This window comes from Schistocerca americana, chromosome 6 (genome assembly GCF_021461395.2).
Source record: "Schistocerca americana isolate TAMUIC-IGC-003095 chromosome 6, iqSchAmer2.1, whole genome shotgun sequence".
Taxonomy (NCBI): Eukaryota; Metazoa; Arthropoda; class Insecta; order Orthoptera; family Acrididae; genus Schistocerca; species Schistocerca americana.
This window is the reverse complement of record NC_060124.1, coordinates 535240735-535312823: the sequence shown is the minus strand read 5'-3', so window position 1 is coordinate 535312823 and position 72089 is coordinate 535240735.

Below are 72089 nucleotides of genomic sequence, written 5' to 3'. Positions count from 1 at the left end.
CTGTTATCCAAGATGGCGGCTTTTGGCGGGAAAGTGCCATGACCCCCTCCCCCAGAGAAACGGTGGGAAGTTCAAATTCCATCAGGATAATGCATCATACCACAGTTTTCTCTACTAACTTAAGAAAATCGCGGGAAGATACTTCATTTGGGCTACCCCTACTTACCTAAGTAAGCTGGCGCCAAGTTTGAATTTTGGTGGTAAAGAAAGGTGAATTTGTGTATCTCTACTAAGCTAAGAAAAAGGCGCGGAAGAAAGGACACTGGACTAACCTCAGTCACCCGACCGCCACCTCCTTCTAGGAACTTGGGCCAAGTTTGAATTTTGGCAGTAAAGAAGGGTCACTTGGGGTTTTGCTACCAACCTAAGAAAATTGCGGGAATCAAAGCTCATCTCCACGAACCTAATTCACCCACCTGCCACCTCTTCCTAGGGGGTGGTGGGAAAAGGACTCAGACTTACTAGGCTGTTGAAGAGAGGAAGGAGTGTACTTTATTTATTTTGGAGCAATTTATTTAGGGATGGAGTATATTTATCACAGTGATACAGGACACACGCTCGGACATGCCCCACAGCATACAGAGACCTGCAAACTACTCTGACATAAATCAGTATAATGCTCTACACGCGTGCCTGCTAATTGTAAACTGTCAAAAATAACACATTGCACAGCCTACAGACATGCTAACCACTCGTAAATAATGCAATACATTTACGTCCACAGAGTCAAATGACTCATAATTTGTGAAAATAGTAATCCATCTAAAAGACTCTGCAAACATGCTTGCTAATCGTCAACTGTTGAAATCATGCACCAGTCTTTATTTAAACAATTATAGGCAGCACCACCACCACCCAGTGTGTTCACCACAAGGTTCGCAATCCAACTGACATAGTACATAGCACTACCACCAGAGGGCACCATCGTCAAAGATGGTGGACATGACGTCAGGTGATAACACAAGTACCCTTATCCAAGATGGTGTCAAACAGTGTCTTCACCATGTCTTCACCACAAGGTCTGGACCTAGTACTCAGTACCACCACCAGAGAGCACTGTCATCCGTTTCGTGATGTAACCTTAGATGTTGGGGGTAAATGGTGGGAAAACATTTCTGACTGTGCCCAACCCTCCCAGCAGATGGGGGTGTGCCATTACCCCATAACGCACACGAAATATAGAGTTGCGCCAGATAAACCTGCCAGTTAGACTTTGCAACTTGCGGTACATCATCACAGGAAGTGGAAAGATTTGTGCAATAAAATAAGCCTTACTTAATACATACGTTTCTGTGGTGTCACCGCCAGACACCACACTTGCTAGGTGGTACCTTTAAATCGGCCGCGGTCCATTAGTACATGTCGGACCCGCGTGTCGCCACTGTCAGTGATCGCAGACCGAGCGCCACCACGCGGCAGGTCTCGAGAGACTTACTAGCACTCGCCCCAGTTGTACGGACGACTTAGCTAGCGATGCAACACTGACGAAGCCTCGTTTATTTGCAGAGAAGATAGTTAGAATAGCCTTCAGCTAAGTCAATGGCTACGACCTAGCAAGGCGCCATAGCAATTGATAGTTATCGTATGAAGCATGTCTCATCAGTTTCCATGGATCGGACCTTATGAAGAAGTGAGAGGGAGCGACGCTCGTGTTCAATGATTGCTCCCTGAATCTTATCCGTGACAGACTTCCATTTTAACGTAGCCGTATTTAGCGGACAACTGCCAATTATAACACCTAACTGACGATATAGGGTGACCTTCAAAGCCAATGGAATTTCAAAGCGTCAAATCCTCGCGAACTGAGTAAGCGACATTTCCGGTCATTAACCCGCGCTCCCGTAAGACGACAGAAAGCATCCAAAGCTTCCTTCAGCAGTGGTATATCATCAGGGGTACGTAGAAGAATCATCACGTCATCAGCATATGCACGAACGATAAACCTTTCTCCCAAGAGCGACCAGCCACCCAAACGAACAGCTTTAGATCGCAATAAGGCTTCCAGAAAAAGCACGTAGAGCGACATAGATAATGGACTCCCTTGAATGAAGCCCTGACACACTGCGATGGGGAAAGTAAGACGGCCATTTACGTGAATGGATCCCCGAATACCAGTGATTAGAGAGCTAAACAGCCGTCGTGCAGCTTCGTTAAAACCAACAGTCGTCAATACTTGCGTAAGAAATCCATAATGAACTCGGTCGAACTCTTGGTGAAAATCAATGGAAAGCAAAGCACCTGGCACGGGAATGGTGAAGCAATCGAAATTAGATCACGACATTCGGCAATTGGAGTCAGGAGAGTACGAACTGGAAGACAACTTTGACGGCTCGCGATGATGGTAACCAACAACACCGATAGTTGGCTATTTACCGTTCGCGCCACTATTTTATAATCATAGTTGAAGAGGGTTATCGGGCAGACCTGATCCACACGCAAACGTCCCGTCGTTTTGGGGATCAGGACAATTTTAGCAACCTTAAAGCTGGGCGGGATTAGGCCTCCTTGGAATACTTTATTCACCGTAGAAGTTATCGTATCTCCTATCAGGGGCCAAAATCGAATATAAAATTCTTTGGGAAGGCCATCGAAGCCAGGCAATTTGTGGGTGGGAGAACTAGCCACAAAATCAAGTATATCATCGCGATGGAATACAGAGAAAAACTCTTCCTGGAGAGCTAGCGTAACAACACTATCAAGGAGGGAGGTAAATTCAACAGACGGTGGACCTTCTGAACCCACGTCAGCCTAAAGCTCGGAAAAGTACTGGTAAAGTTCACGCATGATATCAGATTGGGAGGACCACTCGCGCCCATCTAGAGAAGGAATGGCAGTAAGTACGTACTTTGAGATCGCTTGTAAAGTCGAAGTAGATGATCGAGAGAGGCCTACTCATCCTTTACGATTGAACGAGGCTGGGAACGCAATCGGATACCATCCAATTGCCTACGTTTCAGTTGTAGAAGTTTTACCTTCACACGGTGGACGTCTACGACTCTCAAGAGGGCATCAAGAGCATTATCATAAAGATCGCGAAGGACAGCATAATAAAATTCCCTAGCTCGCCTTATTTCAGCCGCTTTTTCAGCGCTAAAATGCTTGAGTGTATTTCGACTCCGAGGTTTAGCAAAGGTAACCTACCATTCTAGAATTGAGGGATAACGGGCCCGGGACTGGGTTGTCCGCCGCCATACGTCTGCGATGATGTCTTCCAGAAAGGGGTCCGTGAGATGAAGAGTGTTCAGCTTCCATAACGGGCGCGCGAAAGATGGACCCGCTGCGGGACGTGGTTAAAAGTCATTGAAACAACAGAGTGATCAGTGAAGCTGGCAGGAATTACATCAATCGATAGAAGCTGACTACATATGGGGACAGATAAATAAAAGCAGTCCAATCGGCTACAGGAAGCAAAACGTAAACCGCACCAGTGTAGGATATCTGCAAAGCCAAGCATCACCATATCATTAAGTTCACGACAATATGTATAACGGGGGGTCTGATCTACACGACATAATACATAGTTAAAATCGACCCCCCTAACAAAAACTTGAGCAGGAGCCGTTGGAGTAAATGAACAACTTCTTCCTTATAAAACCGCGCGCGGACGGATGAACGACCGGTTCCAGACGTAAAGAAAAATTAAGGTGAGGTCATAAAAAGGCCTATACCGCGACAATCATCTAGCGTTTCGAAGTCTGTCAACAGGATTCCATCTCGATAAAGCAAAGCCATACAGCTGCGACATTGAAAAACATAGAGTATCCAGGAAGACAAAACACATCAAATAATAAAATTATAAACAGCCGACCAGTTGCAATGGATAAAGAATTCTTTACCTAGGTTTCAACAAATTTAAATTTGTCTTCTTCAGAAGGTGGCAATTTTACATTAGTATGGACTGATGTATCATCGCCGTTTTACAAACGTCTGCATAGATCCATTTGTCAAAATTAAAATATAGCCCTAGAAATAGGGTTTGGTCACGTAAATATAAATATACCTTCTTCAGAAGGTGGCAATTTTACATTAGTATGGACTGATGTATCATCGCCGTTTTTACAAACGTCTGCGTAGATCCATTTGTCAAAATTAAAATATAGCCCTAGAAATAGGGTTTGTCACGTAAATATAAATATAAATATAATTTATGTATCATCGCCGTTTTTACAAACGTCTGCGTAGATCCATTTGTCAAAATTAAAATATAGCCCTAGAAATAGGGTTTGTCAAGTAAATATAAATATAAATATAAAATATAAATATAAATATAATTTATATTTACGTGACAAACCCTATTTCGCCGTTTTTACAAACGTCTGCGTAGATCCATTTGTCAAAATTAAAATATAGCCCTAGAAATAGGGTTTGTCACGTAAATATAAATATAAATTAAAATATAAATACACTCCTGGAAATGGAAAAAAGAACACATTGACACCGGTGTGTCAGACCCACCATACTTGCTCCGGACACTGCGAGAGGGCTGTACAAGCAATGATCACACGCACGGCACAGCGGACACACCAGGAACCGCGGTGTTGGCCGTCGAATGGCGCTAGCTGCGCAGCATTTGTGCACCGCCGCCGTCAGTGTCAGCCAGTTTGCCGTGGCATACGGAGCTCCATCGCAGTCTTTAACACTGGTAGCATGCCGCGACAGCGTGGACGTGAACCGTATTTGCAGTTGACGGACTTTGAGCGGGGGTGTATAGTGGGCATGCGGGAGGCCGGGTGGACATACCGCCGAATTGCTCAACACGTGGGGCGTGAGGTCTCCACAGTACATCGATGTTGTCGCCAGTGGTCGGCGGAAGGTGCACGTGCCCGTCGACCTGGGACCGGACCGCAGCGACGCACGGATGCACGCCAAGACCGTAGGATCCTACGCAGTGCCGTAGGGGACCGCACCGCCACTTCCCAGCAAATTAGGGACACTGTTGTTCCTGGGGTATCGGCGAGGACCATTCGCAACCGTCTCCATGAAGCTGGGCTACGGTCCCGCACACCGTTAGGCCGTCTTCCGCTCACGCCCCAACATCGTGCAGCCCGCCTCCAGTGGTGTCGCGACAGGCGTGAATGGAAGGACGAATGGAGACGTGTTGTCTTCAGCGATGAGAGTCGCTTCTGCCTTGGTGCCAATGATGGTCGTATGCGTGTTTGGCGCCGTGCAGGTGAGCGCCACAATCAGGACTGCATACGACCGAGGCACACAGGGCCAACACCTGGCATCATGGTGTGGGGAGCGATCTCCTACACTGGCCGTACACCACTGGTGATCGTCGAGCGGACACTGAATAGTGCACGGTACATCCAAACCGTCATCGAAGCCATCGTTCTACCATTCCTAGACCGGCAAGGGAACTTGCTGTTCCAACAGGACAATGCACGTCCGCGTGTATCCCGTGCCACCCAACGTGCTCTAGAAGGTGTAAGTCAACTACCCTGGCCAGCAAGATCTCCGGATCTGTCCCCCATTGAGCATGTTTGGGACTGGATGAAGCGTCGTCTCAAGCGATCTGCACGTCCAGCACGAACGCTGGTCCAACTGAGGCGCCAGGTGGAAATGGCATGGCAAGCCGTTCCACAGGACTACATCCAGCATCTCTACGATCGTCTCCATGGGAGAATAGCAGCCTGCATTGCTGCGAAAGGTGGATATACACTGTACTAGTGCCGACATTGTGCATGCTCTGTTGCCTGTGTCTATGTGCCTGTGGTTCTGTCAGTGTGATCATGTGATGTATCTGACCCCAGGAATGTGTCAATAAAGTTTCCCCTTCCTGGGACAATGAATTCACGGTGTTCTTATTTCAATTTCCAGGAGTGTATAAATATAATTTATATTTACGTGACAAACCCTATTTCTAGGGATATATTTTAATTTTGACAAATGGATCTACGCAGACGTTTGTAAAAACGGCGATGATACATCAGTCCATACTAATGTAAAATTGCCACCTTCTGATGAAGACAAATTTAAATTTGTTGAAACCTAGGTAAAGAATTCTTTATCCATTGCAACTGGTCGGCTGTTTATAATTTTATTATGTGGAACCGTTGCTGTTGTGCAGCTATGTTTAAAATACATCAAATAATACCTCTTGTAAACACACGATATCAGCTTTGGAATCGTAAATAAACTGGGGTAACGCAGCAAGCCGTAAATGGGGACATATCCTATTAACATTGAGGGCTAGAAATGTATATACTTGCATCCGTTAACACATGTAAGGTCAATGAAATAACACTAAGGAAAATGCACTGATCACGTCCGTCTCTCCTCAAAGTCCGAAGGCGGTGGTAAGAAGGTATAATTCTAATCCTCCCCGCCGGAAGCCGAGGAGTCCTCGGTTCTCTTTTTACAACGCGCCGCTTCACGTGCAGGTTGGAAACGCTGTTTCACACCACTCTGTGGAAACATGCACTCTTGATGTGGAAGGGTTGTTGGCGTGTCAAGCTCCGACGTGATAGAGCAGCCATCTCCAGAGCACTCATCAGAGATCGGGGAGCACAAAGCAGAACGACTTACAGCAACATCAGGTACAAAAGAGACAGGTAATGCAGTGCCGGTGTCGGATTGCATCACCTGATCATCAGGATGAGAACCCGTAGAATCCAGTTGCTCCAACGTCTTGGCGTGGAGGGGGGATGGTATTTCACTGGAACTCTGTAAGGACTGGCCAGCAGGCAATATCTCTGCGAGGACATCTGAACTCACGGGAACCGTCGCGTCGACGAGCGAAGTGGGGGACGCAGATACAATCACACATTTTAACACAACAGAAGCAGCCACATCATCTCTGGTAGTACTGGAATCACAATTAACGTCAGTAGACAACTCAATACCACCAGAAGATGCACCCTCTGTCAACGCCGTATTAGAAGAACGAGAGTGGAGAGGGACGTCCTCGAAATCTGCACCGTCCTCAGTCCGCCGGCGTTTGTCTTGCGCTGCAGGAGCCGTCGTCCCCTCGTGGTCAGAGGCCGCACTGGGGCGCGCCGGTAACGGTGGAAACTTGCGAGGAGTAGGGGGTGATATTGCCCCAACATTGATTAAAGCTGGAGATTGACTGACAGCAGACTGCGAAGACTCTATGCTGTTAATGTTAAAGGAAGATGTCTTTGATAAGACGACGTCAGAACAGTAGTACGGCGCGGACAATCGCATCTCAGATGACCGCGCCGGCCGTTGTGGCCGAGCGGTTCTAGGCTCTTCAGTCCGGAACCGCGCTGCTGCTGCGGTCGCAGGTTCGAATCCTGCCTCGGGCATGGATGTGTGTGATTTCCTTAGGTTAGTTAAGTTTAAGTAGTTCCAAGACTAGGGGACTGATGACCTCAGATGATAGTGCTTAGAGTCATCTGAACCATTTTGAAATGACCGCTTTCGTTACAGAGAAAACATGTTCCTTCTTGGCCTTCATACGTAACATGGATCCGGTAACCACAAACCGTTAAGTGTGAAGGAATATTCTTTCTACGCACATGTCCAAAGTCCGGATACCATTATAACACTGGAAGCGATGGGTTGATCAGCGTTCCCATCGGGTATGCCGTATTACTCCAGACGGAAGCAGCACTGTTTTAAGAAATGAATCGTCCACTTCAGGAGGAAGGTTATAAACTCTAACCGGAGTATACACTAGTGCCGCATTTTCAAGGAGGACTTGGCCAACGGAACAATCTCGATGTGTAAACAACACTTTAGAAACAACCCGAGAGGCAAGCCGTTCTAGTTGGATGGAATCATAAAACTTCACAAAGAATGCATACAAATCAGAATCAAAGTAACCATTATCTACCTGATCAGGTGTAACACGGATAACATCAGCTAACTCATCGTGAATTTCTGAGGAGCCGGGTTGTACACGACGAGTACTCTTGTCAAAACTGGAACGAACAGTAGCTCGACTAGGAACAGACTTGGGAGACTCGACAGACACCTTGGCGCGGGCAGAAAACGTCGCCACCAAGAGAAAACGACAACAAACTCAGCTGCGCAACTACGATGTGACTCCGGCCCTGCAGCACAGGCGGAAGTTAACTACGACCTGCTCGCTCGACGCGCAAGGTGACGCTATGAAAAGTAAATATTGCGTTACAGAAGTTACACCTTTTTTCACTTGCGACCCAATTTTACAGCGCTTAACCGTAGTTCATGATTTTCAAGTATGCAAAATCCAATGATTAACTGCAAGATGATAACTAGAACTTCAACTTCGAAAGTGACAGTTGACACGTGATGACTGGGTGTTGTATGATGTCCTTAGGTTAGTTAGGTTTAAGTAGTTCTAAGTTCTAGGGGACTGATGACCATGGATGTTAAGTCCCATAGTGCTCAGAGCCATACACTGACAGCGTCGCGCCACGTTCACCAGGGCGGCGCCCGATTTCAGGTGGCGGGTGGCGTCTGGCCGGTGGCCGGTAGCCGCTGCAGCGCGAGGAAATGTTCGAGGCTAAGCTGTTGTAATCGCGACGTAGCCACGAGCTGTCCTACGGAATTGTTTTTGGAAGTACTTGTTATTACTGGTGGGTAGAATGTGAAGCGAATCATCTTCGCTATTCAATCAGACTCATAAGTTTAGACGAAGGCTGAAATGTGGTAAAGAAAAAGAGATTCGATAGAAGGCGAACAGGCGATTTTAAGTTAAGAATGCACGACGATTACCACATTTTCCCTTTTTTCTTTTTTTCTTTTTTTCATTTTGTTCGATTTCGTTCGTTGCGTTTGATGGGCGGACGTCACAAGACATCCGTTCAAGTTGATCGTTTATTCCTGTACTCAGTTTTTTATTACAGAGGGCGAGCAGCCCTCTGACCGAACACGCTGAGCTACCGTGGTGACTAAAATGTAAATGTCGTGTGGCTAGGGCCTCCCGTCGGGCAAACCGCTCGCCGGGTGAAAGTCTTTCGATTTGATGCCACTTCGGTGACTTTCGCATCGATGGGGATGAAATGATGATGATTAGGACAACACAACACCAGTCCCTGAGCAGAGAAAATCTCCGACCCAGCCGGGAATCGAGCCCGGGCCCTTAGGATTGCTAGACCACGGGCTCAGACATCACAACATCTTGGAAGTAGACAACACCTCCTCCTGACGCTTCCCCATCTTACAGTGTTCCCAGATTGTGCACATGGCCGGACTTGGCGTTGTCAGGGGCGGTCGGTTTTATTGGCCACCGTAAGTGGACGACTCGGACTTAGTCTCTGTGGCGGCCGGCCGGCGGTCAGTTTTTTCGTCTAAGACTGTACATTGACGCACGCCCATGTCAGAGCTGTTCTTACAGCTAGCCATGGCTGTCACAAGTTGTCAACAGTGTAGCGGTTATCCAGCAATAAGACGAGTAAATACATTTCTTTACAGTGCACTTGTGTCAACAAATCTTTTGCCTGTCTGTCCAGATTCCTACGTCGACGAATTCCTTTGGTCACCTTTCACCTACTTATCATTAGCAACAAGGAAATACCGAGCGAGGTGGCGTATTGGTTAGCACACTGCACTCGCATTCGGGAGGACGACGGTTCAAACCCGCGTCCGGCCATTCTGATTTAGGTTTTCCGTGATTTCCCTTTATAGCTTCAGGGAAATGCCGGGATGACGCCTTTGAAAGGCCACGGCCGACTTCCTTCCCCATCCTTCCCCAATCATAACACCTGATGACCTCGCTGTTTGGTCCCCTCCCCTCGGATCAACCAACCAACGAGGAAATAACATTTGGTTTCTCGGAATATAACGGTGTCACATCTGTGGAAATCTTTCAGAAAGTCGAATTCTTGAACCAAGATTCCATACCTCAGGAGTCTCCACACAGACAATCGGAAACCATTTCCTTGAAAAGATTAAGAGAAATGAGGGAGAAGAAGAAACGAAACATGTGCAGTGTGCAAGAAAATAACTGTAAAAGTATTGTTCAAAGACATAAGCTACCTGTGCAGCTAACATGAAGTAGCACTTTGCAAATTAACATGTTTTAAATTGCATCGTACAGAGCATAAAGTTGTATTGTAAAATATCCCACAATATGGTACTGCACGTAAGATGAAATGTATGATTCATTATTACACAGGGGTAAATTTTATGTTGACAAAGCAGAATAACTCGGAAAGTAAGGTACACACGAAAAAATGTGTAGAATCCCAAGCAGATTGTCTTCGAGGGGGACATCTGCTGGTGCTAAAATTAGCCCGCCACCCCAGCTCATGGGGGTGAGGCGGGAGACAACTTAAAAATTTCAAATGGTAATCCACATTTTTTATTGCAGAATCAGATTCTACATAAAAAACGACGTGCATTTTGTCTTAAAGATTTCTTTTGATTCTTGGTAGTTGGCGTTGTAATTCAAGAAAATCCATGTTCTCATTTTTGGGTGGAAAATGGTTACGGATGAATAAAAAACGTGGTGTCACTGCCAGACACCACACTTGCTAGGTGGTAGCTTTAAATCGGCCGCGGTCCATTAGTACATGTCGGACCCGCGTGTCGCCACTGTCAGTGATCGCAGACCGAGCGCCACCACACGGCAGGTCTCGAGAGACTTACTAGCACTCGCCCCAGTTGTACGGACGACTTAGCTAGCGATGCACACTGACGAAGCCTCGCTCATTTGCAGAGCAGATAGAATAGCCTTCAGCTAAGTCAATGGCTACGACCTAGCAAGGCGCCATTAGCATTACATTGCATGTATCTACAGAGTCTCACTTGTATCGTCAAGAGCGATGTACAACAAGGATGGATTAAAGTTAAGTATTCCAGCAGCTACGTACTTTTCTTTATAGCATTCATTACGTATCCTGTTTCAGACCTCACGCCATCCTGCGTGAGTTTAAGCGCGTGCCTTTCGGTTACCCGTCACTGTGGACTGGCTGTCTTGTCAGTCCACAACATATTTGGCGACGAGGCTTAAAAGAGGATTTCGCGTTCGTATTGCTCTAATTTATTTGTGTCATGGCTTCGCCACAATCTTCAGATGTACTATCCGAATTTTATCGCTTGCAGAATCAGCAGACGCAGGCGTTATTGGATGCCCTTGGACAGCTCGTCCAGGGTCAACGTGCAATGCAAACCGATGCGGCAGCCGCCGCTTCACCGCTACCGCAGCCACAACATGCTGTTGCATCCCCGTTTCGGCACTACGATGCGGAGGTGGAAACCTGGACGGAGTGGTCACGCCAGTTTGGATTTCATCTCGCCGCCTACAGAATTCAAGGTAACGAGCGGCAGCCTCATTTATTGGCGTGTGTAGGGGTGCAAACGTACCGTGTGATAGTGAAATTATTTCCCCGACGCGACGTAGCAACTCTGTCCTACGAAGAAATTTTGTCTGCATTAGATGCACATTTCAAGGAATCAGTCAATGTAGTTGCAAAAAGGTATACTTTCTTTCGTACAAAACGTATGGCCGGTCAAACTAATCGGGAGTGGGTTGCCACTTTGCAAGGCCTTACCAGGGATTGTGCTTTTGAGTGTGAATGTGGACTCCCTTATTCAGATACTATGGTGCGTGATGCAATTGCACAGAACGTTTCTGATGTTCGTATACGGGAGCAAATTTTGACACTAGTCAATCCCTCCCTTCAACAAGTGATAGACATCTTGGATAGGCAAGACACACTTGACTTTGCTCAGGAATCATTTGAACCTTCGCCAGCTGTGTGTCACATTAACCGGCCCGCCGGGCGAGCTGCGCGGAACTGTAAACAGCCCTCGCGCACGTCCGCGCAGCCACGTGTCTCGCGCCAGCATGCAAATGCAGTGATATCATGCCCGCGGTGTGCTACTAGACATTCGCGTGAGAATTGCCCATCACGCCAAGCTATTTGCTTTTTCTGTAATAAAAAAGGACATGTTCAGAGTGTTTGCCAGAAAAAGCTCAGATTGGACACTCACAACGATTCCAGGCCGTTTGCTTCGCGCCGGAATCGAACCAAAAATACTCAGGCTCGTGAACCTTCGCACATGGACATTCATGTAGTTAATTCCACTCCGCCCAGTGCCACTCTTTCAAATAGTGACTGTGTTCGTCCCACAAAATGTGTGCGTCGACGTCGCCGGAAATCACGTCAATTAGCAAGTGATTCTGTACCAGTGTCTGTTCACGTTGCACGAGACAGTCGCTCTTATCGTCAGCAGGACAATAAACTTTTTGTAGACTCGGACATTAATGGCAACGTGATCCCATTCTAGCTCGATACCGGAGCTGCGGTTTCTCTGATCAATAAAGACACGTACAACCAACTGGGCACTCCTCCGTTGCGTGCCGCAAATGTTCAGCTAACTACATATTCAGGTCACACGATCCCTGTGTTAGGACAGTGCAGCCTTCTGGCAACATACAAGGGACAAACAAAACTTGTGTCATTTTACGCTCTTCGTTCTTCTACTGCAGTGAACTTGTTTGGTTTATATTTATTTCAGTTGTTTAACTTGTCTATAGTGAATCAGGTCCTATCAGTGAACCAGACTGTGCCTTTAGCCAGTGTTTCTCGTCTATGTGAAGAATTTGCAGACATTTTTGCACCGGGCCTTGGTTGCGCCAAGAACTATAAAGCACATTTGGAACTGAAGGTAAACACGCAACCGAAATTTTTCAGAGCGCGCAATGTTCCCCACGCATTGCGTGATGAGGTTGCAAGAACATTACACGATTTAGAATCACAAGGTGTAATTGAACGTGTGCAGGCTTCTCTCTGGGCCTCACCCTTAGTAATTTTGCCAAAACCCTCAGGAAAATTGAGACTTTGCGTGGACTTCAAGGCAACAGTGAATCCACAACTAGTGATTGCCACTTATCCTTTACCCCGCCCGGAAGATCTTTTTGACAAAAGTGTGTCCGGGTAAATATTTTTCTAAGTTGGACCTAGCAGATGCGTACTCGCAAATACCGGTGGACGAAGAATCCCAGCGCGTTTTGGTGGTTAACACGCATCTTGGGTTGTATCGCTTCAAAAGACTGCCATTCGGGTGCGCATCTGCCCCCGCATTGTTTCAGCAATATCTACAAACTATTTGTGCGTCGGTCCCTACTGCAGCAAACTATCTGGACGATATTGTGATCTCCGGAAAGACAGAAGACGAACATTTAGCAAACCTCCGGACATTATTTCAGGTCTTGCGACAAAATGGTCTTCGCTTGCAGAAGGACAAATGTGTGTTTTTTGCACGTGACTTACGATATTTGGGACATGTAATCAATGCCCAAGGCATATACCCCAGTCCAGAGCACCTCCGTGCCATACAAGACTTGCCTTCGCCGCAGAATTTGAAGCAGCTACAGAGTGTGCTGGGTAAAATAAATTACTATCATCGCTTTCTGCGCAATGCCTCTTCCATTTCAGCTCCACTTCATCGCTTATGCCGTAAAGCTGTTCCGTTCATCTGGACGACGGAATGCGAACGCGCCTTTCGCCAGTTGAAATCAGCGTTGCTTTCAAATACTTGCCTTACGCTATTCGATCCCCAGAAACCCCTTTTGTTGATGGTAGATGCATCGGATATCGGGATCGGTGCTGTGCTTGCGCACAAAGATGGCTCGCATGATCGCCCTATTGCCTTTACGTCCAAATTGCTCTCGTCCGCGCAAAGAAATTATTCACTGATCGAGAAAGAAGCTTTGGCTCTTGTGTTTGGTGTTACAAAGTTTCATGATTTCTTGTATGGTCGTCCCTTTACCATCATCACAGACCGCAAACCTTTGACATCGCTTTTTCATCCGAACAAGCCTGTACCTCCACGTACAGCGCAGAAATTTATTCGCTGGTCTATTTTCCTCTCGCAGTACCGCTACGATATCTTGTATCGGTCCACTGCTAAGCACGGAAATGCCGATGCGTTGTCCCGTTTGCCTGTTGCTGAGGATAGAGCATTCGATTGTTCCGAACTTGCTTGCATGTTCATTGATTCGGAAACCGATGACGTGGTCGAATCGTTTCCGATTGATTTTCGTCGTGTAGCTACAGCCACAGCTGCTGACCCTGTCCTTGCTACAGTTTTGCGTTTTGTTGCTACGCAATGGCCCTTGTCAAAGTCGCGGATCGAGGATCCGTTGGTTCGCCGATTTTTTGCTCACAAGGAGAGACTTTTTGTACGACGTGGTGTTTTGCTGTTGCGTTCTGATAATGATCAGTCCAGAGTCGTGGTCCCACGTTCGTTACAGTCCGCTGTCTTACGGCTTCTCCACCAAGGACATTGGGGTATAATGCGAACGAAACAACTTGCTCGTCAGCACTGTACTTGGTTAGGAATCGATGCTGCGATTACGAATATGTGATCTTCTTGCATGGCGTGTGCCGAACAACAATCCGCACCGCCGCGGAAATTCTTTGCATGGCCGAAAGCCATTTCCCATTGGCAACGCTTGCACATCGATTTTGCTGGTCCGTTCTGGAATGCTCGATGGTTGGTTGTGGTCGATTCTTTCAGTAATTTTCCTTTTGTTGTCCGGATGTCTTCTACGACGTAATCTGCCACCATCCAAGCGTTGTCTGCTATCTTTTGCATTGAAGGTCTTCCACAGACTATTGTTTCCGACAATGGCCCACAATTCATGTCCGCAGAATTTCAGTCATTCTGCAAGGCTAATGGTATTCAACATCTGACATCCGCGCCGTTTTCGCCTCAGTCAAACGGTGCCGCTGAACGATTGGTCCGGACTTTCAAGTCACAGATGTTGAAGCTGAAAGAGTCGCATTCTCGGGAGGACGCGTTGTTGCTCTTTTTGTCTTCGTATCACTCTCAGCCCCGAGATGGTCGCTCGCCGGCTGAGTTGCTCCATGGTCGTCCTCATCGAACCTTGATGTCTTTGCTGCATCCGCCGCATCAGGTTCCTGTGCAGTGGCAGACTCCTGCTTTTGCTCCTGGCGACCTTGTATACTATCGCAACTATCGCGGTTCACGGCGTTGGCTCGCAGGACGCATTCTTCGCTGCCTCGGCCGCGCGATGTATTTGGTTTTGGGGGCCTCTGGTGAGGTGCGTCGGCATCTCAATCAGCTGCGCCTCTGGCGTCGCACGGGTTCTGCCGCTCCCCGTCTGCTTTCAGCGACGGTGCCGTCCGGTCAGCGCCCTTGGGACCCATCTACTGGCTCGCCTCATCCCCAGGTGTTACCGACGCTGCCTTCCATTTTGCCCCATGGCGACGCGCCGCCGCCGCCGCCGCCGCCGCCGCCGCCCGCAGTGGACGCGTCGCTGCAGCGGCCAAGCGCCTCCCTGGATCACGCGCCGCCCATCGCTTCCCGTGACCAGCAGTCCTCCGACATGGAGCTCTTGCCCGCTCTGGACCACATGACGTCATCGCGCGTCGGGTACCCCGACGCGATTGACGACCCTTCGGCCCGTCCTGTCTGTTTACGGGCGCATACACCGCATGTTGACGTGCACCCTGGACTAGGTTTTCAGGCGTTTCCTAGCTCCCCTCGGACCGAATGGCCGGGTGCGGGTGGCACAGCCTCGCCTGTTGTTAGGCTCCCCACCTCATCGCATACGCCAACATGGAATCCTCCCCACGGCGGGCGGAAGCCTTATCAAACGACCGTTCGCCGATTTGCGGGGGAGGAATGTGGTGTCACCGCCAGACACCACACTTGCTAGGTGGTAGCTTTAAATCGGCCGCGGTCCATTAGTACATGTCGGACCCGCGTGTCGCCACTGTCAGTGATCGCAGACCGAGCGCCACCACGCGGCGGGTCTCGAGAGACTTACTAGCACTCGCCCCAGTTGTACGGACGACGTGGCTAGTGATGCACACTGTCGAAGCCTCGCTCATTTGCAGAGCAGATAGTTAGAATAGCCTTCAGCTAAGTCAATGGCTACGACCTAGCAAGGCGCCATTAGCATTACATTGCATGTATCTACAGAGTCTCACTTGTATCGTCAAGAGCGATGTACAACAAGGATGGATTAAAGTTAAGTATTCCAGCAGCTACGTACTTTTCTTTATAGCATTCATTACGTATCCTGTTTCAGACCTCACGCCATCCTGCGTGAGTTTAAGCGCGTGCCTTTCGGTTACCCGTCACTGTGGACTGGCTGTCTTGTCAGTCCACAACAAAAAATACTTATTTACTTCGTAAATTTTGATTCGCTAAAACTGAGACTCTCCCTCTCTGCCCATAGGATGGGGTGTGAGAGAGAGGAATTAGAGTTTTACAAATGCTGACCCAAATATTAATTTTTTCTTCAAACTCGGATGAGTCAACATTTGTAAAACTCTAATGCCTCTCTCTTAGACCCCACCCTGTGGGGAGAGAGGGAGAGTTTTAGTTTTAGCGAATCAAAATTTACGAAGTACATAAGTTTTTTTAATTTATCCGTAACCGTTTTCCATGCAAAAATGAGTAGATTTTCTTGAATTACAGCACCAAGTACCAAGAACAAAAAAAAAAAAAAAATAAATAAAATAAAAATAAAATAAAATAAAAATGTTTAAGCCAAAATGTACGTAGTTTTTTATGTAGAATCTGATTCTGCAATAAAAAAGGTGGTTCCCATTTGAAATTTTAAAGGTGTTTCCCGCTCCACCCCCAGGGGCTGGGGTGAAGAGCTAATTTTAGCAACAGCAGATATCCCCCTCGAAAATAATCAACTTTGGATTCTACACATTTTTCCGTGTGAAGCTTATTTTTCGAGTTATTCTGATTTGTCAACTTAAAATTTACATTCTGTATAACTTCCTGCAAAAGAAGTAAGTCGCTTTATAAGTGTACATATCAAAACAAGAACAATGTATTAGGTACTAAATGAACTAGAATAATAATGTTGTTAAGATTGTGTTTGGACACTTTGAGGCGTTTCCATAGTTTAAAATGCGGTGAAACCAACCGGCCTCTTGGTATAGCTTCACTCGTTACGGCTTCCCAGGAGTGCTTTCGCAAACGAGGAGCCTTTTTGCTTTTGTTTCAGAGGGAAGACGAGGGCGCAGTCCAGCTTTCCTGTGGGTGCCCCAGGCGACATGAAATTACGGCAGACCTCGTGCACGGAATAATGTAGCGCCGTTGTACGAAGCCGGCGATGTGGTGGCTATATAGCGACCCAGGTTACAGGAGCTACGGCAAACCGCAGACGCCATTAACAACAGCAACAACAACGTCGCAGTCGACGACGAAAACAACATAACGCAGGGCACGTGTGCAAAAAAAAAAAGTGTAATTACCTGTAAAGAAGCATTCAGACTGCCATGTTACCTGCACGAATAAACCGATTTATTTCGCAAGCTAGAGGGTAATAAACAGATTGAAATAATACTTTCCCTACGGCAAAGGATTATGTAATTATTGCTGTTAGAACGTGGAAAGAGACCACTCGTTGAAAAAGTTACACGTTATTGAGTTCAACAGAGAGCATTACATCAGATAATACCAGTTCCAGGAATTAGTGCATCTAGATCAAAGCGAAATCGTATAACGTTTGAATTTTCAGGTTACATTGCTGTCACTGAAATGCACAGAGGTTTTCCTTTTGTGGAGACGCTGGCTGGGATTAAAGCGTCCGCTTGGTGGCCTGATACATACGCGGACAGTCCGTTTGTGGACGCCTCGCCTCTGTTTCGTAAAGCGCCGAGCGGACACTAATCTCTGGCAAGCAATATGAATGAGCAACTGATCGAGTAACACTCTCATCCATACAAGTAAAAAAAATTAATAAACAAATTTGCCTTTGTTACTACGTAGACACTTCCGGCGTATTAACGGATCAAATTCTATTCGGATCTTCTGCCGGATCAAGATATGACGGAACTCTTGGACACTCAGTTCACAGGAAAGTGACACATTATCCTGCCACCAGGCGTACTTTTCCCAGTGAGTACACTTGTAAAAAGGACTTAATACTTTTCTGTAATATGTGAGAAGCATGACATTTTTTCAGGTTAAGTGCAACGAGTCAAAAGGACAAAGACATAAGCACAATTTATTATCTGTGAAGACAATAACTGTGTATACTCTCTTAATCTTCATTTGTGGGGGAAAAGAGTAGAAGCGTTGACCTAGGAAGACCCCCTCTTCCTACGTTCCATATTAAGATGTCTGTAATAAGTGTAGTAATTGTTAATTTATCTAAATCGTTTTCAGAATACGAAATTTTATTTGTTACTATTGAAACCGTCTTTTATTTGTAGGAGAAGTGTGTCCTTTCCTGCAGCTATTATAACTTTCATTAGGTACGATCTTACTCTATTGTTGTCCGCCATTACGGTCAATACAACTATTTTTGGTAATTATGGCTCTTCTAGCACAGATATTATCGAGAATACTTATTCATCTTATGTATTTACGAAAGTGATAAAGCATCTCCGTCATTATTTTCTTTTTCTGATGCAAATTTTGTCGTACTGGGCCGCTAATATCGAGTACATTATCTTTCACGCAGGCGCCATTACAGAGAAAGACTTAGCTAAATATGCTTTATGCAGTAAAAATTAACAAAAATGCATAAGAACCCTAAAGTTTCAACCCCTGAGACCAAAAGAGATCGTGTTCATGTGTTGGTTTTGCTTTAGCGTGTAATAACATATCTGCACGATAAAGTAATTCCAATAGAAGGTGTGGGAGTCGCTACAAGAACATTTGTGAATGCACAATGAAACGCAGCATCATTCTGTGGGGACGAGCGCACGGTAGATCTGCTTTACTCTTTTATTTTTATTAGTATTCCTTGTATTGACTTAGATTTTTCAGTTGATTGGAGTTCTAACTTTAGGAAATGAAAAGTTATTGTGTGACTACTACGTTATATCGCTTTAGCAGACGGAGATAATCTGAAGTTGGCTAAAAAGGAAATAATTATAATGAATTACTTAGCACACCGAAGGGTTGGGTGTAATAAGTCTGTGTTAACATTTTTACTGTTGAAAAGATTGTAAGAAGATATGTGATAAAAATAAGTAACCATCATCTGATTAAAAGACAATTCCATACAACACATCACAATCGTATGTATACTAATGAATACGTATTTTCTTTTCATGTACTTCGACATTTAAATGAATTGCAAGGAAGAAAAGTAAAGGACACAGTATTATTCAGAGAAACTATCACAGGTAAGGACACACATGCATGTATTCACTGTATTTATATTAGTTATCCTGTCTTGTAACGTATATAGTTTGATGCTCTGTGCACTAAATTTAAATTCCTGTATATATCTACAGGGTGGTCCATTGATAGTGACCGGGCCAAATATCTCGCGAAATAAGCATCAAACGAAAAAACCTACAAAGAACGAAACTCGTCTAGCTTGAAGGGGGAAACCAGATGGCGCTATGGTTGGCCCGCTAGATGGCGCTGCCATAGGTCAAACGGATATCAACTGCGTTTTTTAAAATAGGAACCCCCATGTTTATTAGATATTCGTGTAGTATGTAAAGAAATATGAATGTTTTAGTTGGACCACTTTTTTCGCTTTGTGACAGATGGCGCTGTAATAGTCACAAACGTATAAGTACGTGGTATCACGTAACATTCTGCCAGTGCGGACGGTATTTGTTTCGTGATACATTACCTGTCTTAAAATGGACCGTTTACCAATTGTGGAAAAGGTCGATATCGTGTTGATGTATGGCTACTGTGATCAGAATGCCCAACGGGCGTGTGCTACGTATGCTGCTCGGTATCCTGGACGACATCATCAAAGTGTCCGGGCCGTTCGCCAGATAGTGACGTTATTTAAGGATACAGGAAGTGTTCAGCCACATGTGAAACGTCAACCACGACCTGCAACAAATGATGATGCCCAAGTAGGTGTTTTAGCTGCTGTCGCGGCTATTCCGCACATCAGTAGCAGGCAAATTGCGCGAGAATCGGGAATCTCAGAAACGTCGGTGATGAGAATGCTACATCAACATCGATTGCACCCGTACGATATTTCTATGCACCAGGAATTGCATGGCGACGACTTTGAACGTCGTGTACAGTTCTGCCACTGGGCACAAGAGAAATTACGGGTCAATGACAGATTTTTTGCACGCGTTCTATTTAGCGACGAAGCATCATTCACAAACAGCGGTAACGTAAACCCGCATAATATGCACTATTGGCCAACGGAAAATCCACGATGGCTGCGACAAGTGGAACATCAGCTGTTCGTCTAAAATCGTGAGCCATATGTTTGTGACTATTACAGCGCCATCTGTCACAAAGCGAAGAAGTGGTCCAACTAAAACATTCATATTTCTTTACGCACTACACGAATATGTAATAAAAAATGAGGGTTCCTATTTAAAAAAAAAACGCAGTTGATATCCGTTTGTCCTACGGCAGCGCCTTCCAGCGGGCCAACCATAGCGCCATCTGGTTTCCACCTTCAAGCTAGACAAGTTTCGTTCGTTGTAGTTTTTTCGTCTGACGCTTATTTCGTAAGATATTTGGCCCGGTCACGATCAATGGACCACCCCGTACATGTTGCCGATAACGAAGAAGCACGTAAAATGAATAATTTAGCGCAGGCTAAAGCAGCAGAATCAGATTACTTAAGCTGCGACCAACAGCGTGAGCTAGTAACCTTACTCCGCCATTACACAAGGCAGTATTCTCTGAAAAACCAGGGGCGATACGAGGATACACGCAAGACATGCAAGTGTACGAACGTCAGGCCCATTGTCGTACTGCGTATATTGTGCCGTGGTCTCAGAAAAAGACAGTGATGAAGGAGTTACGAAAAATGCAAAGCCTTTCTTCTCAAAAGGCAGAACAAAAAGTGGCAGTTACTGTGTATAGGAAGGATGTTATGTCCTCGCAAATCGAGACAAGTAAAAAAAAAAAAAAAAGAAAAAAGAAGACTTTACCCTCAAGCTGCTATAAAGCGATTTGTTTAATAATCAATATTTCACTGTGTTCCATGTAAATACACTCATGCTCATAAATTAAGGATAATTGCAGAATTTGGTGCCACACAACGTGGGACTACACAGAGCTGGTGCTAATAGCATAGGCACATAGGGAACACACACGACACAGATCCGTAAATCCACTGTATTGGTGATAAGTTGAGAAAACCGTCCCGAAACACATGTGCTACAAAAGGCCACTGCTTCCTGCGCACGTACCGCGACATCAATATGGGATATGATCACCATGCACAGGTACAAAGGCCGCACGAAGGGTTGGCATACTCTGGATCAGGTGGTCGAGCAGCTGCTGGGGTATAGCCTCCGATTCTTGCACCAGTGCTCCTGAAGTGTCGCAGGGGTTTGACGACATGCAGCGTTACGTCGACGGAGAGCATCCCAGAGGTGGTCGATGGGGTTTAGGTCTGGAGAACAGGCAGGGCACTCCATTCGCCTGATATCTCTGTCTCAAGGTACTCCTCCACGAGGGCAGCTGGGTGGGGCCATGCGTTATCAACCATCAGGAGGAAGGTGGGACCCACTGCACCCCTGAAAAGGAGCACATACTGGTGCAAAACGACGTCCCGATACACCTGATCTGTTACAGTTCCTCTGCCAAAGACATACAGGGGTGTACGTGCACCAATCATAATCTCACCTCACACCATCAAAACACGACCTCCTTATAGGTCCTTTTCAAGTACATTAAGGGGCTGGTATCTGGTTCCTGGCTCACGCCAGATGAAAGCCCGGCGAGAATCACTGTTCAGACTATACTGTGACTCGTCCGTGAACATAACCTGGGACCACTGTTCCAATGACCATGTTCTGTATTCCTGACACAAGGCTTTACGGGCATTCCTGTGATCAGGGGTCAGTGGAATGCACCTTGCAGGTCCCCGGGCGAATAAACTATGTCTGTTAAGTCGTCTGTAGACTGTGTGTCTGGAGACAACTGTTCCAGTGGCTGCGGTAAGGTCCCGAGCAAGGCTACCTGCAGTACTCTGTGGCCGTCTGCGGGCACTGATGGTGAGATATCGGTCTTCTTGTGGTGTTGTACACTGATGACGTTCCGCACTGTAGCGCCTGGACACGTTTCCTGTCTGCTGGAATCGTTGCCGTACTCGTGAAATCACGCTTTGTGGCACACGGAGAGCCCGTACTACGACCTGCTGTGTTTGACCAGCCTCCAGTTGCCCTAGTATTCTACCCCTCTTAACGTCATCAATATGAGTTCTTTGAGCCATTTTCAACAAACGGTCACCATTGGTTCAAATGGCTCTGAGCACTATGGGACTTAACATCTGTGGTCATCAGAACCCTAGAACTTAGAACTACTTAAAACTAACTAACCTAAGGACATCACACACATCCATGCCCGAGGCAGGATTCGAACCTGCCACCGTAGCGGTCACGTGGTTCCAGACTGAAGCGCCTAGAACCGCACGGCCACACCGTCTGGTTACGGTCACCATTAGCACGTCTGAAAACGTCTGCACACTTACTCGCTGCACCTTACTCTAACATGCACCAACACTCCTCTGCGTATGTGGACTGCAGCCAGCGCCACCCTGCGACGACCGCAGGTCAAATGCACCGCATGGTCATACCCCGAGGTGATTTAAACCCGCAAACCGCCCACCAGAGCGTTGTTTCACCATGTATCGGCATTATCTTTAATTTATGAGCGTGGGTGTAGTTTCTCTTGTTGCTAGTAAGTATTATATTTATTATGTACCTAGTAAGTGTAATCTCAAGTGCAAAGGGATACTTTTCAAGTGCGCATAACTTTGCCCAAGTGCAGATGAACACTTCTCAAGTGGGCAAAAGTTTGTGTGCTAGTAACATTAGTGTCCATCAAACTCTTTAAACAACCTTGATTAAACGAACATTTTTGCCTGTGATAAAACCAAAATTATTCACTTCATGAATTTAATATCCCACTTGTTTTTGTACGTAATTATGTTACTCTTTAATTTTTTCGTATGTATGTGATGATGTGAATGTGTTACGTAAGAAACGCATTACTTGAATATTTGGCGAAAATATACTGAAGTCATACTATGATTATGAATATGTGTACCACATAGACTAGTCTCATGTGCCGTAGACTTGCGGATGCCGATCGATGTTTACCACTTTGTAGATACACAGTGCGGAACGATTTTTGTCCTCTTTTGCTTTTGAGTGGTGTTTAGACTCTAATAAGATGGCGTGTTTTTCATTTTTTGTTCGCGTGTGTGCTTCCTGTTACGAAACAAACACATGCAAAAGGGTCCTTTTTTATCATATAAAAGGCAGGAGCCGAAGATATGAATCTGTACGAATGAAAACAACATTGTACAACGTACTCGACACTTGTTGTCCATTGCGATGAAGTGGTCTTACTTTCTGCAGAGGAAGCTTTTCTTTGATGCAAATAAGAATTCCAAAAAGTAGTAATGGAAGAATGCATCAACTGAAAATTTTGACAAGATGTATTCCAATTGCAAACTAAATGTGACCAATGAAATAGGACAAACACGGTACTAATGCGTGATAGTGCCCACCTTAACGTACATAAAAAGGTAGAGTGCTTACTTGATATATTCTAAACATGAACTGTGTATGAACGATGAATACAGCGCTATCTGTAAGTGGACTGATAATAATTTTGTATGAATGTGATTAGTGATGAAAGGAAACGCTCTGTGAGTGTCTTTCAAACTCTTTACGTGAATGGAAACACATTAAATTATTAAATAACTTTATAAATAAGTGGAATAACAACAAAAACTGATGTAGGAATACCGTTGCGTCGATAAGCGTGTGCAGTGTCAGACTTTATGGCACGGATTGTATCAGTGCAACGGCAACAGTCAATGTTTTGAAATCGTCAAGCTGTATCGGCGCGCAGTAAAATACAACGGAATGTTGACGCAATGAAATGCAATCACGTGAATCGCTTATAGACACGATAAACAGTGAATTGTGGTACAGTGTGCATTAGCAATTGAGGAACGTTTTTCCAAAACTCGATAAAATCAACAGATACAGTTTTCCATAGATAAGTTTTTCTATTTTCACCTACATAGATATGTTCGAGCATTTGAATTTTTATATGACATGACGTTAATAAAGCGCTGCAATGAAATGTATTAAAATTTAATTTTTATAACAGTACATTAAGGTGTGATTTTTCCAGTTTTTTTTTCAAAAGTCGATAAATGCTTATAATTATTGCAGATCTCATTTACGTATCTTCCGCGTATTTCTTCGACAACTAACTTTTTTATGTGCTGGAGTGTTTATTATATGTCTGCATCGTTGTGAAATGCGTGTTATTAATGCAGCACTTTTTTTTAGTTTATGGTTTTTTACTTTATTGAGAATACAAAAAATAGTAGTAGAAATACGGTGGCATAATACAGTAACAGCAATGGTAACTATTTTGACATAATTGTTTAGCTTACATCATTATTATCAGTAGTATATGAAGTACGAAGTAACACAAACAGTACTGTGTGTTACCATCTCATTGTTATTGTCAAGTTTTCCCTCTTCCATCTATACATTATTTGTCTGGCACATCTTTGTACAACTCCTTTGCGGCATCTGGAATTTCAAGATACGTTAGCAGGACAGACATATCTTTCTTATTTTCTTTGCTTACCATATTTTGTTTTGATAAAAGGGTGGATGTTAGTACTGTTGCATGGCATGGTTTCTTTCGTCTCAGGATGTAAACTTGTACTGTATCTCCAGGGTATGTATCACTTTCTGACACATTAACAATTTTCTTTGCGTTTTTGTATGAGATGACAAGCTGCCTGCTCATTTTGAATGGTAGCTTCGATTTCAATGCTTTCTGTGCACTAACTACTAGATTTTTAACTGCCTGTTCTGTGTTTAGAACTTTGAGAGTATCATGCTCTTCTAAAATATCGTAACACTTTAGCAGACAAGATGCCTCCTTTTCTTCTATAAGACTTTTCAATTCTACCAAATACTCGGTCTGGAGGCATAGAGCTATGAACAGTGAAGAAGTGACGAATTTTTCAAAAACTCTGAAAGTATTGTCGTCATACTACAACTGCTGCAAGAATCTGAGAATAGATTTATAGTATTGGTGCTATCACTTGGACGTTTTTTTTAAAATATATATCAAAGTCAGAATGAAAGTCCAACAAAGCTGAAGTAACTTCACTACATCCTGTTGAAGATTCTGTCTCCAACGAGGTGTAGAAAACGATGGTTTCTCTTTTTTGTTCCTTAGTATGGATCATGGTCCACAGACTGCATAACTACATTTGCCTAGCATTGAAAATCTCACTGACTGATAGTTTTGGAATAGACTGATTTTGCTGCATGTCAAAGCAAATGTTAATGACTTTAGGATTACCTTTCTTTACTATATCTTAAAATCACTTTGCACGAATTTTATGTAATCTATGTCTAGTTCGTAATTCATTCTTCTTCTGTAGACTTGTTTCCGTCTTTATTTCCTTTAAAGCTAACTTACAAGTGGAGCAGGTATCAGTATGAGGTGTCCCGAATGATAAATTGAAATGTTTGTAAAATATATGCTTGTATTTTGGTAAGGAGCATTGTTTCAGTCATACATTTTTCTTTACTCGCGGAATCTCTTGAACATTTTATTGAGTGTGAGATCTGAAGGCAAATAACGTCTCATAGACTTCCTCCTTCCACGGTGGTTTTCCCTGAATTTATATTTTTTTATATCTTTCTTAATGTCAATATTCCTTTCATGTACTGTCACCCTCTTTCCTTTCCTCTGGCAACCTTCCACCTTCATGCAACCTATCCTTTGGCATGCCAGATACTTCTTGGAAAATGGCAGCACAAACAGACTTTCCTTCACGATTCCTTTTTCTAATGGTGTACTTCAGTGCCAAAGTTTTCTTCCTCTTTGCATTCTGGGTATCCACTACTCTGCGCTGAGGTCAAGAAATATTAAGAAATTTTGACAGAAACTGATCTCGATCCATTTTACTTAATGATGTGACGTGATGATGAAAGTGCGAAGTATCTTCATAGCAGAGTTCAGCAGCTGTGCATTCTTTCAGTCGTATCATTTAGTGACAGGACATCATATCATTTAATGATAGATCCCTTTATCCACATTTTGCTTTGCGTTAAAGGTCGATGTAAGCTCTTCTTCAATCGCCGTTTTCTCCCATTGGAACATTCGTTGACCTGGATGCCGCTTTCAGAATCACAAGAATCAATATCCATGATGCTTCCGCTTGGAGTATTTCTTTGTAGACGTACACGTGAGTGTCAAGTGAATACTTGTCTAAAAGTAACCTGCAGGTGTTCCGAGAAAAGTCTAGTTGCAACACTATTCCCGCCAGTAAATACTGTTACAACAATATGTAACCTGGCTTAAAGCAACCTGTATACACCATTGTTGTTAACTGCTTGCTGAGGAAAGGGAGCCGAGACAGAAGAGAGTAATTGCATTTGTCGACGTTTACTGTAACTATAAAAATATATATAGCGTTTTGCTAAAACCGTGTGATTTGGAGTGTTCATACAGCAATAGTCAAATTTTGTTAAAACTTGGTTCATGGGTTGACGTAAAAGGCCAACATTATGCAATTACCATACTTAACTCAATTTAAAAATCTTTTGAAAAAAATTATATCGAATTTTGAAAAAAGAACAAAAAACACTCCTCAAATACACCACGTATGTCGGAATTAAGCTGGAGTACGTAGTGATAACACAGACGCCCACAAACATTAAATACCAAAGACTACGAGCGAGTGACATGTGAATCGGAAAACACTAATTCTATTCGTTAGAGGCTAGTAAACTATTAACAGTGTGAACTGATTGCACCTGTTCGTTTTTTCATGCAGTCTGATACTACGAGCTGGACTTCAAAGTGCGGAGGGCGGCACGGGCTCCTGCCTTCCTTACTCGCAGCCGGATGACATCTGCAACCGTGAAAGGCGCGTTCAGGATCGGCGTGCGGCGTGAGCTGTCTACCATCGACATCGGGTAATGATGTCAAGCAAGAATGGATACTCTAAATTCGACGAAAGCATTAATGACTGACTGTACAAACCTGACATTTATATTCAATCAAAACTCGAGTTTATCGAGACACGTTGTAAACGAACTGATTTGTAACCACTAGCATACTATTTTTCAAAAGTATGACAACTTCTATGCAAAATATTTGATAAATTGACAATCTTCAACGAATTTTGTGAATTTCGTTAAAGAACTGATGTTTTTCAATTAATTTTCGTAAATCGTACAAAGAAATCCATATACAGGGTGATCAAAAAGTCAGTATAAATTTGAAAACTTAATAGATAGAGAGGTACAAATTGACACACATGCTTGGAATGACATGGGGGTTTTATTAGAACCTCCCAGGTCCCCAGACCTCAGTCCGTGCGATTATTGGCTTTGTGGTCACCTGAAGTCACAAATGTATCGTCATCGACCGACATCTTTAGGGATGCTGAAAGACAACATCCGACTCCAATGCCTCACCATAACTCCGGACATGCTTTAGAGTGCTGTTCACAACATTATTCCTCGACTACAGATATTGTTGAGGAATGATGATGGACATATTGAGCATTTCCTGTAAAGAACATCATCTTTGCTTTGTCTTACTTTGTTATGCTAATTATTGCTATTCTGATCAGATGAAGTGCCATCTGTCGGACATTTTTTGAACTTACGTATTTTTTTGGTTCTAATAAAACCCTATATCATTCGAAGCATGTGTGTCAATTTGTACCTCTCTATCTACATTATTCCGTGATTTATTTAGTTATATATATATATATATATATATATATATATATATATATATTCCTGTAAAAAGGACTTAATATTTCTCAGTAATGTGTGAAAACATATATCCTAATGACGTTTGTGAAAAAATACAGCAACATACGAGTTTACTTTGCTCATCATACTTCACACAGGATAATCAAAGATCTCAAAGGCAATGATGGCAGCAAGATGGAGACTTGAGGTGCCGCAGCACAGTAAAGGGGCCACCACTGCCCTGAGCCAGTGCCTAGGGAGACAGGAAGTGGACATGGCCCTGGTACAAGAACCCTACTTATATAAAGGGGGTGTATTGGTCCTCGGTGTCACTAGAGGTAAGCTGATTTATGCTACAAATCAAAGAAACTCCAGAACATGCAATTATGTGAGAAATGGAAAGTCTTTCATGCAAGTGAAAGGAGAGGTACTGAACAGGGGTGACAAATCCATATTCAGGAATAGCAGAAGGGAAGAAGTAATTGACATAACCTATGGTTCCATGATGATGGGCAGCTATGTCAAACAATGGCATGTGGCATTAGAGCCATCATCATTGCACCACATGGATATTGAATTCAATGTTGAAATGGGAATCAGACATACCACGGCCTATAGGAATCTTAGGAAAACAGACTGGAGACATATAGGAGGGACTTTGACTTAAGCTTATCGGAAATTAAAACCTCGATAAGGAGTCCAGTAGAGTTTGAGGAAGTAGTAGAGGCTGTAACTTCTGCCATAGTGAGCTCATACCAGGACAACTGCTCAACCACCAAGAAGTGCACAAATAGGAGTGTCCTTGGTGGAATAACAACATAGAAATGCAAAGAAAACAGTTACGAAGACTGTTTAACCTTGCAAGGCGTAAAGGACAGTGGGCAAAATATCGTGAGGCCCTTGTAAACTACAACCTTGCAATTAGACAAGCAAAGGAGGCACCCTGGAAGGAATTGTTTGAGGAAGTGGAGGGCACAGCTGCTCAAGCCAGACTTCACAAAATCCTCACTATAGTACCAACTAATCCAGGAGGTACGTTGAGGAAGGAGGATGGGAATATATAAAGACAGCACATGAGACGTTGGAATTGCTCCTCAAAACTCACCTTCCTCAATACTCTCTGGCGGACAACATGGACCAGAATGCGATCCCTGAGAGACAATGGTTCTGAGGCACTCGAAGAATGGACTGGTAATCGGCCAAGGAGTGTGTCGACTTCAGTAAAATCCAATGGGCAGTGGGAACATTCCAACCGTTCAAGTCACCTGGCCCAGATGGAATCTTTCCAGCTCTCCTGCAACAAGCAGGAGAGAATCTTATGAGAGTCCTGTGTAGGCTATTCAGGGTTAGCCTAGCAGCAGGAATCATTCCCAATGCCTGGAGGGCAGTGAAGGTTGTCTATTCCAAAGCCACTGGAAATTGATTATACCAAGGCCAAGGATATGAGACCAGTCATTCTGTCCTCCTTCATTCTTAAAACACTGGAAAAACTGGTTAATGTACATGTTGGGGAGAGGAGGCTAAGTAGGGCTCCTCTACATTCAAACCAACACGCATATCAACCAGGTAAATCACTCGAGACAGCACTCCATCAACTCGTTGGGAGGGTAGAAGAAATAACCCGCTGTACCTTCCTGGACATCGAGTCGGCTTTTAGTAATACAACCTTAGATTCCATGGTTAGGGCAACATATGTGAATGACCTAGGGCCATGCTTAGTGGATGGAAGGTAAACGCCACCATGATGAATGAAAAGATGGTAATTAACACCACTAGAGGTTGTCCACAAGGAAGAGTTTTGTCTCCTTTATTGTGGAATCTAGTGGTTACCGAACTCATTGAGGAACTAAATTCCACACAAAGCTTTTGCCAAGGACACGCAGATGACCTTGTCATAGTAATACTTGACAAATTTACTGACACAGTTAGGAAAACAGCATCTACATCTACATACATACTCCGCAATCCACCATACGGTGCGTGGCGGAGGGTACCTCGTAACACAACTAGCATCTTCTCTCCCTGTTCCACTCCCAAACAGAACGAGGGAAAAATGACTGCCTATATGCCTCTGTACGAGCCCTATCCTCTCTTATCTTATATTTGTGGTCTTTCCGCTAAATGTAAGTTGGCGGCAGTAAAATTGTACTGCAGTCAGCCTCAGATGCTGGTTCTCTAAATTTCCTCAGTAGCGATTTACGAAAAGAACGCCTCCTTTCCTCTAGAGACTCCCACCCGAGTTCCTGAAGCATTTCCGTAACACTCGCGTGATGATCAAACCTACCAGTAACAAATCTAGCAGCCCTCCTCTGAATTGCTTCTACGTCCTCCCTCAATCCGACCTGATAGGGATCCCAAACGCTCGAGCAGTACTCAAGAATAGGTCGTATTAGTGTTTTATAAGCGGTCTCCTTTACAGATGAACCACATCTTCCCATATTGATGTGTTGGTTTTGCTTTGGTGTGCAGCAACACATCTGCACAATAATGTAACTTTAATCTTTCTTTCACGTGTCCCTGTGTCTCGCAGTGTTCACAGGGTCGGCGTTGTTACAATCGGATTTGGCATAGTTAACTTCAAGGGGTGGCCTGATGCCCTTCCTGCCACCACCCCTTACCCCCCCCCCCCAGACAGAATCAGTGCACCCCAGCTGTCTGCGTCTAGTGTAAATCAAGAAATGGTGCGAATGTGTTGGAAATGTCTGCGAGCCGTGTAACTGAGGCGGGATGTGGGGACCAGCCCGGCATTCACCTAGCTGGATGTGGAAAACCGCCTGAAAACCACATCCAGGCTGGCCAGCACACCGGCCCTCGTCGTTAATCAGCTGGGCGGATTCACCTACCTGTGTCCAGGAAGCAGCACATTAGCGCTCTCGGCTAACCTGGTGGGTTAACACTTAACTTTAATAAAAGGAAATAATTATAATCAATTATTTAGCATACCAAACTGTTGGGTGTGATAAGTCTAACATTATTACAGTTTAAAATATTTTAGGAAGATCTGTGATAAAAATAAGTAACCATTATCAGTTTAAAAGGTAGTTTCATAGAGCACATTACAGTTAAACTACACACAGTATATATATATATATATATATATATATATATATATATATATATATATATATATATATATATATATATACTACAACATACTGATAGGTATTTACAGCTATTTACATGCTAGCACCTGCCATCCTCAATTTTAACATACAGGAGTCCTAGTTCTATGGACCTTGGTCAAAAGCAACTCGGATGCTGAGAATTTACAAGAGCTACAATATCTTAAGGATATGTTTAATCATAATAGCTATACGGACAGACAGATCCTATGTGCATTTGAATTTAAACCATTATCAAAACCAGTTGAAGACACTTTTAATTCTGTGCCTTTCCTTCCATATGCTGGGAACGTGTCTTCCAAGTTAGGTAGGGTTTTGAAGAAATATGAAGTCAGACGTGTATTCCGTCCGCCAGCTAGGATCAGAGCCTATCTTGGCCTTGTTAAGGGTAATTTAGGATAATTTAGGTTTTTAGAAAGCCTGGCGTTTACAAAACAGTACAAAACAACATGTAAAATATACATTGGCCAAACTATTCATATCGTCAGTGATATGTGTGTTTAACATCATCGTCATACGCAATTATTTGTACAACCTGACAAAACTGCAGTGGCTGAGCCCTGTCTCACAGAGGGACATAGGACGCTATACAATGAAACAAGTGGTTGCAAATACCTCACGTTGCTGGGATTGTGTTTTAAAAGAATCTGTAGAAATCAGACTAACAGATAATATCGTTCACTGTGACAATGGATACCCGCTAAGTAAAACTTCGAATCGTGTTTTAGCAGATATGAAGAAACAATAGGATCTGAATCGGCCGACTATATTAATTTTTGACTATTTTATTCGGCAGTATTCACCACTGGAAGCGCTGCAGCTCTTGTAGCGCCAGGAGGCAGCAAAAACGTTCGAGCGGTTGCGGATTACCTCAGCGCTTTCAGCTGAAAGAAGAACGGGAAGTGATTGGGTTTAGTAATTCGCAAAAGTCGTTTGGTAACACAAAGTGTGTGTTTTCACAGCGTGGGAAGGTTCCCTCGTTCACGGTTTGAATCAGTTATCGGCGAGAGCGGCTTAGGTTTTCTCACCTGATGATGGCGGCCAGGTGGACCGCGGAAATATTCTGTGCAGATGACAGTTTCATCCGGCTGAAGACCAGACAAGAATTTGAAGCTTGACGTTGATGTTGATAAACTCTACTACAGGAACCACTGACGTATTATGGAGTAAGTTTAACTTGTTTTCTCTTTCATTGTTTATATCGAACGTGGCCCAAACGACTTATTAAGGTCAACATGATATTAAATGTCTCATCGATACCAAGTCCTGAATGGTTTATTATGCATCTATCCTTTTATATGTACCTTTACAGCTTACTATAACCTGTAACACTTTCAAATAGTAATGTGTTCTACTATCATTAGAAACCTTTTAGATTTAAAATGCAGCTCCTGTATTCCTCTTTCTTTTATTATTCTCATAGCATTTAATTTGTTTCATTGATTTGAGGAACACTCTGTTATAAAAAATTGTAAAGGAAAAATCGTTTTTTTTTTCTTAGAATATTCTTAAGAGATAGAATCTGGTGACAATATCAGTCAACATTTCTTGAACATGTACAATTCTTCTACAGAGTTTCCATCTCGTTCTAAGGCCTTACACCAGTGTTGTGCAAGAGCATGTATTCCCTGTTGGAAAAGGCTCTTGCCCTAAGCTCGCAGAAGTGTTTCTACTGCATGAATTAAGCCCTGATCTTCAAGGTAAATCCTACGTAGAGAAACCCTTAAGCGGCCCACACAAATGAAAGTCGGAGGGTGTGGGAGAACATTGTTGTGTATGAGGAAGACTTCTTTTGGTTTCTTGTCAGACTCAATACGTCGGAAACGGTTCTTGAGTTTCTTCAGAGACTTCAAAATGCCTCTGAATTAATGGTTAACCTTTCTGGCAGTACATCAACGAGAATGACACCATTACTATCTCAAAAGACTATAATGAAGACTTTACCAGCATAAGGAGATGCCTTAAATTCCTTCTTTTTTTATGACTGCAGGTGCCATCCAGTCACTGCCTTTTCGTCTCCTGTAACGACCTGTGGTAGAAAGGCCCCTCGGCCGACCTCAAAATACGCCAACAGCTTAGATGACATGACTTTTCTTTGAATCGTGCGGTCTGTTGTGAGCATTTGCGCTTCTTGAGTACGCCTTTGAATATCAAAGAATCTCGGTCATTGTACACGCACATCCAGTGCTCACCGACTTCTGCAGGGCCAATTGTCGGTCTGTATGAGTACTGGCAATCGCGTTATTCACCACGTCGGGAGCAGTGGTTGTGACAAGAGTTCCAGTTCTGGATATCCTAATGCTTCAAGTCTTTTTACACAGTGATCAACAATACTCCTATCAACTGCATCATTACCATACGTTGCACGCAAACGACTGTTTATGGATGTTCATCATACTTCATTTTTCCGTGACCGAGAATTTAATTACAGAACGTTGCTAGTAGTGAGTACGTGGCGAAGACGCCATTTCGATGGTTGACTATGTCTCTGCCATCTATCGGAATTGTTCGAAACTTTGCACAAATGAAAAAGGAATATCAAATCTGAGCCACGTAAAAGGACGTTTTCCTGTATATTTCAATAGCTATAAAATGGGGCAATATTCATTGAAAAACACTCAGTCATAGGACATAAAATATGAATAGAAAAAGTGGTAAAAAATCCTGTACGGCCATGCCTCGAAATGTCGTGAAAGTACATCATATAGAAAATCTGAAACGTCGTCGATAAGGGCTTTCGGAGCCGAAGGTCCACTCGTGTACCCTTGATGACCGCATGACACAAAGCTTTACGCCTCGCCTCGGCCCGTCAACACCGACATTGGACTTTTCACGACTAGAAATATGTTGCCCGGTCGAGTTGAAATATGACAGTCCTGATACGTCTAGATACGAATCTGACAGTGACACATATGTAAGCAACCTGTGTGATTACCTGCATCCATTCGTGTCCATTGTGCATTCCGACAGACTTCGGCAATTCCAGCAGGACAATGTGACATTACACACGCCCAGAATTGCAACAGAGAGGTTCCAGGAATGAACTTCTGAGTTTAAACACTTCCGCTGGCCACCAAACTCCCCAGACATGAGAATTGATGAGCATATCTGAGATGCCTTGCAGCGTGCTGTTCAGAAGAGATTTCCACCCGCTCGTTCTCTCACGGATTTATAGACAGTCCTGCAGGATTAGTAGTGTGAGTTCCCTCCAGAAATACTTCAGATAATAGTCGAGTCCATTCCACGTCGTGTTCCAGCACTTCTGCGTGCTCGCTGGGGCCATACACGATATTAGGCAGATGTACCAGTTTCTTTGACTCTTCAGTGTATAAGACATAGAGGAATCTCGCCAAAAACTACGATCTGTTTCGCTAGAATCTTCATAATCAGTCTGTTTCAACCACTCCATCACGCGTGCCTGAATGCCCACACGACTACTAGGATCGCAAAGATACTGCACGAACACTACTGCCTGTCTCCTTGGTAGCTCAAAGATAATCGAATCGTACCTGGGGATTGAGAGACTCGCTGTCATCTGCTGAATTCGACGTGAGCAACCAACCACTATGGAGTTATGAAATGAGGCACGCTATAACAGCAGACACTATTTCACACGTTGCATTTTTGACTTAAGCTGTACAGCTTCACTTTTACCTGTAACTTAATCCCATTTTATGTTGTAGATCCAATAATGGCCAGTGGCGGCTGAAGCCATGTTGCTGAAATTTAACACGGTTACGACAGACAATGGAAAACATCCTATCGTAGCCCAGATGTCGTACTTTCCAGAACATTTACCAAACACTAAACTGTTGAAGCTTTCGTAGCCACCTATTGACCTGCATTTTGCCGTCTGTGGGGGGATTCTTCGGCTGACGTTTGTTTGGCGATTTTTCTGACATTTCGGCTGCATTAGTGATTGGCATTGTCGAAACCACAATGAGAGATGAAGATTTGACATGTCAGCCACCTGCGCTGGTGAAACGTCAGAAAAAAACTGTCAAAGAAATGTCAGTCGAAGAAACCGAGACAGAAGTCAACACGGAAGATATTTAGTAAATATCTGCAAAGTAAGAGATTTCACAAAACCTGCAACGATCTGTAATTGTTCTACATCAAAAAATTGTAGAGCTACAAATGCTTTCATTAACATTCCGTCACGCACTGTTTTTCATAATTTTCGTCGTCAGTTAGGCTATTATGTACTAAACGAACACAAAAGTGCTCCGGAGCAGAGAGATTACTTTTAAATTTTGGAACGTCATTGAATCACTGTAAAATGTCAATAAATATGTGTCTGGAAATAATTAGTTTGGATAAATCATAAAGGTGTGAAACGAAATGTGTGTATGACGTCAGTGGACGGGAATCTCCTTCTGGGGAATTCGGCTGTCTGGAGGAAGTCTTTTCATTTGACGCAACTGCAGGGAGTTGCGTGTGGATGATGAAATAGTGACGAGGACAAAATCCCTGACCCGGCCGGGAATCGAATCCGGATCACGGGATCAATGGTGAGCAATATTGACGGCAAGACCCCTAGCTGATGACTGTAGAAGGTTAAAAGCTCTGTATTTGGTCATGTAAGACCGTGACTTCCCTTGTACAAACTCGCGTTGTTTGTCTTATGTACAGTCTGTCTCTCCCTGTCAGTTCACTTGTTACTGTTCTGCATTGCCGCGTTCTCTTCTTCAACATCGCAAAGGGATGCAAGGGACTACCACTACAACAGAACAGTGACAACTTGCCGTTTGTTACACGTAAGAAGTGCTAGTGACAAAGTTATTGTTAGTTTGTTGAATATAGTCAGAAGTACGGTAAGGGGTATTGTAAGACGATCCGAAGATGAAGATCGCATAGAACGTATATTTCTAAAAGGCAGCCAACACAGTTACTAAAATAGAAAGTCTGTTACCCATAAGAAAGATTAAGACTAAACCTCCATTAAGTGCAACTAAAATTTTATCGCCGCCCCGAGTGGCTGCGCGGTTAGAGGCGCCATGTCACTAATCGCGCGGCCCCTCACGCCGGAGGTTCGAGTCCTCCCTCGGGCATGTGTATGAGTGTTGTCTTTAGCGTTAAGTTGGTTTAAGTAGTGTGTAAGTCTAGGGACCAATGACCTCAGCAGCTTGGCCGCTTAGGAATTCACACACATTTGAACATTTTTGAAAATTGTATCCTATCTGCTGCAAGAATATGGGAGGGAAGTAAGTGTCTAAGCTGCCAGAATATTTATCAGAGTACGTGGCAAGTAAAATGCCATACGATAGGAAGTGAACCGATTCAAAAAGGCTCCAGTTCTCAACGAGCCACGTTAATCAATGGGCAGAATTGTGGAACAATGTTATATTTGCTAATGAGAGCAAGTTCAAAATCTTTTCAAAAGACAAGAGAACAGTGGTGTAGCGAACGGCAGTTGACAAGCTGCTATGTAAACAGCTGCAACCTACTATAACGTAGTGGGACCGGGTGTTTGGGAATGGGGCTGTATTTAATCGTCTGGTGTGGCAGAGATTAGTTTCATTGACAAAAGTTTAACCAAACGCGTTTATTCCAACATCATCAAGCAAAATTCGCACTGGAGTGCAAACCACTTATAGGTTAGATTTACATTCAAATTTTTCCGTGATAATGACCTAAAGGATCACCCATTGTAGAGTGTTTTCAGCTGAAAGAAGAACGGGAAGTAATTGGGTTTGAGTAATTCACAAAAGTCGTTTGGTAACACAAAGTGCGTTTGAGAAGTATTAAAAACGTAAAAGATATCCCATAGAAAATTGACTTCGAATATTATTCCTGTGCTTGAGAACAGGTATTATGTGACAACATATTAAAGACACTATAGCGCTGAGTCGTCAACTATTATTTAAGAAAATACTCTCTTATTATACAACTTAAGAAATAATAATCTAGTTTATATTTATTAAGGAAATACATTTTTCATTTACTGAGGTTTGTTTGTTGAATGATATGTGAAAATAAAGACATTTACTACTACAAAAAGTTAGGAGACCGAATATTAATGATTACTACTGTATAATAATAATATATGTAATAACGTATAGTAGAACTGATAGTGATGATGTATAATTGTAAATAAAATAAGAGATGTTACAGTACTGGCAATATACGGTGAATATAAATTTATGCATCGTTACAGCTTTTTTAACCATATGATGAAGACACTGATAATAAACGATAACAGCTCCAGTTTAAACTTTAATTTGATGTGTGCTTCGCTATAAGAAACCTTTATATTTATATCTCCAAAAAGTCCATAATCTAACTACTCACTAGTTATTTAGGTTCTACAAGGTTTAAGTGAAGTAACCACATGTAATGAGAGAGTAAAAGAATCATTTTTAGTTAACTACATGAACATCAACGACAATCCAAGAGATAGCTCAATATTACCACAGTGAGTATATTTTACTAAACTCCTTAACTTTATCGTTTGTTCAGAAGTTAGTTTCAATTTTGGTATCATAATGACGCGGTTCGCAGACGTTGATTTCGTTGCATAACGTGAAAGACCTTGTAGCAGTTTAGTTCGTGACTGGGCAGTGACAATAGGAGAATAGCTTCCGGGAAGACAGCCCGTTGTTTGCGTGCCTCGGTGCTGGAGTTTGCAGTCCGTTGTATTCCAAGTTCACTTCTGATGTTGACAGGCCACGTACAGCTGCTGTTGACAGATTGGATGCGTGTCTGGCGTCTGTTGGCGAGACGGAATCTGACTGTAAGGGGTGGCAGGTCCTTATGAGATAGAGGGTCTAACAGTAGCTGCTGTGTTCGGAAAACTACGACGGCCATACGGAATTGGAGAAAATGGGCTTCATTACAATAATTGGAAGTTAAATGAGCTACTCTGTGAAAGTCATTGAAAACTGAAGCACTAAACATTAAAATAATTATTCGCAGTATGAAAAGAGGAAATCTAGCGCACAGATAACCCACTCGTAGAAGATTTTAGAAAGGGTTGTTGTCCTCTGCTGCCTTCAAGTCAGCAAGTGGTTCTTCCACGATTTGCCGACCGCGGTGGTCACGCGGTTCTAGGCGCTGCAGTCCGGAACCGCGCGACTGCTACGGTCGCAGGTTCGAATCCTGCCTCGGGCATGGATGTCAGTGATGTCCTTAGGTTAGTTAGGTTTAAGTAGTTCTAAGTTCTAAGGGACTGATGACCTCAGATGTTAAGTCCCATAGTGCTCAGAGCCATTTTCTTCCACGAATTAATCGCCCCTCATCTCACTGTATTTGCCTTGTTTACGTTCGAAGCAGCAGAGATAATTACTACGGCTGTGGAAGGCGATGTCCACTAAATGAATGAAGTTAAGCCGGCGTGGTAGACGGGTCTTGTTCGGAGTCACCGATGTAGCTCTCTTGGGAAGAGTTTCTTTTTTTCGTGCGTCCTTCCTGGACAGCAATACTTCATCTTCGTTATATCGGCTGTTAATTATAGCTCTTCAAAGCGAGTCATTGACTGACTTTGTCTCCAACCGTGCCTATTTACACGCTGAATTGATAAAACTACGTAACACAAAAATCTTTTGTGGAGTTAACTGCGCATATGTTGCGGACAAGACAGCGCCAGTCATAGAAAAGACAAGTGTCTAAGGTAAAAACGTGGCAAGCGCCGAGTCATCGCAAGTAAAATGCTTACAAAATATTAGGTAAAAACCAAGATCTGAAGAGGTCAGGTCTTAGAAAGGAACGATCAACTATTTACTGTATTGTTACGCTACAAAAAATTATAGGAACTAAAAGAGAATTCAGTAGGGAAACACATGATGCTACATTTTGAAAAGGGATTTGATAATGTGAACAGAAAAATGCTATGGAGAATAACGGCTGAACGGGGTTATTCATCTCACCTCATAAATGATATTAAGAGCCTATACACAAACACCAAAATTGTTATAGATATGAGAAATATAATCATAGAGCCAACGAATATAAACAGAGAAGTACGACAAGGATGCTGTATTTCTCTGACACTCTTCAGTACATACGCAGGTGACGTGATTAGTAAATGGGAAAGCCTAAACAAAACAGGAATAAATCGTGACGTTAGACTAAATGTAATTTTATGCGCAGATAATCTCACTCTAATTGTAGAGAACGAATATGTTCTCCAGATGGGGATCACGAATATAACCATGACGAGGACCAAAAAATTAAATTTATTTGCACATGTGGAACGATCGGTAAAGCCAGGAAAGGAAACCAACAGTGTCAACCCTTACATATGGAAGAGAAGCATGGATGCCAAGTAAGACGCCAAGAAATTTAAATACAGTCCCAAAAAATGAGGTTTCTGAGAATAGTGGAAGAATGTATAGGGGAAGCTCGTAAAAGAAATGAGAATATGAAGAAATATTTAAGAATATATAACCTAAACGAAAAAGCGAAGGAAAGTAGGAGAAAATGGGAGGAACATTTGGACCACGTTGTTGGAGAAAGGCTCCCGATAAAAGTTCTGGATTACAAATGCACTGGAAGAAGAAATGTGAAAAGACCATGCAAGAGATGGAGTACGGCAACAGGCAGTTTGCCTGAAGTGAAGAAGAATACTTGAAGAAGAAGAAAAATTATTAAAACGGATGGCAACTGTTGGAATGCGAGCCAGCGATGACTAATTCTTCTGACACTGCATACGTGAAATGAGCAGTTTTCATGAGCTGTCGAGATGGAAGTCCTCGAATCTGTTGAGCAGGTTGCATTTCCACGGCTTCCTCGACCATTGAACCCTAATAAGATGAGGCTGCGTCCAGTATCTTGACTTCCGCGTAATCCTTGGACTGACCAGTGGAAACAGAATATTCAGCTACTGCAGATTTGTTGGGCTGTTCAAGGCATCGTTCTTGTACAGTACGTGGATTTTGACCTAAAATTTCATGAATACCTGTCTTTCTTAAAAGTAGATCATCTTTCACAGAACCCAGAAGAATTGATGTCTTGGTCAGTAGGTGGAATCACAAATTAATTGCATCTAACCCTGTTCGGAATTCTTGTCTTATCACTGAGGCGAATGTTAGACGACGCACCATGAAATGGAAGATCACAGTGTGAACGTTGCACTGTCTATAAAGAACAATGTGGTAATTTTGTATTTTTGATATCATTTCAGAATTTTCCATCGCTGCTTGATAGAGCAATAAAACAACATTAAATAGAAAACACATCCCTAATGTTCCCCATAATTGTGTTTATTTGGCCATCGCCTTGTGGGAACTGAATGTCACAAACACAGATAAAATGACTTACATTGATATTACTTACACAGAAGCTAAAAAGATGCTAAGATATAGAATGTTTAGAAACGAAAGTCACCAGTTTATAAACACAGAATATCTTCCACATACATGATCCAGCATTTAATTTTGTAACTTTGTGGCTTATTCAATAAGAAGACCTGTGGAAGATTGCCCATAAAAATTTCTAGCTATGAATTCACGTCTTAGTCCTACACCATCTGAAATTTTTATAAATTAAATACCGGATCAAATAGGTGGATGATGTTAGGTATTCGTGGACTGGTACCACTAGACAATTACGTACCTTCTACAACATAAAGAGGCTCAGTCCACAATTTAACCTGGGGGCTCTTTTGTAAATGATTTGGACCATAGTGCAGACGTTCACACATGGAGACACTAATTTAGCTTTTACGGAAAAAGCATAGCTACAGATAAGATAATCTCTGTTAGGTCACTGTACCCACAAAGTTACAAACATGTAGTTTTCCATTCAATGGTGCATCGTGCATATTAGTTCCATTATGTGGATTCGGCTTTTAAACCGAATTAGAGACTATGAAACATATTGCTTTAAGTAATGGCTGTTGCTGTACGCTAATTGACAATATTCTTCGAAAAAAGGAACTGCGTAAATTATACCACGTCTGTATGCTGTCCAACATGAACCAGTCAGCAGCTGCAAAACTGGCGCACCATCCCACAGGTTGCTGAAATTTCAAATAAGCCTCGCCAAATAGTTAACGTCTTGGAACTACATAGTTGCATTTTACAATAATAACAGCATATCTGTATTAGTGGTTGACTGGTTAGTTTGGGGTATGAAGAGACCAAACTACAGGGTCATCAATCCCTTTTTCCTGAAGCAAGCAAGGCTTAAGGTACAAAAAACACCCAAAGTACGTTTGAGAAAGTAACAGGGGGAAAAGGAATGGGGAACCACACCTAAAAAGAAAACGAATGGAACGAACAAAACACGGAGAAAACATACGCCACAAGGAAAAGTAGAAGAGGGTATTAAAACCATGGAGCAGATGGTCTCGGCTGGCTGATCACAATAATAAAAGAGGATGAGCCAGCCGCCCTGCAATACATTAAAATGTCAACCCCAAAAAGACAAGGCGAGATGAACACATGTGGGGAAAAGACGACCACCAAGACAAACAAATGCAAGGAAAGTGCGACAGAGTTAAATGGAGGGAGGGTAGCGGCCTCAGAGAATGCTAAATGCCCACCCTTAGATGGTACGATGAAAAACCCGGCTCACGAATAAAACGTAAAACTAAATGTCTTGTTGACGCAGTGTCGCCCAACACTGAAGATAGGGTGCTGGGAAAGTTAAAAGTCTGCCGCAGAGCTGCTAAAAATGTGCAGTCCAGCAACATGTGGACGACAGTCATATGTGAGCCACAGTGACACCGAGGAGGGTCTTCGCGACGGAGGAGGTCGCCATGTGTTAGCCACCTATTACCTATGCTGAGCCGGCAGGGAAACACAGAGCCCTTGCGAGAGGCCCGTATGGAGATCATCCACACATGCGTAGTATCCTTCATGGCACGCAGTTTGTTGTGCGTACTTTTATGCCATACCGTCTCCCAAAACTGAAAAACCATGCGGCGTAATAACGATCGCAGGTCAGTTGCAGGGATGTCGATCTCCAAAAGCGGTTTCCGCGTGTAGCCTGTTTGGCCAGCCTGTCGGCAAATTCATTTCCTGGGATTCCGACGTGGCATGGGGTCCATACAAACACCACTGAACGATGGGACCGTTCCAGGGCATAGATGAACTCCTAGATGGTCGCTGCCAAAGGATGACGGGGGTAGCACTGGTTGATAGCGTGTAGGCTGCTCAAGGAATTGCTACAGAGAAGAAACGACTCACCAGGGCATGAGCGGATGCACTCAAGAGCACGAGAAATGGCCGCTAGCTCTGCAGTGGAAAACACTGCAACCATCTGGCAAGGAGTGCTGTTTAATATGCCCTCCATGAACACACGCGAGGCCAACGAAACCATCAGCCATTGAGCCGTCGGTGTAAACCACTTCATGGTCCCAGTACATGTCAAGAATTGAGAGGAAGTGACAGCGGAGAGTTGCGGGGTTAACTGATCCCTTAGGACCATGTGAAAGGTCCAGGCGAAGCTTCCGTCTAGGTGTACACCGTGGAGGTGTACGGGAATGGACCTCAAGTGTAGGTGGTAAAGGGAAGGACTCCACTTCAGCCAGAATAGAGCGGACGCGAACAGCACCTGGTCCTCCGATGCAGGAGATGAACCGCCGTGGATGGGAAAAGGAGACGGTAAGTCGGATGCTCAGGAGAGCTACGAATGTGTGTAACGTAACTGTCGAGCAGTTGTGCACGCCTAACCTGCAATGGAGGGATTTCGGCCTCAACCAGGACGCTGATCACTGGACTCGTCCTAAAAGCCCCCACTGCCAGTCGAACGCCACAGTGGTGCACTGGGTCGGGTAAATGGAATGCTGAGGGCGCCGCCGAACCATAAACCAGACTCGCATAGTCAAGGCGAGACTAAACAAGTGCTCTGTAGAGCTGCAGCAGCGTAGAGCGATCTGCACCCCAGTTGGTGCTGCTCAGGCAGCGGAGGGCATTGAGGTGCTGCCAGCACTTCCGCTTCAACTGACGAAGATGAGGAAGCCAAGTCAATCGGGCTTTGAAAACCAGTCCTACAGTGAGTAGATTGACATTAAGGTAAAGTTCTGGGTCCGTATGAACGGTGCGACGCCGACAGAGGTGCATGACACACGACTTCGCGGCTGAAAACCGCTAGAGCCCATGACTGCGCCTTGTGGATGGCTCCCTGTAGGCGCCGCTCAGCAACATCAGTACTGGAGGAACAGTACGAAATGCGGAAGTCATCTGTTTACAGAGAAGGTGAGACTGACGGCCTGACAGCTGCTGCTAGACCGATAATGGCCACTAAAAATAGAGATAACTCAATACAGAGCCGTGTGGGACTCCATCCTCCTGGATACTGGGGGAATCATCGGAGGCACAACTTGGACACGGAAAGTACGGAGCGATAAGGAATTTCGGATAAAAATCGGGAGTGGGCCCTGGAGATCCCACTCATATAATGTGGCAAGGATATGCTGTCGCCAGGTCGTGTCGTAAGGTTTCGTAGATTAAAAAAGACGGCAACCAGGTGTTGACGTCTGGAAAAGGATGCTCAGATGGCAGACTCGAGGGACACAAGGTTGTCAGTGATAGAGCGACCCTGGCGGAAACCGCCCTGGCGTGGAGCCAGTAGGCCACGTGACTCCAGGACCCAACAAAACTGCCGACTGACCATATGTTGTAACAGCTTGCAAAGAACGTTGGTGTTGTTGATGGGTCGACAGCTATCCACATCAAGCGGGTTTTTACCGGGTTTTAGCACTGGAATTATGGTGCTTTCCCACCATTGCGATGGGAAGACGCCATCGCACCAGATCCGGTTGAAGATGACGAGGAGATGTCGCTTGTAGTCGGACAAGAGATGTTTTATGATCTGACTGTAGATCCGATCTGGCCCAGGAGCTGTGTCGGGGCAATGTGCAAGGACGCTGAGAAGCTGTCACTCTGTAAATGGAGCATTATAGGGTTCACTGTGACGTTCAGAGAACGAGAGGTCTTTCCTTCCCATGAGGGTGCGAAATGCTGAAGGATAATTTTCCGACCCGGTGGCTCGAGCATAGTGCTTAGCAAAGTGCTCGGCAATTGCACTGACGTCGGTAGATAACACGCCGTTGAAGTTAATGCCAGTAAAACCTGTCAGGGTCTGATCTTCGTCCACATCTGGGAAGGCGACGTATGGCACCCAATTGTCGAGACGTACCTCTCTCAGCACTCCTGTTTCCGACTTTCTATAAGCTGGCGAACAAGGATACGGAGCCGTTTAAAAGCTATTATGTGCTTTAGGGAAAGGTGCCGCTTATGTCGCTGTAGATCTCGCCGACACTCTTTAATGGCCTCCGCGATTTCCGGCGACCACCATCGTATTGACACTCTCTGGGGGCACCCTAAAGAACAAGGGATCGTGTTTTCCGTCGCAGAAACGATCGTTCTAGTGATCTGCTCAACTATCACATCGATGGTATCATGTGGGGGAGTTTCAGTAGTGACAACAGAGGTGAAAGCTTCCCAGTTTGCCTTATTTAAAGCCCATCTTGGTAGACGTCTGGGGAAATGGTGCTGGGGGAGTGACAGGGAGATGAGAAAGTGGTCACTACCACACAAGTTATGGGGGGCTCTCTAGTGGACAGATGGAAGAAGAGGGATAAATCAATGGCCGAGTAAGTGCCATGAGCCACAATTTAACTTGTGGGGGCCCCAGTATTTAAGAGGCAAAGGTCGAGTTGAGACAGGAAAGTTTCGACATCTCTACCTCAGCCAGTAAGCTCGGTGCCACCCCACAATGGGTTATGGGCGTTAAAAGCACCCAAAAGTAGGAAAGTTTTAGGCAGTTGATGGATCAGTGCAGCCAATGCGTTCAGGGGTAGTGCACCATGTAGTTTTCTATTCAATGGTGCATTGTGCATATCAGTTCCATTATATGGACTCGGCTTTTAAAGATATTCGTTGCAGACAGTTATTTCCTGCGTCGTCCTTATCCTGACAGCCACAGCTTCAAGAGGGGTTTGAAGGGGCACAGGTTCACTGCATAATGAGTTCAGGACATAGACACAAACTCCACCTGACACTCTGTTATAGTCGCTACGGTTCCTATAATATTCCCTACAGCTGCGGAGGGCAGGGGTCCGCATTGGCAGGAACCAGGTTTCCTGGAGGGCAATGCAGAAAACAGGTGTAAAGCTTCACAGTTGCCGTAGTTTAGCCAGGTGGTGGAAAAAACAGCAGCAATTCCACTGGAGGATGACGTTATCATGAGGCTGGGAAGGTATAAAGCATGCAAGGAGGCAGGTTACGCCTCGGAGTCAGCTGCTGCCACCGATTATTGGTATTCCTATTGTGGATGAGGCATATGAGTGAGATCCAGGTCCTCAGGGGACGTATGTGCAGAATTGGTAGGGAGTGGTGGTGTTGGGGCCACTGAAGGGTCCTTTTTCTTAGCAAACTTCTTTGTTTGCTTGCCCTCTTGCTTCTCTTTAGGGGCCTGCTGGGAGGACTTCTCCAAAGTAGCTTCAGGCATGAAGGAAGACTGTGAAGCTCTTCATCTAGCAGCTTTTGGCTCCTTTAGCCACTGACGAGTGTCTGCTGTGACGTCAGTGGAGACCTTGGGAGAGAGGGTCCCAAAGGACCTCTTCTGCTCGAGAGGAGCCGGAGGAGGCTGTTGCTTCTCTGGCTGGGGTGAGGGGACCAATGTCCCCTGTGTTAGGGAGGGCCTTGCTCCCAAAGTAGGTACTTTGGGAGCAATGGAAGGCGATATTCCCCCTGCCATCAAGGGGGCATATGTATTCCGGAGGCCCAGAGAGCCCGCTGTCCGTGGCACAGAGTGTGATACGATGATGATGATGTTTGGTTTGTGGGGCGCTCAACTATGCAGTCATCATCGCCCATACAAAGTCCCAATTGTACACAGTCCAGTTTCATTACACAGTCAAATCTAGCCATAATCACAAATGATGATGATGATGAAGTGATGAGTACCACACAAACGCCCAGTCCCCGAGCTGAGTAAACCCCATCCTGGCCGGGAATCGAACCCGGGACCCCGTGATCGAGAGGCAGCAACACTAACCACTAAGTGTGGTACGAGTGGTACTTGTGATGGTGATGATAATGTAGCTGCAGGGTATGTAGACGTCAACTAAACAGGGTGTAATCGTTCAAATTTGCGTTTTGCCTCTTGGTAAGTCAACTGGTCCAGGGTCTTGCACTCCATGATTTTTCTCTCCTTTTGGAGAACCGTGCAGCCTGCCGAGCAGGGGGAGTGCTGCTCTCTGCAGTTGATACAAGTGGGAGGAAGCGCACAGGGAGTATCTGGATGCAGTGGACGTCCGCAGTCTCGACATGTGCCGTTGGAAGTGCAGCGGGAAAACATTTGCCCAAATTTCCAGCACTTAAGGCACAGCATAGGGGGAGGGAGGTATGGTTTAACGTCACAGTAGTAAACCATCTCCTTGAGCTTTTCAGGCAATGAATCACACTCAAAAGCCAAGATGGAGGCACCGGTAGCAACCCTGTTGTCTTTTGGTCCCCTGTAAACGCGCCGGATGAAATGAACACCCCGCCGTTTTACATTGGCGCCGAGCTCGTGGTCAGACTGCAAGAGGAGGTTGCGATGGAAAATAATCCCTTGGACCATGTTGAGGCTTTTATGCGCGGGAGGGGGGGGGGTGACGGAAACAGGAATATCACCCAGCCGGTCACAAGCGAGTAACGCCCAGGATTGGGCTGGGGATGCTGTTTGAATCAAGACTGCGCTACTTCTCATCTTTGACAGCGCTGTCACTTCCCCAAACTTATCCTTATGATGTTCAACAAAAAACTGAGCATAGGTAGAAACGAGTCCACATCCATTCTGCTACAGACTAAATGCTGAGGCGAATATGGCTCTGTTCTTTCTGTAGCCCTACGTTCCTCCCATGGTGTACCGACGGAGGGAAACGATTTAGGGTCATATCTGTCAGCTTTGTACTCGATCTAGCCCTTCATAGAGACTGCTGGCACCGTACGGTCACCAGCAAGGGATGACTTACTCCGCTTCATTGTGGGTCATCCGCCCTGATGCCACCCACTCCAGTCAGGGGATCTCCCCACAGACGCCACCCAGCCACAGGAATGGCCGTTTCCAGGAAACCTGATGACCCAGGAAGACAGGCATCTGCTCCTTGGCATACGTGGCGAGTTTACAGCTCAGGAATCAGCAGTGTGATCCCTGTGTTGTCAGCGGGCTGCCACGAAATGGGTACATGGCGGCCCCACCACAACGGACTGGCTACCATGCTGGATATTGGGCGCAGAGAAATCCAATACTGTCATGGGGGCGAAAGAGGGCAGGAGACAACGGAAGACGATGACAAACCCCGGAAAGTGTCCTCGCCCAAATAGTTGAATTTCAGGTGGAGATGCAAAGCTATGACAAGAGGTTCAGGAGATTGAATCTAAGGGCACTAAGGATAACTCATGCACCACGTAAGACGTCCTTCCCCATATGGCCCGCACTTCTGTATAATTTGGAAAGTGGCAGGTCAAACCATAAAATGGGACCTGAACTTATAGGGCCAGAAAGTGTGAGACTCAATTTAGTCGCATCTTACGACAGGCAGGGATACCTTGAGCATATTCTAGCCCCCGGGTCCGCAGGGGTATCTGTTTTATTATTCTGTAGTAACGACAAATTGTAATCTGTGGCACGTAGTGGTGAATATAAAGTTACATGCAAGCATATTGGTCACTCAGGCATTTAGGTTATCAGAAGATGGTAGCGCCGAAGTCTAGGAAAGATACATTCAGCCTCTGTGGAATGTCCTTTAACAGAAAACCAACTATTCGATGTAGATTTTTAAGAAATGCACAAAGATGACCCTACTGGAAATACTTGAAATCAATAAACATGTGACGCATGAAACATGTGGAACATTAAAAGAATTTAGTTTTAAATGGCCAAAGATAATTTAGTTTTGTTCTGTGTTAAATTTGAGTTATGCTAATATTACGTTACATGGTAAATTCAGCTTTATCTTTCATATAACGGTATCCACATAAAAACTTTATTTTTCTTTTTTAGTTAAGTATAAATATTTACGTGTAAAATAAAATGTTATAATTACCTTTGCTAGAACTCTACGAGTCACAACTTTTTTTAATCTTTTTTACAGGTAATATATGTGCAAGTTCCTTGTTTTTTGTGTGTTTGAGACATTCAGTTGTCACCTGACGAGGGTCGATGGAGCCAAAACCCAGTTCGCGACCGAACAAATACTAGTATTATCAGCAGAAAAATACTCCTATCGGAGCAAAAAAAAAAAAAAAAAAAAAAAAAATGCGAATATATTCCTGTTTATTCAAAAGACTGACCGAAAAGTGGGGTACCAGTAGCCTCCTTCTACCTCCCTCAACACCTTTAAAAATTTTGGCATACGAACATATTCACGCTTTATTTAAACGTGCGACTCATTTCCAAATCTCACAAGATTCCCTAACTTTAACTCACTCACACCCACCCACTAATCCCACTAGAATGTGAATCCCGTGTGGCTAGGGCCTCCCGTCGGGTAGACCGTTCGCCTGTCTTCCGAGTCGACTCCACTTTGGTGACTTGCGTGTCGATGAGGATGAAATAATGATAAGGACAACACAACACCCAGTCCCTGAGTGGAGAATATCTCCGACCCCGCCGGGAATCGAACCCGAGTCGTTAGGCATGACAGTCCGTCGCGCTGACCACTTTCTTTTTTGCATTTTTGTTCGTTTTTGATCGTTGGTTTGGTCGTTGCGGACATCCGATAAAGTTCGTTTGTTGATTCTTCCTCTCAGTTTTTTATTACGGAGGCCAACTACCTTGACGGCAACCACTCAGCTACCAGGGGCGGACGCTAATCCGACTGTAAGTCGCTCATACACATCCACTTCCGGTTTCCCTTGCTCACTCACTTATACAGCCTGACTCGTTGTCATTATCTCTTTGTGACTCCCTGTCATTGTCTCCTGTGTCACAGCTGCAGTTCCCTTCGTTCTGTCCTACCACTACACGCTCCTGTCTCTCTCTGTCACTGTCTCCCTCTTCCACTCTTTTAGTGCTAACATCTTATTTCAGTGTCACTCTCTCTTTCTCTTTTCTCCTCCTTGTGATCCTTATAGATTCTGCTTCTCATTATGAGTGGCTCTCACACACTTCCACTTTCTTTTTCTTTTTGTTCCTCCCACTGTCCCCTTGACTCTTTTGCTAGCCCTATTGTATCACTGTCAGCTACGGTCCACTACCACTATATTCCTCTCTCTCAGAGTGCCATTGTCTCCCCCGCTCTTTCTAGATCACAATCACTTTCTACCATATTCCAGTATTTATTACTTCTGCATCACTTTGCCACTGCCACTGTCTTCTTCTCTCTCTGCGCAAAAAGAAGCGCGAAGATGTTCGCATGTCGAAATTTTTCGGAAAATTTTACAGGTGCTGGGTAAGGTAGAAAGAAGTAACTGGTAGCCCAATTTTCTGTAAGAGTCTTCCAAATAAACAGGAATAGATTCGCATTTTTTATGCTACCATAGGAGCTCTTGTCCGCTTGTTTCCTTCCTTTTTCTCCTGCAGCACGGCGTTTAACTCATATGAAAACAAATGTACTGTTCAGTAAAATTTAGATAGTTTACTTACATTAAATTGAAATAACACAAAACTAATTTTACCTGTCAGACCAGATTTTACGGGAAAAAATTTTGCATGTGCCTCAGTACTAAAATATGGCGTTCCCGGATGGTAACGGTGACGCTTTATAGCATATATCTCTGTGCTACGTCACTTTATAAACTACGTCTTCGCCTCACATTGGATTTTACGTGCGTATTTTACATGAACAAGTAAGGTTACTTTGAACTTCTGTATTCGGAAACGGCTAAAGATATGAAGAAAATTTTGAATGCTATTCGAGATCGGAATCTTGGGAATACATCGTAAAAATTACATTTGTTGTATACAGCCGTCTCGAAATCAGCGGCTGGACTTTGGCATCTAAAACACAAGTTTTTTGGGTGTTTCTCGATAATGGATGAAGATTTTTGAAAATGGGGAGATGGCTCTTCTAGATAAAAATATAGAGAATATGCCGTTAAAATCTGAGCAATTTGCTGCTCTTATTTATTATTTACATTTCGCCTCATACCGAATTTTAAGCGTAGATGTAGAGTAGCTTTGAACATCTGTACCTTGGAAACGGATCAACATATCAAGAGAATTTTCAAGGTTGTTCGAGATGGGGAGCTTAGGAATATCTCGTAAAATGTTCGGCCATTTCCTCTGCATAGACTTCTTGGAATCCTCAGCTGGGTTTTGGTCCGCTAGTGATGGGCGAAAGTGTAGTAAAAAAGCCCTTTTTGTGGTGTTTCTCGAAGAAACGCCCATGAACTGGCGGTACCTCCATAAGTCCCATCAAGCTCAGCGTAGACCACGTCAAATGTAAAAAGAACCAACTGATTTGCTCTATCTGCCTAAACAGATGGAAATGTGTAATATACTTATACTTCGACCCTGTACTATAGGATAGTGAAACTAAGACGACTCTTCTGTAGGGTTTACTAATGACCTCTAGCCCAAGAGCTCTCTGAAATACTTGGCCACACCTTTTTATCACCAACATAACCAGACATAAGAGCGTCGGAAAACCCTGTTTTTATGCACGGCGTTTAGGAACATATTAGGTACGTGTAATGTCGAATGCATACCCATTAACATGTTAATGAGTACAAAAGATACCGTTGAGCCATGGCTGGCTCATGTTATGCGTTAACTTAAACCTTGTAAGATGGCAAGAACTATGCCCCTTACATGAAGTCATTAAAGATCACCTAACTCACGTTGAGTGAACAGTAGGACTGAATGAAAATGACTGGCAAGGCACAATGTATCTTGTAGAGGGTATAGTATGAACGTATTGGAATAATTAATCTCGGGTGATGGTTTTAATGTAATTCACACGACATGAAAACTTTGTGGAAACGAGTCGATTTACTGGACGCTAGTTTACCCCAGGGAAGCATTTAGGGTGACCGTGGCCGGCTGGGGAACGGCGAAGGGAAGCGACAATAGGCAGCTTAGGGCTGCTCAAGCTCTGAGAAAGCGGTAACGCAGTGCGGCCTCCAGCCCCCTTAAGACGAGTAACAGTGAGTGGGTGGTTGACACTGACTCCATGCTGGTGTACCGGGAAACAGACGGAGAACTTGTACACCTGTTGATAAATGTCCGTCGTCCTGTTTTCTGTGAAACATGCGACAAAGCCGCGCAAAGTTACAGTGGAGCGGTCAACAGAGGTCAAAATATGCGTCTTCTTGACTATAGCAACTTCACACTGAATTCACGGTCCACAGAGTCTGAAGTAAATCAAGTGAAGAGCGACAGCGTGAAATACGCCGGCCTCCGATGGGGATGTAGGACCAAGGAATTTGAAGTACTCTCCTGGGAGTCACAATTCCAGGAAATTTTGTGTTTGTGCAGATGCTAATCTTGATAGGTGGCCTGGGGGCAGTTAAACAGAAGAAGTTGTGAGGAAGGGAAATTTTGTGGGAATTTGTTCACTTCCCAGAGCAGGCATTGGTCGGCGCTGGGAAGCGACGCATAATTAACACAACTTGTGCTGCAATTGGCGTAAGTGATTTTGTTGGAGGGGAAACCGAGGCGAAGAGCGGACTGGCAAAAGTCTCAGTAGAGGTCTTCCGTTCCCAGCTTGCCTAGAGTGCGGACGTGGCGTTCTTGACTCAGCTTGCCTGTGAAAGAGTGAGCATCTCTGCAGTTTAGGACTTAACAAAGGGAACGATTGAGCTTGGAGATAGGAAGTTTTGGTTCAGCTATGTACTGAGCAAGATAGCTAGGAGTGAATAGACGAGTGCAGCCTTGGAGCACCACGAGGTCAGCCGACGTCCACACAACGACGCCGCTCTGCCACACTGTATTCGGTGATATGGTGCCTGCTCTGGCCACTGATTAATTTGTTGGATCATGTCGGCAAAGTTTCCATGAGGGTTTCGTGGGCCATGTATTGTAGAATTCTTCTCGCACTTCGCATTACGCCTGGGTCAGTCGATAGGAATTACTTTTGATTTATCGCGCTTTACTTCATGCAAACGCAATTTATTACCACTGCCTGTTAGGAGAGCCATGTAATGTGATGATTGATGGTCGTGAGGTAAAATAAATCTGTGCTAATCGACTGCATCTGTTTTCAATCAAGTAGTTGAAATCCCAAGTCACTTTCTTAATTTTATGTTCAACATTTGCATCTGGTGTTCAATAGTTGAATATAACATCAATTTGCACCCCTTTTTAATTAAAAGGGATAAATTCTGAATCAATTAATGTCAACACCGCCACCGCAGTTCAATCAGGAGCCACAGGGCCTTATTACTTTCTTTGCGTTACCCGATATTGCGGCAGTTTTGCACTCTCTGTTGATCTGTTAGTCAATTACCTGGGGTGAACACACACCAAAACCGGATAAGTGACGGGTGGGGTGTTACAACCTTGATTGCTACTCTGTGTTTAGTCTCCCGTAGTTATCGCAGTTATGCTGTTATCCTCTCTCTCCGCGAGTGGCAGCAGTGGTGTGTATCGATATTCGCACCTTGTACTATCTTTAGCCTGGCGTTTAGATTTTGCGGCTGTGCTGTGTGCGGGCAGTTGGTCGGTTGGTATGGAGCAGCGAGGAAATGTCTGCGGCGCGTGGTTTGGCCGTGGCCGCTGCCGGCGTCCACGCGCGGTCGGGGTGTGTGGGGCTGTACCCACTGCTACGAGGTCTGTGGCTTACCTATCCTGGACACGAAAGTTGAGTTTTGACTTAATCTACCAGCAAGTCACGACTGTTCACATTGTGTCGTTTGGAGTTCGTTGTCGGCTGTTGGGATATTCCTATGAGAAACAACGTGTGTTTCCAAGTTGGCAAATTTTAGCCACCCTCCGGTGGAGTTTACCCGTACTTGGTTATTCTGAATTGAAGTGCTCCAGCTGATTCTTCTGCCTTGTGGCCGTTAACGTTCAGGCAATGTATTTTCCTCATCGTGTTGTCGCTGTCCAGCACGGTCTGTAGTTTGACATCTCAATGTATAATTGGTTGTGGGCGCCAATACCTTCTACGTTGTTCCATTGAACTCCCTGTTGTGTGCTGGTCGGGTGGAGCGGAAGTTATCTTGTCGGTGGGTCCGTTGACTGTCTGGCGGTCGGGTTATCGTCGGATCGAGAATGATTGGGCCGACTGCCTGTCTCACCTAAGCGAGCGTTAGTGTTTGAATTCCAGGCCGACCCTCGCAAACTTCTGAGCACCCTTGGGTGTACTGCCATTTCTTATTTGTTCTCGTTGTTCGCATTTGTATGGCTTCTAGCCGATTTTTAAATTAAGGTTGTTTTGCCCTTCAGGCGTAAGATTGTTTGGGCCTTCAGCCTAATTTAAAGAACTGTTTTAAAGGTAAGTCCTTTGGCCTTTTAAAAATTTATTTTTGTTTGAGTCTTAAGACTTGGGCCTTCAGCCGATTTTTTAAGTTGTTTTTTGTTTTGCTCTTAAGGTGTGAGACTGTTTGGGGCTTCAGCCTTATTGAAAGAACTGATTTAAGATAAGACCTTCTGCCTTTTAAATTTCTGATTTTGGGTTTGTCTTAAGTTATTGGCTTTCAGCCGATTTTAAATTAATGTGACCTTGCCCTTAAGGCATGAGATTGTATGGCGCATTCAGCCGGTAATTAAGTTCCAAAAAATAATGCTGTGTTTTTTTTAAATTTTCTTGGCTCTTGTAATGTTTGGTCAAATAAATAAAGTTGTACGTTCGAGTGCAACAGACAGCCGCTTATTTTGGCCCCTTTCCACAATTTAAACTACCTGTCCTGTCCTGCGGGTTTAGCAGGGCGTCTCAACCGTTCCTATTGTAACATTTATTGAAATTGCCGTCGGTCAGATAGTAATGTTGCGCAATATGTACCAAGCTTTCCTTTTGAGAGCCTATTGCGAGATTGTGGCGGCCTGGTGGCGAGTTAAGGCGCCCGCAACCATCTCGATACAGCGTGTTCCGTTTCTGTTGGCTGACAGAAGCCTACTTTTATACGCCAGCGAGAACTTTCCTGGTCCCTGAATGGCCGAAATGTCAGAGGCAGAAACTCCGTTGTCGTTTCCCTGGAGCTTGGTGCCGGCCATCGCTGACAGTGGTCGAGTGGGTGCGAGGTCGTGGACAGCGATAATCATTAGCTGAGCTGTAGTGTTTGTTTACTGCTCAGAATGTTTATTATAAACTGCTGCTTAACCTCATTATAGTCTGGTGACAGCCGTCATCGAGCGCGGTCGAAACGCTCATGTTCTGTTTAGAAATTTGTTCACTTCTGAAAATATTTATTATAAAGTGTTAGCACTTCTAGAGACAAGTGGCGGCCGAGTGCACACATGCATATTAAGTCACTTAACAGAAGTGTGTAAAACGCGTGATACATACAACCGTGGGACGTACTGCTTGCATCACGAGAACATGGCGCGTGTACAGTCATGGGATAGAACTTTGTGAACAGTGTATCAGCAGTCTGTGGCAATAGTGACAACAGCCAGTAAGTCACGTAACATCCACTGGACCAAACCAACCTGCTCTCTATTGGAAAGTAGATTCTTAGTTTTTTACAATTTACATTTACAGGGTGTTTCAAAAATGACCGGTATATTTGAAACGGCAATACAAACTAAACGAGCAGCGATAGAAATACACCGTTTGTTGCAATATGCTTGGGACAACAGTACATTTTCAGGCAGACAAACTTTCGAAATTACAGTAGTTACAATTGTCAACAACAGATGGCGCTGCGTTCTGGGAAACTCTATAGCACGATATTTTCCACATATCCACCATGCGTAGCAATAATATGGCGTAGTCTCTGAATGAAATTACCCGAAACCTTTGACAACGTGTCTGGCGGAATGGCTTCACATGCAGATGAGATGTACTGCTTCAGCTGTTCAATTGTTTCTGGATTCTGGCGGTACACCTGGTCTTTCAAGTGTCCCCACAGAAAGAAGTCACAGGGGTTCATGTCTGGCGAATAGGGAGACCAGTCCACGCCGCCTCCTGTATGTTTCGGATAGCCCAAAGCAATCACACGATCATCGAAATATTCATCCAGGAAATTAAAGACGTCGGCCGTGCGATGTGGCCGGGCACCATCTTGCATAAACCACGAGGTGTTCGCAGTGTCGTCTAAGGCAGTTTGTACCGCCACAAATTCACGAAGAATGTCCAGATAGCGTGATGCAGTAATCGTTTCGGATCTGAAAAATGGGCCAATGATTCCTTTGGAAGAAATGGCGGCCCAGACCAGTACATTTTGAGGATGCAGGGACGATGGGACTGCAACATGGGGCTTTTCGGTTCCCCATATGCGCCAGTTCTGTTTATTGACGAAGCCGTCCAGGTAAAAATAAGCTTCGTCTGTAAACCAAATTCTGCCCACATGCATATCGCCGTCGTCAATCCTGTGCACTATATCGTTAGCGAATGTCTCTCGTGCAGCAATGGTAGCGGCGCTAAGGGGTTGCCGCGTTTGAATTTTGTATGGATAGAGGTGTAAACTCTGGCGCATCAGACGATACGTGGACGTTGGCGTCATTTGGACCGCAGCTGCAACACGGCGAACGGAAACCCGAGGCTGCTGTTGGATCACCTGCTGCACTAGCTGCGCGTTGCCCTCTGTGGTTGCCGTACGCGGTCGCCCTACCTTTCCAGCACGTTCATCCGTCACGTTCCCAGTCCGCTGAAATTTTTCAAACAGATCCTTTATTGTATCGCTTTTCGGTCCTTTGGTTACATTACACCTCCGTTGAAAACTTCGTCTTGTTGCAACAACACTGTGTTCTAGGCGGTGGAATTCCAACACCAGAAAAATCCTCTGTTCTAAGGAATAAACCATGTTGTCCACAGCACACTTGCACGTTGTGAACAGCACACGCTTACAGCAGAAAGACGACGTACAGAATGGCGCACCCACAGACTGCGTTGTCTTCTATATCTTTCACATCACTTGCAGCGCCATCTGTTGTTGAAAATTGTAACTACTGTAATTTCGAAAGTTTGTCCGCCTGAAAATGTACTGTTGTCCCAAGCATATTGCAACAAACGGTGTATTTCTATCGCTGCTCGTTTAGTTTTTATTGCCGTTTCAAATATACTGGTCATTTTTCATACACCCTGTAGATGTACATAAATACTCCGCAAGACATTTTATGGTGCATGGTGGAAGGTACCTTGTACCACCGGTGGTTATTTCCTGACCTTTACCACTCGCAAATAGAGGGAGAGAAAAACGACAGTTTATATGCCTCCAGTGAGTCCTAATTTCTCTTAACTTCCTGCTCTTACGCTAAATGTATGTTGGCTGCAGCAGAATCGTCCTTCACTCAACATGCTGGTTCTCTGAATTTCATCGAAAATCTTTGGCGAGAAGAACGTGGTCTTCCCCCCAAGGATTCCCATTTGTGTTCACAAATCATCTCCGTAATACTCAAATGCTCATCGAACCTACCGGTAACAAATCAAGGAGCACGCCTCTGAATTGTTCCGCTGTCTTCTTGCAGTGCGACCTGGTGGTGGACTCGAAACAGTCGAGCAGCACTCAACAACTGGTCCACTACTGTTCTATACGTCTCCTTTACACACGAAACACACTTCCTAAATTTCTCCAAATAAACAGGTCGACCATTCGTTTTTCCCTAATGTCATTCTTTCATGCTCGTTCCGTTTCATATCGCTCGACTCTGTCAAACAACACACTAGTAACGCTGTCTTCGAACATTATAGTCCTGTTTTTTCTACTTATCTGTGGTAACCTACACTTTTCTACCTTTAGAGTAAGCTGCCACTTATCACACTAACTAGAAACTTTGTCTAGGTCATCTTGTATCCTTCAGTCACACGACGAAATCCTCCTGTAAACCACAGCCTCATCAGAAAACAGTTGCAGACTGAAGCTCATCCTGTTGGCCAGACCATTTACGTATATAGAAAATAAGTGTGGCGCCTTTACACTTCCCTAGGACACTCTCAACTATACCCTTGCCTACGAAGAACGTTCACCGTCGAGTACAATTTACTAGCGTGTATAACTTAAAAAGTCTTCGAGCCAGTCTCATGGTTCGGAACCTGTTCCGTATGCTCGTGCCTACATTAACAGTGTCCTGTAAGGCACCGTGTCAGACGCAGAAATCTCTGAATACGGTATCTACCTGTTGCCCTTCAGTCTTGGTTTGCGGAATACCGTGCGAGAAAAGAGCCAGGTTTCGCATGAGTGACGACTTTTAAATCATTGCTGATTTGTGGAAAGAGGCTTTTCCGTCTCAAGGAACGAGCTGCGCATTGAACCGTGAATATACTTTCAAAATCTTTTCTTAAGGAATTTACTTTATTTACTAGCGATTCATCAAGAGCATTAACACATTTAATCACACTAGGTGAGCGTGGAAGTAATTGCCAGGAAGTAACTGATGGAAAATAAAATGTGAATTTTATTCCTAAAAGCCTTTTCAAAAACAGATTTAAAATTATTAGCAGAAAACCACCATCGATATATGAAGTTACAATTTTCTTTAGAGGCAGAAAGAACAATATTAACAGTAGGAGCCTACGGGCTGAGAAGCTTGCCTGCTCCCTTTCAACACGGCCGTAGTCATGACCGCTCACAACAACCTCTGAAAGAGTACACTGGTGCAAATATGCATCACACCAAATTATTTTAAACTAAAAATTTTTAACAATTCACACAAACACGTAAACTATGCACCCCGTAAGAGGGATGGAAATGCTACAACACCCAAATTATTTGCCACCGAAAGTGCAATTTTTTTTTAAGCACCATTACGGTGGAAGAGTGGCAGCAAAAATGTGTTCAAGTGTGTGTGAAATCTTATGGGACTTAACTGCTAAAGTTCAAATGGCTCTGAGCACTATGGGACTTAACTTCTGAGGTCATCAGTCCCCTAGAACTTAGAACTACTTAAACCTAACTAACCTAAGGACATCACACACACCCATGCCAGAGGCAGGATTCGAACCTCCGACCGTAGCGGTCGCGCGGTTTCAGACTGTAGCGCGTAGAACCACTGCGCCACCCCGGCCTGCTAACTGCTAAGGTCATCAGTCCCTAAGCTTACACACTACTTAACCTAAAGTATCCTAAGGACAAACACACACACCTATGCCTGAGGGAGGACTCGAACCTCCGCCGGGACCAGCCGCACAGTTCATGATTGCAGCGCCTGAGACCCCTCGGCTAAGGGTGGCAAATTTACAACGTAAAATGACTATTTAAATAAAACCCATAAAATGCAGACTTACATAAATGTACAACATGCTCTACATTACACATATATCGCGTCGCAAAATGATAGGCAAGATAAAAACATATTTTAAGAATTCGGCCTTTAAGCAATAAATTCGTTAATACCGAATCCGACAAACATGACAGAGGCAGTTATTAACGTATGGCAGATCGACAGACAGACAGACACTAACTGCCTAACCAATGCGGACAAGAGACAGACGAGCAAGCTGGGGACGAGAGACTGACCAAAAAGGGTAGTAGAATTTAACACATAAACAAAAACAACATATCACGAATCACTTAACTTCTAATAAATTGCGATTTTTCGAGAAGACCTGGCGCAGCACCCCCAAAATGCTCTCCCGAACCGTCCGCTGCCAGCCGCTTCAACGGACGCAGGAAGGCGCGCCGATCTCCCGTCTCACGGCGTCGCAGCTCGCGCCGGCCAGACCGATGTCGTGGGTTGACTCCTGTTGCTCTCGTGTCGGCCGCGAAGCCTCTCCCTTCGCTATACGGCGCGGCCACTGGACTCACGTGGCGACCTCACATGCGCCGACGCTCCTGGCGGACAAGTCCGTGCGCGACCGACCAACCGATCGATCCTACCGCCAATGCCCATTGCCTGAGCAGACTCGAGCAGACGGACTGCCTAACACATACTAGTACCGACACCCCCGGGATAACAAGGCCGCCCAGCAGTGTTAGTGACGTCACACTAAGCGGCCCATAGCCGACGCAGCAGTCCACGGACACCTCCGTACAGACGCGCCTGATGCTAACCATCTTCTGTCCGTCATACAGAAAGGAGCGAACTATAATTCAAACCAAAGACCAAATTATATATATTCTTGTAAACAGCATAAAGGTTCATAACGAAATACCGATTACATATACGGGCAGGAATAAGTTTAATCGATTGAGGAACTTTGCCACTATTTTATAATCGTCAGAACACTATTTACTTTTAAAACTCGCATACAGGTGGTGATAAATGCCAACTGACAGCAGGACTTAACATTTTCAAGCTATTACACCGAAAATAAATTATCTTAAACACTGTTATACATAGCAAAACCCTCACAACTTTCGTTTACAATAAGGTAACAAGAGTACGCCTTATCTCATAAAACACATGACTATTGTGAATTTACTCATATGTTCATGGTGACAGCTCTTTTCAAGAATTTTTACAAGTGTATCCCCAGTAATAAAGAATGGAAACAAAAGATAGATATCAAATATTCTCCTTTTAACATAGACAGCACTGAACACAAGATTCTGTCTTCCACTGTGATACTAAGGGACTGCTCTTTCCTTTAAGAAAAGCCTGACAATTTGAAGTTCACTCTGCTATTGAATATACACTTCTTGAAACAATATTAAAAATGTTATGAAAGGTAAGGAAATGAAAAACAACCAAGTGCATTACATGTAAGAATGTGAGCAAAAGGCTGAGGCTCTCTTTACTTACCGTTTTCAATCTCTCTACAGCTTATTTCCTTTTCCACGTAGAAATCACCAACTGCAAGTCTCATTATTGCTGTCTGTTACTAACAAAGTGCTTTCCTATTTAGAAAACCTGACAATTTGATGTTCATTCTGGTACTGAAGGTACACACTTTTCAGAGGAGTTCTAGAACCTATTCCTGCCCGTATCTGTAATCGGTATTTCGTTATGAACCTTTATGCTGTCTACAAGAATATATATAATTTGGGTTTTGGTTCGAATTATAGTTCGCTCCTTTCTGTATGACGAACAGAAGATCGTTAGCATCAGGCGCGTCTGTACGGAGGTGTCCGTGGACTGTTGCGTCGGCTATGGGCCGCTTAGTGTGACGTCACTAACACTGCTGGGCGGCCTTGTTATCCCGGGGGTGTCGCTAGTACTCCGGACGACAGACAGACACTAACCGCCTCACCAATGCGGACGAGAGACAGACCCAGACTAACTTGGCTGACCAACTAACCAGACTCCCCCGGACTGACAGAGTGACTCTCCAGCCTCACTCCCTCTGACCAACTTACCAGACTTGCCGAGACTCACAGACTGCCCGCTCCCCCTGCCGAGCTCTTCGCGCTGTTTAAATGCACTTGAACAGGCAACTTCTCCCCTTTCCCACCAGAGGGAGACACCAAAGCTGCGATTGCCACAGCGGCGCCACCGCCAGAGACGGAAGGCGACTGCCTTACACTACGCGCTGCGGCGCGCTCTTCAAAACAGCAAATTTTACTACGGCTCACGTGTATTCTGCAGCTAAGCTATGTTAAGGATATTAGCTTGTAATTTTGCGGGTCTATTCTTTTACCCTTCTCATGTACAGGAGTCACCTGCGCTTTTTTCCAGTCGCTTTGTATCACAGCAGCTCGACAACGACTTCGTAGAGAGAACCACAATCGAGCGTCACCTTCTGCGGTCATAGGGACACTATGTTTGGAGCGCCAGCTAGAAGTACCAGATGCTGTACACCAACGGCAGCCTTCACGTGTACGGCTAGTCTGTTACAGCCAGAGGCGTACACTTTCCGCATTTCACCTGCCTATGCTTTCCTGTTAGCCGGGCAGGCGAGCTGCAGCACGTTGTCAGCAGAACGGGCAGGCAGATTTACTCACACCCAAGCCAATCCAAACCAAGCTGTGCCCAACCCAACCTTACTATAGGAATCTTGCTTGCATGACTGCTCGTCTTCCCGCTGTGCTACGCTACGTAACAGCTTATTCTCTACCCTTTCATTGTAGTGTTTCAGTGTAGGTATAGGAATTTGATGAAAGTTTTACCGGGCCGGCCGGGTGGCCGAGCGGTTCTAGGCAGTACAGTCTGGAACCACGCGACCGCTACGGTCGCAGGTTCGAATCCTGCCTCGGGCATGGATGTGTGTGATGTCCTTAGGTTAGTTAGGTTTAAGTAGTTCTAAGTTCTAGGGGACTCATGACCTCAGCTGTTAAGTCCCATAGCTCTCAGAGCCATTTGAACCATTTGAAGTGTTACATCAGTATCACAAAACGAGGCTCAATGAAATATATATTCATTTTGGGCCATTGTAGGAGAAAATGTTTATGATTTATTTCTTTATTTCGATATGAATGTCTTTCTCTACAGCTTCAGCCTCTTTCGACGAGGACTCGATATTCTCAATTCGAACCATCATAAAGTCAGCTGTAATACATGTTTTCTGTAGTAAGCAGAACCATCGCTGAAAGTAGAGACCCTTTGCACCTAAGAATCTGAAGATGTCTACTATACTGCAATGTTAACTAAAGATAGGTTTGGAAGTTTATTTCCTGTTACCTTGGTGTGTTCCAGCAAAATATGACCCTATTTTACCAGCTATGATTGCTTTTTCCAGGATGAGTATTGCGGTTTCGCTGAACTTATTCTAAGTGGCGAAAACGGGTATCGGCCTCGTGATGACTGGGTGTTGTGTGATGTCCTTAGGTTAGTTAAGTTTAAGTAGTTCTACGTTCTAGGGGACTGATGACCATGGATGTTAAATCCCATAGTGCTCAGAGCCATTTGAAAACAGGTAATTCTAAATTCCCAGCCGGCCGCGGTGGCCGAGCGGTTCTAGGCGCTTCAGTCGGGAACCGCGCGACCGCAACGGTCGCAGGTTCGAATCCTGCCTCGGGCAAGGATATGTGTGATGCCCTTAGGTTACTTAGGTCTAAGTAGTTCTAAGCTCTAGAGGACTGATGACCTCAGATGTTAAGTCCCGTAGTGCTCAGAGCCATTCCTAAATTCCCAAAATACATTTTGTCAGACATGAAGTCCGATCTTCTTATTGTTTGTCGTTGTTGTGGTCTTCAGTCCTGAGACTGGTTTGATGCAGTTCTCCATGCTACTCTATCCTGTGCAAGCTGCATCATCTCCCAGTAACTACTGCAACCTAAATCCTTCTGAATCTGCTTAGTGTATTCATCACTCGGTCTCGCTCTACGATTTTTACCCTCCACGCTGCCCTCCAATACTAAATTGGTGATCCCTTGATGCCTCAGAACATGTCCTACCAACCGATCCCTTCTACTAGTCAAGTTGTGCCACACATTTCTCTTCTCCCCAATCCTATTCAATACCTCCTCATTAGTTATGTGATCTACCCACCTAATCTTCAGCATTCTTCTGTAGCACCACATTTCAAAAGCTTCTATTCTCTTCTTGTCCAAACTATTTATCGTCCATGTTTCACTTCCATGCATGACTCCACTCCATACAAATACTTTCAGAAACGACTTCCTGACATTTAAATCTATCCTCGATGTTAACAAATTTCTCTTCTTCAGAAATGCTTTCCTTGCCATTGCCAGTCTACATTTTATATTCTCTCTATTTCGAATATCATCAGTTATTTTGCTCCCCATATAGCAAAACTCCTTTACTACTTTAAGTGTCTCATTTCCTAATCTAATTCCCTCAGCATCACCCGACTTAATTCGACTACATTCCATTATCCTCGTTTTACTTTTGTTGATGTTCATCTTATATCCTCCTTTCAAGACACTGTCCATTCCGTTCAGCTGCTCTTCCAAGTCCTTTGCTGTCTCTGACAGAATTACAATGTCATCGGCAAACCTCAAAGTTTTTATTTCTTCTCCATGGATTTTAATACCTACTCCGAATTTTTCTTTTGTTTCCTTCACTGCTTGCTCAATATACAGATTGAACAACAACGGGGAGAGGCTACAACCCTGTCTCACTCCCTTCCCAATCACTGCTTCCCTTTCATGTGCCTCGACTCTTATAACTGCCAACTAGTTTTTGTTCCAATTGTAAATAGCCTTTCGCTCCCTGTATTTTACCCCTGCCACCTTTAGAATTTGAAAGAGAGTATTCCAGTCAATATTGTCAAAGGCTTTCTCTAAGTCTACAAATGCTAGAAACGTAGGTTTGCCTTTCCTTAATCTAGCTTCTAAGATAAGTCGTAGTGTCAACATTGCCTCACGTGTTCCTATATTTCTACGGAATCCAAACTGATCTTCTCCGAGGTCGGCTTCTACTAGTTTTTCCATTCGTCTGTAAAGAATTCGTGTTAGTATTTTGCAGCCGTGACTTATTAAACTGATAGTTCGGTAATTTTCATATCTGTCAACACCTGCTTTCTTTGGGATTGGAATTATTATATTCTTCTTGAATTCTGAGCGTATTTCGCCTGTCTCACATATCTTGCTCACCAGATGGTAGAGTTTTGTCAGGACTGGCTCTCCCAAGGCTGTCAGTAGTTCTAATGGAATGTTGTCTACTCCCGGGGCCTTGTTTCGACTCAAGTCTCTCAGTGCTCTGTCAAACTCATCACGCAGTATCATATCTCCCATTTCATCTTCATCTACATCCTCTTCCATTTCCATAATATTGTCCTCAAGTACATCGCCCTTGTATGGACCCTCTATATACTCCTTCCACCTTTCTGCTTTCCCTTCTTTGCTTAGAACTGGGTTTCCATCTGAGCTCTTGATATTCATACAAATGGTTCTCTTTTCTCCAAAGGTCTCTTTAATTTTCCTGTAGGCAGTATCTATCTTACCCCTGGTGAAACAAGCCTCTACATCCTTACATTTGTCCTCTAGCCATCCCTGCTTAGCCATTTTGCACTTCCTGTCGATCTCATTTTTGAGACGTTTGTATTCCTTTTTGCCTGCTTCATTTACCGCATTTTTATATTTTCTCCTCTGATCAATTAAGTTCAATATTTCTTTTGTTACCCAAGGATTTCTACTAGCCCTCGTCTTTTTACCTACTTTATCCCCTGCTGCCTTCACTACTTCATCCCTCAAAGCATCACATTCTTCTTCTACTGTATTTCTTTCCCCCATTCCTGTCAATTGTTCCCTTATGCTCTCCCTGAAACTCTGTACAACCTCTGGTTTAGTAGGTTTATCCAGGTCCCATCTCCTTAAATTCCCACCTTTTTGCAGTTTCTTCAGTTTTAATCTACAGTTCATAACCAATGGATTGTGGTCAGAGTCCACATCTGCCCCTGGAAATGTCTTACAATTTAAAAGCTGGTTCCTAAATCTCTGTCTTACCATTATATAATCTATCTGAAACCTGTCAGTGTCTCCAGGCTTCTTCCATGTATACAACCTTCTTTTATGATTCTTGAACCAAGTGTTAGCTATCATTAAGTTGTGCTCTGTGCAAAATTCTGACAGACGGCTTCCTCTTTCATTTCTTCCCCCCAATCCAAATTCAACTACTACGTTTCTTTCTCTTCCTTTTCCTACTACCGAATTCCAGTCACCCATGACTATTAAATTTTCATCTCCCTTCACTATCTGATTAATTTCTTTTATTTCATCATACATTTCTTCAATTTCTTCGTCATCTGCAGAGCTAGTTGGCATATAAACTTGTACTACCGTGGTAGGCGTGGGCTTCCTGTCTATCTTGGCCACAATAATGCGTTCACTATGCTGTTTGTAGTAGCTTACTCGCACTTCTATTTTTTTATTCATTATTAAACCTACTCCTGCATTCCCCCGTTTTGATTTTGTATTTATAACCCTGTATTCGCCTGACCAAAAGTCTTGTTCCTCCTACCACCGAACTTCACTAATTCCCACTATATCTAAATTTAACCTATCCAGTTCCCTTTTTAAATTTTCTAACCTACCTGCCCGATTAAGGGATCTGACATTCCACGCTCCGATCCGTAGAACGCCAGTTTTCTTTCTCCTGATAACGGCGTCCTCCTGAGTAGTCCCCGCCCGGAGATCCGAATGGAGGACTATTTTACCTCCGGAATATTTTACCCAAGAGGACGCCATCATCATTTAACCATACAGTAAAGCTGCATGCCCTCGGGAAAAATTACGGCTGTAGTTTCCCCTTGCTTTTAGCCGTTCGCAGTACCAGCACAGCAAGGCCGTTTTGGTTAGTGTTACAAGGCCAGATCAGTCAATCATCCAGACTGTTGGCCCTGCAACTACTGAAAAGGCTGCTGCCCCACTTCAGGAACCACACGTTTGTCTGGCCTCTCAACAGATACCCCTCCGTTGTGGTTGCACCTACGGTACGGCTATCTGTGTCGCTGAGACACGCAAGCCTCCCCACCAACGGCAAGGTCCATGGTTCATCTTCTTATTATGTTAATCTAAAAGGCGTAAGTCGAAAAGAAGAAGCTTTTATTTCATACTAAGCCTCTTTCGTACTAAGCTGCATATCACCAGAATGTGGTTTTTAATACCCACTAAGGCACATTTTTTCTCAATTCAATCGATATTTGCTCTATATTTTGAAAGCCTCTGTACTGCTAAATGGCCTCAAGTCATTAGGACACATTCCACACCCTTGTAAGCCACCAAGTATTTGTCTTATTTCAAAACGTTTTTGATGTGAAGAAACTGCTGATCAGACTTACAGACTTGTTGTAACCCAGTCGAGTTTTCCGAATGAATGTTTAGTAATACTGAACACAATTTGCATTGCGAGATGGATATCGATTTATCTGAAGCTGCCTCAAACACAAGAAGCCTTTCCCCTGCTGGACTTGGGCTCTGTTTCGTGACTGCTACACATTCCCCTGTTCTCAATTTCTCCTCAGTCTCCTTTAATTTTCGTTTGCTCATTTTTTTGCTCACACCCTTATGATAAAGCTCATCTGCAGAAACCAGCACGGTTTTAGGAAACAGCGGTCATGCGAGACACAGCTTGCCCTCTTTGTGCATGATATACAACAGGCTCTAGATACCGGCACCCAGGTTGGTGCCATATTTCTCGACTTTCGAAAGGCGTTCGACTCAGTTCCGCACTGTCGCTTGCCACAAAAAGTGCGCGGTTACGGTCTATCCAATGATATACGCGGTTGGATAAAAAGTTTTCTAACAGACAGGGAGCAGTATGTCGTCCTGAACGGGGTAACTTCAGCAGAAACAAGAGTAACTTCAGGTGTGCCCCAGGGCAGCGTAATAGGTCCTCTGCTTTTTACGATTTACATAAACGATCTGGTTGATGGTATTGACAGCGGCCTTAGACTGTTTGCCGATGATGCTGTAGTCTACAGGAAAGTAGTACCGCACGAAAGTTGTGAACAAATCAATGAGGATTTTCAGAAAATAAATTCGTGGTATAATAACTGATAGTTAACTCTCAATATTAGTAAGTGTAAGCTACTGCGTATAACAAGGCGAAAATCCCCATTAATGTATGAGTACAAAATAAATGATCTGCCTTTGGAAGCGGTAACATCAGTCAAGTATCCGGGTGTGATTATTCGAAATGATCTCAAATGGAATGATCAGATTACACTAGTAACGGGAAAAACGAACTCTAGATTGCGGTTTATTGGTAGAATCCTGAAGCGATGCAGTCCTTCAACAAAGGAAATAGCTTACAATACGTTAGTTCGTCCAGTCTTAGAGTACTGTTCGTCTGTATGGGACCCTTACCAGTTGGGTCTGATTCAAGAGATTGAGAAGGTCCAAAGAAGAGCGGCAAGATTCGTGACTGGTACATTTGCCCATCGAGAATGCGTTACAAATCTCATAGAAAATTTGAAGTGGGACACACATGCAGATAGACGACGCGCTAAACGGAAAGGGCTGCTCACTAAATTCCGAAATCCAATCTTCGCCGAGGATGTAGAGCATATATTATTACCACCAACTTTGAAATCGCGTAATGATCATCATTCAAAGATAAGGGAAATAAGAGCTCGTACTGAGGCGTTCAGACAGTCGTTTTTCCCTCGCGCGATCCGCGAGTGGAACAGTGTGGGGCGGGGGGGGGGGGGGGGGGGGGGGGGAATATGACTTTGGCGCGAAGCGCGAATTATGCCATCCGCGACACACCGCTTGGTGGCCAGCGGAGTATATATGTAGATGTAGATAAATGAGCTGCACTGAAACAATCTACTCAGACATATACTTGGATCGTCAGGATGGATTGATGGCGCAACCTGTTAGATGCAGCGGGATGAACGGATCCCATGAAGCTTGCCCGGCTTGTGGAAACCCATGTTGTCTGCTTTAAGCACTGTTGTGTTCAGTATGTAATTTTTCCTCCTATCTATGTAATTATGTAGTCATGTAGTTCTCAATTCGTTCGAGCAATCAGTCATTCGTAATAGGAAACACATTCATAACTCAGTCACTCAAAATTATTCAGAAATTTTACTTGTTAGAATGAAATCAGGCGATGGTTCTTCCTCTCTGCAGGCTCGTGCTTTGCGGCAGTCTGCTAATCTGTACAAATAAAATGCCTCGTATATTTGGGAGCGTTGTATAATCAGTCGGGAAACGTCAGATCAAGCGGATATTTGGCTTTGATGAAGTTTAACCTTCCGAAGAAGTAATGGAGCTCTTCGATTATTAAATGCAGGTTCGTATCCAGTATTTCGGAAGTTCCCTTCTGATTAACAATTACGCAATATATGGATGAATATCACTAATTCTTAAATGTCAAATAATGTAAATTGTTACACACCTTTTGTATGAAGGAGCAATATATATATATCCCTTTAATCGTACAATTTCGTATCAGTTATTTTTTGTCATGAATCTCAATATTCAGATTACAATTCTTCAAATAATGCTCATGCTAATCGGCACGAAGACAATCTCGGAAGCTTGTTTTCACTAAGAACTACCAGAGAGAGTACTACACAGTATAATTATGCGCTCATGGCATAGCTATTGTATGAAACTAATTTTGCGCATGGATTCTGCGAGTATGAAGATAGAAAATTAGTAAACGTCATTCAAGGGTAGAGTCGTATCAGAATAATTCATCGAATATAAAGAGATATTACAAGTACACATGTACTCTTGTGTCTCCGTTTCAGCAGGTTGAACTGTTTCAATGGCTGAGGCGGAGAGAGGGACAGGCAGGCTGGAAGGACAGTTCGTACACCTCTGGTTAGCCACCGAGTCATGGTTTTAAGAGCAGGGGTGTTGAACTACCTAGTGTCACAAGTGAGCTGCATTCAGCTCCCCAGTCAGTTTTCTGTCGTATCTTTTTTGTAGCTCTGCAGTTGCCCGCTGAAGATTAGCTCGCGTGACTGTCGTAGGGAGCAGTGGCTCTGCGACCGGATCACTGACGGCTTCCATCAGTCTCGCGAGGACAGACGAGTGTGGTGGTGGTAGGGGGGTGGGGGGGGGGGGGGGCACTGGCTCCTGTTTTGTAAGCCGGCACTAACGATCGGTGGGTGAGCTGGATGGAGCACGAAACCCTCTCCACTCCTATTCCAGCGCTGCCGCCCAATTAAGCCTAATGGAGGGAAGCAGCAGTGGGCAGCTACCTCACGCAGGGACCGGACCTACGTAGAAGGGAGTTTAGTCAGTGAATTTGTTGTTGCACGAGGCTTTGCTGTTCTTTCCTGTAGAAAGAGGAAGCCATTGGTCTCACTCTGATAATCTCACTGATGATCTGCTACAAAATCGCTAACTTATTACCAAGGAAAAAAACTGTGTAATAAAATTCGTTTCTGATAAATCCCAAACTGTAATTACTTTAAGGGCAACAGTTTTTTACGTCGTCATTCATCTGACTCGTTTCATGATGTGGTCCATCCCAACTTCCTCTTCTGTGTCGACCTGAGAATAACACTTGTGCCCAACGTCTTCAACTATTTGTTAGTGTTGTGTACATAGTTCCGCGTAGTCAGCGCGTACACAACTTTCCCGGTAGAGCGCGCCCAGCTAAGCACAACAGCGCAGGCGCAGCGCTCGTCCGTCCCCACACTACGAGATGGCGCTGCCTTAGAGATGGACCAAATTCTGCTCCTGCCGATCCGCGTATTAATATGTAACGCAGCCAATGAGATTGCTGCTAACGTAGAACCTTTTCTCCATGCGGATCACACTCGCACAGTGATACCTGAATGCGTGAGGTATTAAACGAGTGTACAGACCTCCGATTAGTCAGTCTGCATTTGTCTGCACCAGTCTGTACCAGTCTGCATTAGTCTGTACCAATCTATAGTCAAGCTTCAGTCTGCGCCTAAGAAGATTACCATATTCCTTTACATAGCCATGAAGATAAATAAACAGACACTTTGTCAAGTATCAGAGATATGTGAGAATAAGATTAACGTACCAAGACCAAAGGAACATCAGATTATCAATTGTAAACAGCATCCAGAATCAAGTTACGCAATGTCTATGCTTTTTATTATTTTAATAAACGTGTGTGAAAAGTAATCAAGTTCTGTTTAAAGTTGGTCACCGTCAATCTGCTACTCTAAGCCTGCAAGTGGCATTTCTATCGTCTGACATAATGGCAGAAGATAAACACGCGACGATAAGACCACGAGACATATTGCTGACACTCGCCTACTTCGTTAGAGCGACAAGTCAAATAATCTGATGGTGTGTGTACCGAAGGTCTTACAGTACGCACACCACAGTTAGATTCACGGAATCACCAGCAGATGTCAGCGTTAGCGCAACGAGGTTCCCTCATAATAAAATGCCAACCTTTATGACTAAACACGTGACGCGTCAGTGTTCTGTGTAGAGGTCTATTGTGTGGACATCCTTCTGTTGTTGATCCCGCATAGTGATTTATGAGATGAAAAAAAAAACGAGTTTTGAGCAGAGATTAAGTCCTTCATAAAGAGAGACATGAAAGCAAAGGAAATTCACGCCGAGTTTCATAACACACTGGGGGACTCTGCTCTTTCATATTCGGCTGTTTAAATTTTGAGCAGGACAGCTTAGATGATGGTAAAAATGTAAACTTTCCGACGGGGCGGTAAAATTAAAGAAGTGCGGTTGAAGAGTTCACACGAATGTGCATATACAAACGTTGGTTAAAAAATGTTACTGCAAATTTTGGCTCTCAGGGGATGATTTCCACACTTGGTGCATTAGTACACTGTTCCACACCCACACATTAGTTATAGTTTTTGAATTAATGTTCATGAGTACAGTTTATGCTAGGGAACAAAAATTAGGGGATTATTATAGCAAAATCAGTTTTTCACGACACAGTTCAATCACTATTTATTGACGTTGTCCTTTTCTTTCACACAATGAAATTAGCACTGGTGAAACGGTTTACAGTTTTACTTTAGTAATAATTTTACTCCGAGCCCCCAATAGCAGTAATGTAGGCTGCTATGAACGAAAATTAGTCAATCAATTCGAACAGAACCAGAAGTCCCACTGTCCTCTTTTTTCTAACAGTTTTGGCGTGAAATCACAGTTCGCCACATGTTCATTTACGACGATGTATACCTCGTAAAACGTACTCACACAAATAATAGTAGCACTTCCAGTTCACCAAATATAGCCGGCACTGCTGTAGAGGTAATGTGAATAGCTAAAGCAAGCGGAAACTACTGCTCTTATTTTCTTGAGGGCATGCTCTTGCATAAAGCAATCTCCGTCCAGAGACTACTCAGGAGGACACCATCATCAGGAGAAACAAACCTGTAATTCTACAGTTTGGAGTGGGGAATGTTAGGTCCCTTTACCAGTTAGGGGCATTAGAGACTAAAAAAAAAGGAGGTGGATAGGTACTTGTTAGATACAGGGGGAACTAGCTAAGTGTAGTTGCAGAGGAACAGGACTTCTGTATCTGTAATAAATACAAAATAAAACTGGGTAATGCAATACTGCATGCAATATTGCATGAAATAATCTATAAGGAAATAGGAATGAAGGAAACCTGCTGAGAAAAACATACTGAACACATTAATGTAGCCAAGATAGACATGAAGCTAAAGCTCACACTGAGCAAAGTGATGCAGTGATTGGCACACTGGGCTTACATTCGGGAGGACGATGTTTCAAATCCCTGTCTAACCTTCCAGATTTAGGTATCCTGTGCTTTTCCTAAACCCCACAGGCAAATGCCAGGATGGGTCCTTTGGCCGGCCGCATTGGCCGAGCCGTTCTAGGCGCTTCAGTCCGGAAACGCGCGACTGCTACGGTAGCAGGTTCGAGTCCTGCCTCGGCCATGGATGTGTGTGATGTCCTTAGGTTAGTTAGGTTTAAGTAGTTCTAAGTTCTAGGGGGACTGATGACCTCAGTGTTAAGTCCCATAGTACTCAGAGCCATTTGAGTTTGGGTCCTTTGAGAAGAGCATGGATGATTTCCTTCCCGATGCTTTCGTAATTTGAGCTTGTGCTCTATCTTTAATGATCGCACTGTCGACGGAACGTTAAACTCTAACCTTCATTCCTTCCAACACCCACCACAGCAGTACAAGGTCCACTGAAGATTAACAGATTGAAGGAACATATGATGAGATGAAAGAAATTATTCAGATAGTTACTGAAGCGGAAAATTTAAATCCGATGGGTTGCTGGAATTCAATAGTAGGAAAAGGAAGGAAAAAAAGTAGGAGAACGTGGACTGGGGGAGCAAAATGAAGAAGGGATGTACAAGGTAGAGTTCTGCACAGAGCATAATTTAATATTCGCTAATGCTTGGTTTAAGAATTATGAAAGAATGCTGTATACGTGGAAGAAACCTGGGGACACTGGAGGGTTTCAGTCTGATTATATGACTGTGAGACAGAAATTTCGAAACAATTTTTTTTTAAATTAAGACGTCTCCAGGAGCACATGTGGACGCTGACGACAATTTATAGGTTATGAACTCTAAATTAAAATTTAAGAAACTGCAAAAATTTAGGGACCTGAATAAACTGAGAAACCAAAATTGAGAGTTTCACAGCGAGAATTAAGCAACGGTAGACTGACGTAAGACAAAGGAATATAATATGAGATTAATGGATAGCTTTGAGAGATGACGTAGTGAAGGCAGCAGAGGATCAAATAGGTAAAAAGTCAAGGCCAAGTGGCCGGCCAAAGTGGCCGTGCGGTTAAAGGCGCTGCAGTCTGGAACCGCAAGACCGCTACGGTCGCAGGTTCGAATCCTGCCTCGGGCATGGATGTTTGTGATGTCCTTAGGTTAGTTAGGTTTAACTAGTTCTAAGTTCTAGGGGACTAATGACCTCAGCAGTTGAGTCCCATAGTGCTCAGAGCCATTTTTTCAAGGCCAAGTGCAAATTTGCATCAAATGAAGCAGGTAAAACCGAATAAAGAAGTCTAAAACTAAGACTGTCATAAGTTTAAGATGGTTAAGCAAGACTGAACGGATGACAAATGCGAGGCTTTAGAAGCCCATATAAACAGAGGGATGGTAGATGCCGCCTATTGGAAGATTAAAGAGACCTTTGGAAATAAGAGAAGCAACTATATGAATGTCAATGGTTTATATGGCCGGCCAGT